Source organism: Pseudorca crassidens, chromosome 6 (genome assembly GCF_039906515.1).
Source record: "Pseudorca crassidens isolate mPseCra1 chromosome 6, mPseCra1.hap1, whole genome shotgun sequence".
Lineage (NCBI taxonomy): Eukaryota > Metazoa > Chordata > Mammalia > Artiodactyla > Delphinidae > Pseudorca > Pseudorca crassidens.
The window spans coordinates 118,260,618-118,332,089 of record NC_090301.1 but is presented as its reverse complement, the minus strand read 5'-3'; the positions used below and the strand labels follow the sequence as shown (position 1 = coordinate 118,332,089).

At 49.1% G+C, this 71,472-nt stretch overlaps 1 protein-coding gene across 1 annotated transcript; it reads left to right on the top strand.

The window, feature by feature from the left end:
* Positions 1 to 39,975: 39,975 nt before the first annotated feature.
* Positions 39,976 to 42,073, top strand: C1QL2 (complement C1q like 2). Its single transcript, XM_067739908.1, has 2 exons — positions 39,976 to 40,745; positions 41,368 to 42,073. The coding sequence occupies exons 1-2, from the start codon at positions 40,062 to 40,064 to the stop codon at positions 41,545 to 41,547; spliced, it is 864 nt and encodes a 287-aa protein (XP_067596009.1). The 5' UTR covers positions 39,976 to 40,061; the 3' UTR covers positions 41,548 to 42,073.
* The last annotated feature ends 29,399 nt before the right edge of the window (positions 42,074 to 71,472 follow it).

Here is a 71,472-nt window from a genome sequence, read left to right as displayed (position 1 = left end):
TCTGGACCCAAGTCCTTCTGCATAATCTGGGCGTTGAGAATCTAGGCAAGGAGAGTGAATGGGGGTGGGGAGGGATGGTGAGAAGGAAGACAGGGAAGATGACATGGGGGAACTTATAATCACTTGGCCAGCCCCCCGCAGGGACCATCTCAGTCTGCGTGGACAGTCCAGCCTCGAGGCTCAGAGAGCAGGTTAAGGTAGAATCTGATGCAACCCGGAGTCCAAAGCCTGCCAGGGGGTCTCAGTGGCTTAGCCCGTGACTGGATGATGTCTTGGAGAAACCTGGGCAGACTGAAGACAGCTTGAGAGGTTAGAACCTACGAAGGACTGGGAGAATCATCAGATCTGAGCACAGAGAACTGAAGGGCAGGTCCCACAGAGCAGAAACGTGGTGGACCAGGGAGGAAGAATCCCTGGGTCCCGAGTCCCGGAGCTCCTCTGCTAGAAGTTGAGCAGCTTGCTGAGGATGTTGAGCTGGAAGTTGGCCTTCCTGTCTTGTCCTGGATCCATGGTGCCCTGTGTCCATCAGGAGCATAGCCTCCTACACAGACAGCTAGGAACTATGCTTGAACGCTGATTCAAATACAGCCAATCAGGGGCGCTGATCGTCATCACATAGCTGTGGTATTTCCCAGAACTGATACATTATCAGACAACAATAAAGAACTTGAACTTTGTGAACTTTGAGAACTTATTGTGGACACGGTCTCCACGTAGCTTCCTGAAATGTTGAAAATAACCTGTGGACATTCCCTCACTGGCGTCTCGGAGCTATAAGTACTGGAAACTACTACAGTAAGGGAGAAGTCAGGAATGACTCTAAGATTCCTAGTCTGGAAGACAGACTCGTGCCCTGAGAGATGGGTGTAGGGCACAAACAGGACTGGGGAAGTGCTGAGTTTAGCTTTAGACATGGAAAAGTAGAGATGAAGGAGGAACCTTCAGAAGGAAGCCTGCAGGAGGCAATTGGGAAAGATTTTTATCTTCTAAAATCTAAGTGGCTAGGTTCGCGAGATGATATCAGGCTGGGAAATAGAGATTATGGAGTCATTGCGTGCAGGTGGAGCCCTTAAAAATGGATGAACTCCCCAGGGCAGTTTGGGAAGCCTTCTAGGAATTGGCGGTGGTGGTGGCAGGGGGATGTCAATGTTGAAAATGAAAGAGTTGTTCGTTTCTCAGTCCAGGCCTCCATCCAAATTCACCTGGTGGTAGCAATCTGGGTGCCAAGAAGATGAATATTAAAAAATTGGGGGGCTTCCCTGGTGGCGCAGTGGTTGAGAGTCCACCTGCCGATGCAGGGGACATGGGTTCGTGCCCCGGTCCGCGCGGGTCCCACATGCCGCGGAGCAGCTGGACCCGTGAGCCATGGTCGCTGAGCCTGCACGTCTGGAGCTTGTGCTCCGCAACGGGAGAGGCCACAACAGTGAGAGGCCCGCGTACCGCCAAAAAAAAAAAGAAAAAAATTGGAGAGTGTTATGGGTTGAATCATATTCCCTCAAAAGATACATTAAAGCCATAAACACTGGTACCTGTTAATGTGACCTTATTTGAAAATAGGGTCTTTTGTAGATGAAATCAAGTTCAGATGAGATCATTAGAATGGGTCCTAATCCAACATTACTGGTGTCCTTGAAAGAAGAGAAAAATTTGGGGAGTTCCCTCGTGGTCCAGTGGGTAAGACACAGAGCTCCCAATGCAGGGGGCCTGGATTGGGGAGCTAGATCCCATATGCATGCCACAACTAAGAGTTTGCATGCCGCAATTAAGCAGCCTCCGCACTGCAATGAAAGATCCCGCATGCCGCAACTAAGACCAGGCACAGCCAAAATAAATAAATAAATACATATTAAAAAAAAAAAAAAAGGAAGAGAGAGCAATTTGGACACAGATACACAGGGAGAATGCCATGTAACAATGGAGGCAGAGATTGAGGTGAGGCTTCAAGCCAAGAAACGACAACCAGAAAGTAGGAAGAAGCAAGGAAGAATTCTCTCTTACAGGTTTCAGATGGAGTATGGCCTTGCCAACACTTTGATTTTGGACTTCTAGCCTCCAGAACTGTGAGATAATAAATTTCTGTTGATTTAAGCCACCCAGTTTGTGGTACTTGGTTATGATAGCCTTAAAATTCTAATATAGAAGGAGGGACTTCCTTTTTCTGAAAAGTGCTCTAGTCTGCCCCCGTGCAGAGTGAAATAACAATGGCTAACATTTATTGATCACTTAGAATGTACTAGGCCCTGCTCTGAGCATTTCACATGATTAACTCAATCCTATGATGAGACTATTCTTATTATCGCCACTTTACAGATGTTAAATGTAAGTGGCTTGCCTAAGGTCACCCAGCTAGTACCTGGAAGAGCTGGAGTTTGAACTTAGTGCCCTGTGGTTCCAAAACCCTTGCTGTTTCTAGACCAGACTGGCTTTCCATTAGTCCCAGCCTGCCTTTAATCCCTGGACATTATGCTTGACCCCATATCAGCTCAGTTCCAGTGTGGAGACAACCTTGAGCAAGCAGGATAGTAAAAGCCAGAGGAAAGATGCAAGATAGAAGTAAGGGGAAGATGAAGGAGGAAGGAGAAGGAAGAACGAGAGGGGGAAACAGAACCTCTCACCCAGCTTCCTCAGAATCAGAAAATAAACCATCAAGGAGTGCTTGGAGACTGACTCGGAAAAACAAAATCAAGGGGTCATGGTGGAGCATACCTGTGAATCCTGAAGCAGGGATAGGGAGAAGAGCTGAGAGGAGAAGGACCAGCTCAGCAGGAGAGGGCACAGGAAGAAGAAAGGTCTTAGGTGATGCAGAGAAGGGCGAGAACTGTCCCCAAGCCCTCATTCTCTCTAGATAGTTTGAAGTCTATCCCAGCCTTTACAGGTGGCAAGGTATCTTCTCTACAAAGTCCAATAAACATTCACTGATATATTCAACAAACACCTGCATTTTTTGTTCCTGAGACCTGGCTGATGAGGTAAGAACAGATCTCATATTGGTCCCTTCAGATTTCTCTAGAGTAGGAGTCTCCAAGGGATAGACTGTGTCTGTGTCAGCTCCCTATATGCCTGTTACTTCTTCCCTCTTTAGTTCCAGACTCTGCCGTGGCAATGGTCCCAGTCTTGCTCAGAATAAATCTCTGCTTCTCGATCTACTGAAGCCACCTCTTGCTGGAAGTGTGCTGTTGGCACTAGGAACTCCAGTGGCCAAGTTAAAGGCATTCAGTTCTGCACTGCCTGGACCACCATTGCTTTGTCAAGATAATAATATCCTCTATCACTACTATGAATGAATATTGTTCAAATCATGCAATAAGACACAGAATAAAGGAATACAAGAATAAAGAAATTAAAAAAAGACAAAGAATTATAATCTATAGGTGATCTTATCAACTTCAGAAAATTCACAACAAATATAGGGTTTAAGATTAACAGAATGATTAGATATAAAATCAACATACAAGAACCAATAGCATTTCTATATACCAGCAATAATCAGTTAATAATACAATAGGAAAGAAGACAATCAAAACTATAGTAAAAAAAAAAAAAGCAAACAGTGAATAACAAACAAAAACTATAATGTATCTTGGAGTTAACCTAGCCAAAAATGTATAATAAACTTACGTAAAAAATTTTTAAAATTTGTTGAAGAAATTGAAAGAAGATTCAAATAAATGAATTAGCCCAATATTGTAAAAAATAATTATTATTCCCAAATTAATATATAAATTTAATGCAATCCTAATGAGATTGCCAACAAAATTTTTAATGCAACTTGGCAAATTGATATTAAAATTAATCTGGAAGACTAAGTGGGCAAGAAGCATTAAGATAATTCTGAAAAATAAGAATAATGAGGAAAAGTAACTGTATCAGATAAGAAGACATGTTACAGAAAAGTAACTGTATCGGATAAGAAGACATGTTACAAAGTTATTTAACTCTAAAAGTACAGTATTGAGCAGATTTTGGTAAATGGATAAATGGAATAGGATAGAGAACATATGTATACATGGGAATTTATTATGTGTTGGAGCTTCACATCATAAATCAATGAGGTAAAGATAGACTCCTAATAAATGATATTGGGATAATTGACTAGCCATATGGAAAAAAAATAAATTAGATTTTAACTTCATACTGTAAACAAACAAAACATTCCAAGTAGATTAAGGACTTAGTTGTAAAATAATAATATTAATTAGAAATGGTGGAATGGGTAAAGGGAGTCAAAAGGTATAAACTTCTGGTTATAAAATAAATAAGTCATGGGGATGTAATGTACAGCATGGCAAATATATAATAATACTGTATTGCATATTTGATAGTTGCTAATAGAGTAGATCTTGAAAGCTCTCATCACAATAAAAAAATTCTATAACTATGTATGGTGATGGTGATGGATGTTAACTAGACATTATGGTAATCATTTTGCAATATATGCAAATACCAAATCATTATATTATACATTTGAAACTAATATAATGTTATATGTCAATTATACTGCAATAAAAAATATTAGAAAATAATACAGGAAAATATTTTTATGATTTAGGGCAGGGGTCTCCAACCCCCAGCCCACAGACCGGTACTGGTCCGTGGCCTGTTAGGAACCGGGCTGCACAGCAGGAGGTGAGCGGCGGAAGAGCGAGCGAAGCTTCATCTATATTTACAGCCGCTCCCCATCGCTCGCATTACCGCCTGAGCTCCATCTCCTGTCAGATCAGAGGCGGCATTAGATTCTCACAAGAGCGCGGACCCTACTGTGTACTGCGTATGCGAGGGATCCAGGTTGCGCACTCCTTATGAGAATCTAATGCCTGATGATATGAGGTGGAGCTGAGGCAGCGATGCAGCACTGGGGAGCAGCTGCAAATACAGATTATCATTAGCAGAGAGATTTGACTGCACAGAGACCATAATAAATCAGTTGCTTGCAGACTCACATCAAAACCCTATCAGTGAGTGGCAAGTGACAGTTAAGCTGCATCTTATGGAGTAGACTGGACATAAGCAACACACTTCGGGTGTCACTGTCTCCCATCACCCCCGGTTGGGACCATCTAGCTGCAGGGAAACAAGCGCAGGGCTCCCACTGATTCTACATTATGGTGAGTTGTATAATTATTTCATTATAAATTACAATGTAATAATAATAGAAATAAAGAACACAATAAACGTAATGTTCTTTAATCATCCTGAAACCATCCCCCCAGCCCTGGTCTGAGGAAAAATTTTCTTCCACAAAACAGGTCCCTGGTGCTAAAAAATTTGGGGACCGCTGGTTTAGGGGTGGGAAAGACTTTTAAATAAAACACATGAAGAAAAATTTACAGGAATAAACTGATAAATTTGACATGAAAATGAACAACTTTGCCATGCCAAAAGAAAACATAAAGTTAAAAGACGTGTAACGAGGGCTTCCCTGGTGGCGCAGTGGTTGAGCGTCCGCCTGCCGATGCAGGGGACACGGGTTCGTGCCCCGGTCTGGGAAGATCCCACATGCTGCGGAGAGGCTGGGCCTGTGAGCCATGGCTGCTGAGCCTGCGCGTCCGGAGCCTGTGCTCCGCAACGGGAGAGGCCACAACAGTGAGAGGCCCGCGTACCGCAAAAAAACAAATAAATAAATAAATAAAGACGTGTAACGAAATGAAAAAGCATATTGGCAACAGATACAACAAAGATTTAATATACAAAATATATGGAGGACTCCCACGAACCAAGAAGAAAAAGGGCACAATTCAATAGGAAAATGAGCACTGGATACAAACAAGCAATAATAAAATAGAAAGTACAAGTGGCCAATAATCATATAAAAAGATGGCCAACCTCACTAGCAATCAGGGAAATCCAAAGAAAAATAATGGTGAGAGATATTTGCAACCGTTGTATTGGTTAAAATCAAAGCTGGACAATGTAAGTGTTAGTGAGAGAGGGTATGAAGAAATGTGTTCTTTGTATACTGATACAGGAAACAAATTGTACAGGCAAGTACAGAAGACAGTTTCACTTTTATAACTAAAAATGCTCCTATCTGTGACTCTGCATTCTATCTCTAGGGCTCTACCCTAGAGGAACATGCACAAGGAATACCCACGCCCAAGCAGCAGCTCCAGAGGTGTTTATACAGCGTTCTTGGTGACAGAAGAAAACTGAAGTAGCCTAACTGTTCATCAGGAAGAGAATGGATAAAGTCCATAGGGCACATACGCTAGTAGAATGCATTCATTGGACTTAGAAGTTAAAGCAGTGAAGTAGATCAGTGGGTCTCAAACTTTTGGGCTCAGGACTCCTTTACCATTTTAAAAATTATTGAGAACCTCAAAAAGCTTTTGTTTATGTGGGTTATATCTACTAATATTTACAACATTAGAAACTCAAGGCTGAGAAATTTTAAAAATATTTATATATCCATTCATTAAAAAATAAACCCATTACATGTTAACATAATACTTATAATAATATAAACAACATTTTAATGAAAGATAGTTATATTTTCCAAAACAAAAAAACTTAGTGAGAAGAATGAAATGGGGAAGCAGGAAAGCCAATACAGGGGTGTGTTATTAAGCCGATGACAGCTTTGGGCAATTGGGGCTCAGGTGAATTGGGGAACCCCTGAGAAACCACGTAGGATATACCATAAAATCGTGTGCTGGAGACCTGCAAGTGTGGAACATTGATCCACTGGCTTCCATCTCCCATTGGTCAAGGATTGCCCCGGGGAGGGTTAACTCCCTGGTGCTTCCGGGTTTACCAGCACACCAGAATGCCTGGGACAGAAAGGAAGACATGTGAGGTGCAACTGAGGCAAAGCTGTCAGGCTACACCTGGGAGCTGCTGTTTGCCACAGCAACTGTTGTGCAGAATGCTGGCCAAGACGATGTGAGATGGGGCCTCAAAGACTCAAAGACGTCCAACACGTTGCGTGGGAAAACCAGGCTGCAGAATAATGCATACAGCAAGGTACCATTTATGTAAAAAACAAAACTACCAAAATAATAGTATATATTTTCTGCGGATATAATATATTCTTTAAAATAGATTTACACATATATGTGTATATGTGCATATGTGTGTATAAGTATGTGTTTCATACATATATATAAGTGTAAGACTACTAAAACGTGTTGGATTTATATGTACCTACTTCCAAGGCAAGAGATCTGGATTGGAGATGGGGATGTCTAAGAGAATGTTACTTTCTTCTGTAATTTGCTAACCTTTCTTTCTCCCCCAAGCTTTAAAAACAGAAGAATAGAAACTTAAAAAGAGTTAATGCATAGAATTTGTCTGCCACTTTTCTCCCTATGGGACAAGATTAGGGGTTCACGCCCAAGCCAAGCAAAGGGGCTCCAAGAGGACAGTTCATGGAGTTTGGGGTGCTTACAAGGAGAGAATGGCATTTATCCTTTAGCTGAATACTCATCATCTCAGAGCACCAGAGTGGCTGGCCAATGAGAAATTTCCGGGAAGGCATGGCAAGGGTCCCTGAGAGTTTGGGATGAAAGCTGAGTAGAGGACTCTTGCTTCCTTGGTGGAGAATTCTTAAGGTGGGAGACTGCCTTGGAGGAGCTGTGGTGGCAGGTGAGCAGAGAGAGCCAGTGTTTGGAAGCTACACTTATACTCTCGGGCAAGGCAAAGACATGCTGTTTCTCAGGAACTAAATGGGTCATCTGGAAGCCGGGCTAAGCTGCCTTCAAAGAAGCCCGCTTGTGAGTAAGGCCTGCTGGGTGGAGGGGTTCCCCAGGAAAAGGCTGTGAGAGGAAACCAAAGATCAACCAGAGATCACATCACTCACATTGATGAACTTCTCATGGAGGGCTCACCCCCCAGGGGGAGGGGGCCCCTCAAAACCAGCTTGGAGGCCCAAGACTGAATTGATAGGCGGACAGATCACCCACCACCAGCCCTTCAAGACTGCCCCCTCCCTCTCACCTCCTTCTTCCTGACTCTGAACTTGGATGAGTCAGACTCAGGAAGGGAGGGAGATAGAGACGGTGTGAGAGAGCAGGTCCACCCCTCCCTGCACCACAGGGGTGGTCTGAGCTGGGGGAGGGAAGAAAATGATGCTAGCCTGGGTCCTAATGTAGACAAGGCTGTGCTTTCCATGCTTCAAAACACTACACGGGTTATGATAGCTTGACATGACTGAAAAGCCATGGGACTGCCCGAGCTGTCATCCTGGGACTAGGAAAGTCGTGCTGACAGAGCAGAAAAATAGCAATGGGAGAAAAAATAAAGCCGTTTCTTGTGTATGCCCATTGAGTTCTGCCAATTCAGTAAATCAGATATTCTTCTTTGTATTAAAAAAATATGTATATATGGTCAATGCTGTAAGCAAATATGTCCAAATATTACCTGTGATTAGCAGACTACTGATTACCTGTTCAACCTCCAGTCCCTTTCTGTGTTTCCTACAGACCCCCAATTTTGTTCTGGTATTGCCCAGCTCTGTGAAGTCACATGGGTCAGGAGAGCTGGTTGGTCTAAACCAAGGAGGCGGTACCATTCCCTAAGCGTGTTCTCGAAATCGGTGTTGGCTTTTATGTTGAGGGGGAGGGCCCTGCTGTAGACACTGAATGAGTGGGGTCTAGGAATGCCAAATACCCTACAGTGTATAGGACCGTCCTTCCGGAGAGAATGGCCCCATAGCCCATGGGACACTTTGATGTCCCATGAGACATTCATGCAGGTGTAAAACCCATTTCCAAGCCTAAAACTTGATCCATTTGACGTATACACACTCCAAACATATTCTGCATGTTTTGAAACATAACCTGACTTCCTTAGGAATGTAACTACTGCATAAATCTAAGGGATGAATGCACTGTGTTTTGTTTGAAACGTTATCAAGAGTTGTTCACCGTTTTAGAAAATCGTTCTGTCAATGGCAGTGGCCTTGTGCTTGTTGAGTCATTTCCTGCATCTTGTCTGCGTTTGTGGCTGTCTCAGCCTTGGCACTTCCACGTGTAGCTGCAAGCATCTCATAGCTTCATCACGTCCTGTTTGATAGGACTGCTGCCTGCACATTTGCTTATTAAAAGACATATTCATTTATTATAAATTATTATGCTTTTAATGCCCTTTTTACATTACAAGCATTGTTTTGAATCCCTTTTAAAATATATATTTAGGGGGAGTTCCCTGGTGACCTAGTGGTTAGGATTCTGGGCTTTCACTGCAGTGGTCCTGGTTCAATCTTTGGTCAGGGAACTGAGATCCTGCAAGCTGGGTGGTGTGGCAAAAAAATATATGTGTGTGTGTGTGTGTGTGTGTGTGTGTAAATTATATTATCTACTACTTTTGTTTCTGGATTGAAGGACGGCTGCTAAAAGAATAATTGTTTTCACGAGGACTAGTTGAGTCTGAGATGTTTGAGGTGGTCCCTTTTCCTCACCAGTGACATGGAACACTTTGTTAATGTGGACCTCCAGTGCTTTGGCCAAAAGCTTTACAAGTTGAAGGAAAAGCCCTCAATCAAGGAGGGAAGAGGGGGTGATGAACTCATATGTAAAGAAGTTGAGGGAGGACACCAATAAGCTGGTCAACAGTACATGTGATGAAATGAGACGTCTTTTGAATATCCTTTGATCAAAGTGATTCCAGGCGTAGAGCTCTCAAACCTCTGCAGTACTCTGAATTTTGTACCATCACTAGGACTCAGGGTGGAGGAGCTCAGGTAGCTTCACGTGAAGAATTTGTAAATTTTGTACCTATGTAGTATGTTAAAAACAAAACAAAATAAAACCAGTGACTGGTTTTGAAACAGGAGGGAAGGGAGCAGGGCACAACCTTTAAAAGAATGACATAAATGTAGGACATGACAAAAACTAGTTAGAACCAACTGGGTCCAAGATGTTGGAAGATTTGACTTCCAGTGGACCTTGAGCCTCATTATACGCTCATTGTAATAACATTAGCATAAGCGAAGTGACACACCCACCAGCCCCATGACAGTTATGAGGCCGACCATCAAAGATCAAAAAGTGGGTGGTGACCCAATTCCTGGAAATCCTTCCTGCCAATTCCTGCCCCTTCCCCAAAATAGTTGGACTAATCCTCCTGCTTATCAGCCTATGAAATTATCCAGCCCATAAAAACTAACCACACCATATTTCAGAGCTCTCCTGCCTTCTGAGATGGCCCACAATCTATCTGTGGAGTGTTTCTCTCTAAATAAATCCACTTCTTACCTATCACTTTGTCTCTCACTGAATTCTTTCTGGGACAAGACATCAAGAACCTGAGCTTCATTAAGTCTTGAGACCAGGTGTGTGATCTCAATTAAAAGACCGTGGGTTCAAGTCTTAGTCTGGGTTTTGACCGGGTTCGAGTCTCGGCACGTGGGTTCAAGTCCCAACCTGAGTTGCACGGTTTCAGTTTGGGTGTGGACATGTGACGTAATTTGGCCAGTGAGATATGTGGGTACGTCTGCTGGGGAGTTTTAGGGAAAGGTTTCTTTACTCCTAAAAAGAGAACCAAGGAAGAGATGACCCCTTTTCTACCTTGGGGAATTGTCCTCTTTTTTTTTTTTTTTTTTTTGCGATATGCGGGCCTCTCACTGTTGTGGCTTCTCCCGTTGCAGAGCACAGGCTCCGGACGCGCAGGCTCAGCGGCCATGGCTCATGGGCCCAGCCGCTCCGCGGGATGTGGGATCTTCCCGGACCGGAGCACGAACCTGTGTCCCCTGCATCGGCAGGTGGACTCTCAACTACTGCGCCACCAGGGAAGCCCAGGGAATTGTCCTCTTTTATCATATGCCTGGCTCTCACAGCCATGAGGTTAGAAAGGCTGAGGTCTAAGTCTACACGCTTAGGGAGCAGAGTAGTAGGATGGAAAGGACCTGGTCTTTGGTTCTATAGTTGAGTCATTAACTAGCCAAGTCTAGGCATTTGATCTCCCAGTAAATCTGCTGATATGAGGTGGCACTATGACTAAATTTCATTGCTATTTTTTTGTTGTTGTTGATAAAATTTGCCTCCCCAGACAAAACAAAACAAACAAAACCAAAATCTCTTCCAAAGGAAAAATGTAGTAATGCACATGACAGAAAACCCAAACACTACGAAAGTGTTTATAATGAAAAGTCAGCCTCACTCTCCCAGTCTTCCCTCTCCCTCCACCAGCCTGGCCACCTCCGTTGCAGAGGCAACAAATGTCATGTTTCTTGTGCGTTCTTCTAGAAATATTCTATGCGTATAAGAGTGTATATGTGTACGTTCACACACACACACACACACACACACACACACACACTTCCTTTTCAAATGCATCATCATATGTTGTAAATTCTTTCCTTTTCCTTTTTTCTTGTCTCGTGGTTATAGAATTAGGACAGTAATTTATCTTTGATATTTCCCTACTCGGAGGCTAATTAGAGAAGTCATCTCCTTGGCATGGAAAAGTGGAAAACTCTGTGTAAATAATTTTTTCAACCCATTTTGACTTTTTAAATTTTTCTTATGCTGTCATTTTACTTTCAAAATTTCAGTGTGTAATGTCCTTTATAGAAATAGTTCAGGTCTCTTAATAATCTGAAATAAAGTTTCTTGGTAGAGGGGGAAGTGGGCAATGTTGCTGCTGGGAGCACAAGGCAGCATTGCCCACTTCCACTGTGTCCGCCTCCACCCTGACCTGAGGCACCCGGAGAGTCTGTGGCGGGGGTGGGGGGGGATGAGCCCTGGTGTGGAGCTGCTTCACCCCTCAGAGCCTCAGTTTCCTCTTCTATAGATCTCTATGGCCTCCTGCCTCCCTCCCCTACTCTCCATTTTGAATAAAATCAAACAAAAGATGGGTGGGGGGAGGATAAATCAGGAGCTTGGGGTGAGCACACACACACACTACTATGTATGAAATAGGTAACCAACAAGGACCTACTGTATAGCACAGGGAACTCTACTCAGTATTCTGGGATAATCTATATGAGAAAAGAATCTAAAAAAGAATGGATATATGTATATGTATAACTGAATCACTTTGCTGTAACCTGAAACTAATACAACATTGTTAATCAGCTATACGCCAATAAAATTTAAAAAAAAGAAAGTAAATAAATAAAATCAAACAACACATTTTGCTTTGGTTACTGAAATTACTCTCATTCCTTCCTTAACCAGCCAAGTTTCTTAAAACATTCCATCTCCATTATATCTCTTCCCTTAAGTAATATTCCATTATGTGTATACACCACATCTTGTTTATCCATTTATCTGTTGATGTACTCTTAGATTGCTTCCATATCTTGGCTCTTGTAAATAATGCTGCAATGAACATAGGGGTACATATATCTTTTCAAATTAGCATTTCAATTTCTTTGGCTAACCGTCCAGAAGTGGAATTGCTGGATCATATGGGAGTTCTATTTTTAAATTTTCAAGGAACCTCTATATCATTTTCCATAGTGGCTGTACCAATTTACATTTCCCACTAACAGTGAATGAAGGTTCCCTTTTCCTTTCTTTTTTTTTTTTTGCGGTACGCGGGCCTCTCACTGTTGTGGCCCCTCCCACTGCGGAGCACAGGCTCCGGACGCGCAGGCTCAGCGGCCATGGCTCACGGACCCAGCCGCTCCGCGGCACGTGGGATCTTCCCGGACCGGGGCACGAACCCGTGTCCCCTGCATCGGCAGGTGGACTCTCAACCACTGCGCCACCAGGGAAGCCCCGGTTCCCTTTTCTTTACAACCTCTTCAACACTTGTTATTTCTTTTTGAAAATAGCCCTTCTGACAGGTGTGAGGTGGTATCTCATTGTGGTTTTGATTAGCATTTTCCTGATAGTGATGTTGAGTACATTTTCATGTGCCTGTTGGCCATCTGTATGTCTTCTTTGGAAAAATGTCCATTGAGGTACTTTGCCCATTTTTTAATCAGGTTGTTTGGAGTTTTTTTTGCTACTAAGTTGTATGAGTTGATATTAACTCCTTATCAGATATATGGTTTGCAAATATTTTCTCCCAGTCTGTAGGTTGCTTCTTCTTTTTGTTGACTGTTTCCTTTGCTGTTAGAAACTTTTATATATATATATATATATATATATATATATATATATTTATTTATTTATTTATTTATTTGGCTGCACCGGGTCTTAGTTGTGGCATGTGGGATCTTCACTGAGGTGTGCGAGATCTTCCTTGCAGCATGTGGAATCTTCATTGACGCATGCAGGATCTTTAGTTGTGGCACGAGGGAATCTTTTAGTTGCGGCATGCAGGATCTTTTTAGTTGCAGCATGCAGGATCTAGTTCCCTGACCAGGGATCAAACCCTGGCCCCCTGCATTAGGAGCGCAGAGTCTTAACCACTGGTCCACCAGGGAAGTCCTTGCTGTGAAACCTTTTAACATTTTTAAAATTTAATTTTAATTAAATATTTATTTATCAAACAACCCATATATTGTTAGTATAGACATCGTGCAAGGTTCAAACGCATTCAAACATCAAGATCCACATTCAGGGCTTCCCTGGTGGTGCAGTGGTTGATAGTCCGCCTGCTGATGCAGGGGACGCAGGTTCGTGCCCCAGTCCGGGAAGATCCCACATGCCGCGGAGCGGCTGGGCCCGTGAGCCATGGCTGCTGGGCCTGTGCATCTGGAGCGTGTGCTCCGCAGTGGGAGAGGCCACGGCAGTGAGAGGCCACATGAGTTCTAGAGGCTGGAAGTCTGGGGTCAAGGTGTCAGCGTGGTTGGGCTCTGGTGAGAGCTCTCTTGACTTGCAGATGGTTGCTTTCTTGTTGTATCCTCACATAGCTGAGAAAGAAAGAGAAAGAAGAAGAGGAAGAGGAGTAAGAGAGAAAAAGAGAGAGAGAGAGAGAGAGACCCTTTTAACTTTAATGTGGTCTTCACTTGTCTACTTTTGCTTTTTGTTGCCATATCCAAGAAATCATCGCCAAACCTAATCTCCTGGAATTTTCCCCTGTGTTTTTCTTTTAAGAATTTTGTAGTTTTAGGTCTTACATTTAGGTCTTTAATCCATTTTGAGTTAATTTTTGTATATGGCATAAGGTAAGTGTCCGAATTCATTCTTTTGCATGTGGATATTCAGTTTTCCCAACACCATTTATTGAAGAGACTGTCCTTTCCCCATTGTGTGGTCTTGACGCCCTTGTTGAAGATGATTTGACCATGTATGTGAGGGTTTATCTCTGGGCTCTCTATTTTGTTCCATGGGTCTACATGTCTCTCTTTATGCCAGTACCATACCATTTTGATTATTGTTGCTTTGTAGTATAGGAAGTGTGAGATCTCCAGCTTTGTTCTTTTTAGGATTGCTTTGACCATTTGGTATTCCTTGAGATTCCATATGAATTTCAGGATTTTTTTTTCCCTAAGAAGTGCCATTGGGATTTTAGGTATGGGCCATGGGCTTTTTAACAATATTAAGTCTTCTAATCCTGGAGAGAGCATTCAGCTTTTTAGTCTAATCTTTCAAGTGTGGCTTGATGGGTGGTGCTGTGGGTCACCGGTCCTGCAGCATGAGTGCCTGGGATGATGTGTCTTTTCTTGAAAGGAATCTTGGGGGGCAGTATGCAATGGGCCTGGATTCACAGAGCTGCCTGCAGCCTCCAAAGGGTCCAAGAATGGGTCAGAGGGTGGGTATAGGGACAATGTTATGGAGTGCCAGGGAACGACCCTGACAGTGGGTGCTTGCCTCCGTACAACATGGCTTAACCTCCCTGCGTGAAGATGTTCCTACATTTCAGGAGCTGGTGAAGAGCAAGGATACGCTGCCATCTCTATGGGTCACCTCCTCCTCCTATTGGCCAGTGGTGTACCTAGCACAGAGCAGAGTGCCTGAGACATGCTAGGCACCCAGTCACACAGATGGCCGGGGAGAGGGCAACCCAGCACCTAGTCAGTAAGTGACGGTACCTCTTGTCCTTTGCCCTCTCTCTGGAGTTCAACCCCTGGGGGGAGAGAAGAACTTAGCATAGAGAAGGCAGGGGAGTGAAATGCAGAGCCCATGTCCCCACCTTTCTGCAGGGCCCAGAGGCCTGGCCTGGGCAGGCCAAGGGCAGAGGAAGTAGTGATGAAGTGGACTAAAGCTTTGAACAGGACTGGACTGGCCACTTGCCTGAGATGTCCTTCAGGGACAGAGCCTGAGTGAAGGCAGGGACGGGGAAAATGAAGCCATTTCATGCTTTACTCAGTGCAGTTTAGTCTGTTTAAGAAACTAGTTCCTGGACAGCCCTCAGAGACAACTCCCTGAGCCCATGAGGTAGTAAGTGCTGCCCCAGAGCCGACTCCAGCGACCCTCGGCCCGGCATTCACCCGCGTGATGTCTCTTCACACAGACCAGAAGTGGCCTGCGGGCCAACAGAACGTGGCAAAAGGGACAGCGTGTGACTTCCCAGAATGGGTCAGGAAAGGCCTTGTTGGCTCTGCCTTGGCCCTTTTCATCCTTCTCTCTAGAGGAAGCCACCACCAGGCCCTGAGGTCTCTCAAAGAGCCTGTGGTGAGGAAACGAGACCCCGAGGGGACCAGCTTGCCAGCCGTGAGTGCGAGGGAGGCACGGGGGAGGCAGAGACCCCACCCCTGGCCCAGCTGATACCTGACCGCACCTCACAGCAGACCCTGAGTCAGGAATGCCTGGCTCAGCCACTCCCGAATCCCTGACCCACAGACACTGGGAGATAGTCCAGGATTATGGTCGTTCTAAGACACTTAGTTTTGGGATAATGGGTTACACAGCACTGGAAAACTAATACAGTGGTGGAGCTGGGATTTGAACCCAGCTAATCCAATTCTAGAGTCTGAGCTCTTAGTTACTTCACTAGTGGGGCGCACGATCAGGGGCGTGTGTGTAACATCTCCTTGGGGCATACGAAGATAACATTAGACCTTTTATTTCTATGTATTAAAAAAAAACTGAACTAAAAATAGTTTCTTGAGTATTTCCTGTACAGATTGACCAGGCATCCCTGGCCAGGGTGCTGGGTGTCATGTGGCACGCACAGCTCTCCTTGCCAGGTGTCCTCGGGAAAGGGGGCTCCCCAGGCTGGGGGCAGAGTGGAGCGCTCACCGGGACTCACGCTGTTTACACACGCACGTGCTCAGCTAGGCAAGTTCACCCAACAAACCTCCCAAAGAGGACACAAGCTTTGAAGGGTGCCGGTCAAGTCACCAAGGGCGGCCAGGGCACTGATGAGGACAGCACGGGGGAACAAAGAGAAAGAGGCAGAGGTGATGCCCAACTCCTACGAGGAGCTCTACCTCAGACACAGGAGGGGAAAAGAAGTGACGCCCTAATCAGACCCTACATGTTCAATGACCTTGCTGTCACTAACAATACTGTTGTTATTAATGTCATTTAGTGAGAACATGGGAAAGGCTTTTACTGGGTACCATTCATGAGTCAAATGAAAACATTGCCTTAAACTATTGATTTATCATTGTATCTTCCTCCTTAATATATAATTTTTGCAGGTGCTTTATAATGTCTAAAATTTATTAATCCTTTAGTCCATATATAGAAAAGTAAGTGGTGTGCTGCCAAGTATGCCTAAGTATGAAAGGCTAGGACTCAAGACCTCGTTCTGGCTCTGCCTCCTGCAGGAAGGCGCGGGGTCCCACCGCCCTCCGGGAGAGAAGCACTTTTGCGGGGAGATGCCGCTGAATATCTGGGAAGGGGCAGAGAAGAGCTTCCTGCCTGAGCCCCAGGGGTGCTGGGAGGCTCTGGCAGATGAGATGTTCGTTCCCGCTGACCTTGCAGGAGGAGCAGGTCACCTCCAGGTGAGAACAGCTCGTCCTCTGATCCCGATGCGCCCTGAGATGTGAAGGGTGGGGCACTGTCCAGAGACTTGAGGGTCTGGATGTGTGCAGGGGTTTGGTTTACCTACAAGTCCTGGGACCTTGGTAGGAGCCATTTCCGTGATATCAAGGGCGGGAGTCACATAGTGGGCTGAGGTGAGGACACCGTCCACAGCACTGGGTGAGTTGGAGCCTTTACCATTCTGGAGGGGGGCGGCAGATATGGGCTGAGCCGGGGATGGCAGAGGGCAGCCCAACAGAAGCCTCCCAAAGGGTCCTTGGCCCGAATCGAAAGTGAGCAGATGTCAGAGAATTCGGGCACGTTTTGGAAATTACATCAGAGGAAGCGGAGATAACCAGGGGGTTAGATCACGAAGCTAAGAAGCCTCAAGTGGGCTCGCAGAAGGCTCGATGGGGAGTGAGCGGTCGGTGGTTTCTGGCGGTGCTGGGAGAGCGCAGGGCTATTCCACGTGGAGGCTGGCGATGGCTGAGGCGTCACGCCTTGTACCGAGCCTGGTGTGTTCCTCCTTCATCAGCGTCCAAGAGGAACGTTGATGGCCCATTAGACCTGGACTGGCAACCACGAATCCCCCATTTCCTCTCTACTTCTCACCTTTTCTTCCTTTCTCTGTATACAAAGAGTTCTGGGTTCAGGAATGGAGAGGAACTTTTCTTATTTTGACTTCTTGCAGAGAAGATCCAGTATGTCTACCATTTTGAGCCATGAGCTTTCTTGCACCTTTACTGACTCTTTAGAAGAAGGTGTTCTGTTACAGGTGTGGAAACTGAGGCTGGAGAAGTCAACCTCTGCTCCTTGCTGGTGAACCCCAGTCTGCTGAATTCCAAAGCCCCTCCCTGTGCTTCCTAGTTAACGAGCATTCCCAAAGGATGGTGCCCAAGCCACTGGTGGTAAGTGAGAAGATTACGGGAGAACGTTTTTTTCTTTTAATAGTTATGCCTTAGTTTCCCATTTATGATAGGTACTTTTGAAAAAGTGAAAGTATTTAATTAAAAGGGAGTTGATATAAACATTAAGTGAACACTAGTACAAGTGCTCTGAGGACATGGCAAAAACTGGGATACTTGTAGAAGAACCCTGCACTGCTCTCCTGTCACCTTTCCTTTCCAGGACATCTGGCCTGGTGTTAGCCCGCCCCCATCATTTCAGGATCTACCCTTCAGTCACTGGATTTCGTTGCTCCTCTCACAGTGAAGGGAGACCCCATCACCTGGGAGTTGGGAGGGAGGTGGTCCATTCCTGGAGGACATATCCTAGCTACCCAGATCTGTCCTCTGACAGCCCAGATAGGTTAGATGTTCCCCTTCCCTGATGACAAAGGCGACCTCAGAGACAGGAGGGTTTTTCTGGGCTTCTCATGCTTATCCTTGGCCTGGGCTCTGAAAACACAACAGAGAGATGCACCTAGGCCGAGGGAGGTGGAGGGCATGTCAAGATGCCTTATCACAGCAGAAAAGGAAACTCTGGTGGAGCAAAGACCATACCCATCTAAGATCATCACTCTAAAACAACTGCTTTCGTTTCCCACAACTTTCCTGCTCTTGTTCACATGCATGTCTTTAAAGATTTTTAACTCAGTTATATACCATTTTGTATTCTGCTTGTTCCCCCGACCTCCACAGACCACACCGTAGCCCTTTTCCCTGCTGCTTTGTCATTTTCGTGATGACCACTGGGTTCCTGTACAGGGCTCCCTCCAGTGGGTCTTCAGTCATGGACTAAATCTCCCTTGGATGACTAGATGCTTAGATGGATACAATTTTTCATAACTACATACAAGGTTGCAAGGAGCTGCTTTAACAAATGTTGCTTTTAAGAATTTTTGAAACTGTTTTTACCGTAACTATTTGCTGCCCCTCTTACTGCCTCATCCTCAGCCCCTCTGATTTTCTTTGCCTCTTTTCTGGAACCTTCCTCCCCTTCTCCCCTCTCCGACAGCCCTCTCTCTTCTCTCCGCCTGTCCTGTCTCCTGCGCCACCATCCACACGGCTTGATGAAAAAAGCACTGGATGTGGAGTCAGAAGAGATGAATTCAAGGTAGGATTTGCCACTTTCTAGGTGTGTAATCCCCAGGCAAATCACTTGATCTTCCTAGCTCTTGTTTTATTTCTATCTCTAAAAATAAGAAAAACATAGGCAGAGCACAGAGAATTTTTAGGGCAGTGAAAATACTCTCTGCTACTCTAATGGTGGGTAACAGTCATTATCCATTTGTCCAAACTCATAAAATATACAACACCAAGAGTGGACCTTCATGTAAACTGTGGACGCTGGATGATAATGACGTGTCAGTGTAGGCTCGTCAGTTGTAAGAAGCACATAACTCTGGTGGAGAATGTTAACAATGTGGGAGGCTGTGCACACGTGGGGCAGGGGCACGTGAGAAATCTCTGCACCTTCCTCTCAATTTTACTGGGAACCTAAAACTGCTCTAAAAATAAAGTCTTTAAACAATATGTAAGAAAAATAATGTCAGCCCGAAATATCTCCACAGCATTATTTATAAAAGTAAGCTTAGAAATAAATAAAAAATCCATCAATAGAAGACTACATGAATTAAGTGGTAAATTTAACTAAAACATATACAAATGGTTTCATACGCGGGATGCTGTGCAGTCATTAAAACGAGTAAGATGGAGCTGTGTGCACACGATATGGTACAGGTAACTGTGAATTAGCACGTAAGTTTGCAAACCGCGTGCATAGCTCAATCTCCCTCTTTAGTAATTATTTCTCCAAATATTCATGTACTGAGGAAGGATACACAATAAAAGGATAAAATCCCTGGGGATTGAGAGTAAGGGGGAGAAATATTGGGGGGTTCTTTTTACTCTTATTGAAATGTTTTTTAAACAAACACATATGATTTTGTAATATAAATAATGTGTGGAAGAAACAAACCCATTTGCCCTTTTCCCGGAGTGCTGACTATGCAGTGACACACATAGGAGAAAGCCCGCCGTATCACACGACACACGTGTGGTTATCGACTCTACTCCTCCTGTCAGGACTCCTTTCTCCTCTCCAGTTCCTGTTTCCCTTTCCAGCCTTTCTCTTCTTGTAGATGGCATGTGACAGAAGTGACAGGGTGGAGGAGGCAGATGAGTCTTAGACCCAGTCCAGTTCTCTGTTCCCCTCGTCCCTGCTGCACATTCTGCCCAGATAAGGACACAGCTGGACGATGCATAGACAAGTTCCCTGGGGCTGCCCTCTCCACCCCTCGCCGTCTCCCGGGACCATACCTGCAGGTCCCTGGATGCTCTCTGGTTGTCCGGGCTCCAAGTCACAGCCCTTCACTCACTGGGATGCTGTGTCCGGAGCCCCTAACTCCCTACAGGTACCACAAAGACCCCACTTCCCCAGAGCAGGGCAGGAACAGCGCTGGACCAAAGCCCTCAGGATCTGCTACGTGGTGTTACCTCAGAGCTGACAGATTGAGTCATATGGGCAAACTAATTATATTTTTCATTTTTTCCCTGAGTATTTGTGAGTCTGCGGGACTTTAATTTATGTATTAATTACACCTCAGAGCCAAATGCGGGGGCTGGAGTGCCTCAGACAGCCTTTGCATTTTATTAGGAAACATTGCATACATTCGGCTCCATAGGGAAACAGACACTAAAGCTTCCTTCCGGGGAGTGTGGAGGTTTGGGGGAGCAGAACCCTCTGGGCAATGCAGGTGGAGGCTCAGGGGAGCATTTTTTTTTTTTTTTTTTTTTTTGCGGTACGCGGGCCTCTCACCGTTGCGGCCTCTCCCGCTGCAGAGCACAGGCTCCGGAGGCGCAGGCTCAGCGGCCATGGCTCACGGACCCAGCTGCTCCGCGGCATGTGGGATCCTCCCGGACCGGGGCACGAACCCGTGTCCCCTGCATCGGCAGGTGGACTCTCAACCACTGCGCCACCAGGGAAGCCCTCAGTGGAGCAGTTTGTGCCAGCCTTCCGTTTGACCTGCAGCTGACTTTGAACCATGTGATCAACCCGCCCACCTTCTCCGCTGCAAGGAAACAGCCCCTCATTGCACCCCGCAGCCCCAGTGGCTGCTGCGTGGGTCCCTCCTCATCAGGTGTGGGGTCCTTGTACTGCACTGAGCTGCTGTCTCCTTGCTGTGGTCCAGCAGGGAGGCCATCAGCCTGTTGCTAGAGGCTGGGGCTTCTGGAAGAAAGTTACCCCTGCAGAGTCCTCACCAGTGAGCCATATACGTGAGGCTGGGTTTGCGTAGGTAGAAGGTGAGAGTGGCTGGCTTTCTCACCTTGAATCTGGACTTGGTGTGGGGGGGGGTCTGGTAGTCTTGGTGTGGGAGCTCTGCCAGTGCCCTTGCAATGGCCAAGAAGTTGGCAGGAAAGATTCGGAAGCCAACCTAAGTGTCCATCAATAGATGAATGCATAAAGAAGACGTGGTACATATATACAATGGAATACTACTCACCCACAAGAAAGAATGAAGTAATGCCATTTGCAGCAACATGGATGGACTTGGAGGGCATTATGCTAAGAAAATAAGTCAGACAGAGAAAGACAAATACTGTATGACATCGCTTTTATGTGGAATCTAAAAAATACAACAAACTAGTGAATATAACACAAAAGAAGCAGACTCACAGATACAGAGAACAAATTAGTGGTTACCAGTGGGTGGGGAGGTGGCAGTATAGGGGTAGGGGATTAAGAGGTACAAACTATTGGTGTAAGATAGGCTACAAGGATGCATTGTACAACACTGGGGATATAGCCAATATTTTGTAGTAACTGTTAAAAAAAAAAGAAGCTGGCAGGAAGAAAGCCATGTTTTTGTAGCAAGACCATCAGGGCTCCCAGCTCCTTAATCCCCTTTTCTTGTCTTCGGGTTTTTTCCCAGGTCTTGACAGAAGTTCCTAGTGTTGCTATCCTGTGTTATGGGGGTGGGAGTTTGGGGAGAAGGTCCTGAGCGTACCCTTTGGCCAGTTTTCATGGGGGAAGCAGCACTAAGGCCTCATGGTGGGGGGATTGTTTATATCAAAGTGATCACCAAGGGAAAGAATAGAAGTAAAGCCTTTCTTACCTCAAAGCCGCTGGCAGGGTCAACCTTGGAGGTTCTACAGATGAGGAAAGCACTTCTTAAAAGAGCTAAAGGAAGGCCCCAAGGCTCTCTAGGGACTAAGGGCTGACAGGCAGGTGCGGGCCCTGAACACTGAGTTAAGTGACCCAACTGTTGTGTCCTGACGCTAACCTGGTGGTAAGCCTGCCATCTGCACCCATCTCGCACCCCCTCCTGTTGCTCTGGCTCCTTTATGAGTCATCAGAGGGCAGACCTACTTCATGCAGGATGTGGAGGCTTATGGTCAGACTGAGAGGTGACCCTCAGTGGTAAATTTGGAGGAGTTTTGGTATTTGTGAGTACCTTATGAAGAGGAAGGAGCAGTTTGGGGCACTCACACCCACTCTGATGTAAGCTCTCTGAGGGCAGGAGTTGTTGTATGCTTTGTTCACTATATTCCAAGAGCCTAGAAAAATACCAGGCACAGAGCAGTGGTCATTAAAAAACACCTAGGAGGTGGTGTTAGGAAGGCTGGCTACAGCTGCTCCCAAATCATCTTTTGGTCAAAGGAGATGAACAGAGGCAGATGAATCTCAGAGAAGCTCTGGCACCTGTCCAAAGTCACACAGCTAATTAGAGGCCAGGCCAGGCCAGGAATCATGGCCAGGAGTGATTCTAATGTTAGCCTAATTTTCATTCTCTAACGTGTTTCTTAGTCAGCTTGGTCCGCAATAACAAAATACTGTAAACTGGGTGGCTATAAACAACAGAACTCATTTTTCAGAGTTCTGGAAGCTGGGAAGTGTGAGATCAAGGTGATGCTAGATCCAGTGTTTGGTGAGAGCTCTTCTAGGTTGCAGATGGCCAAGTTCTTGTATCCTCATATGGCACAGCAGAGAGAAGAAGCAAGCTCTCCCATGACTCTTATAAGGGCACTAATCTCATTCATGAGGGCTCCACCCTCATGACCTCACCCAATCCCAACCACCTCCCCAAGTCCCCACATCCTAACACCATCACATTGGGGGATAGGATTCCAACACATGAGTTTTTTGGGGGGGACACAAACATTCAGTCCATAAGGACCCACCTGTTATTCAGACCCTGTGGCTACCACATTCATGGTTGTGGCCTCTCGCCGTCTGAGCTAACAACAAATCTGCTTTGCCTGATGCATGGGTGATGCTCAGAGTTTTTGTGCATCCAAGATGGTCCAATGCATGGAAATTCTTGTTAGTGGGATTCCACCACCTCAGTGAAGTATTTGATTCTTGCATTTATCAGGGAAAGGCTGGGGAAGACTGGGACGGGGGAATGACCGCTCACAGGAGCGCTGACAGGTGGAGGGCTGGTGAGGGGCTCAGCTTTGTGGAATTGCCCACTGCAAGCTCACCCTGGGGAGGGGCTCAGAGGCTTGTGGGTTTCATTCCTGCTTACTCCATCCAGTGTACCCGCTACCCGCTGCCATGCCAGCTGGTCTGTGCCGGAAGTGTGTGGGGTCTGAGGGGGGGTGGGGAGAGTAGGAGCCTCTGCAGGAAGCAAGCTAGAGCCCTCACAGTGAGGGGTGTGTGTTCGCCTAGTCATCAGCCCTCCTCCATCCACCAACTGGCAGCGTCTCAGGCCGGGACAAACCCAGGAGGGGGATTGTGCTGTAATCATCTCAGAATCAGGTGCCTGATCGGTCTCTACCTGGGGCAGAAGGTGCTGTCTGGGTCTTTCCACAGGGCCTGGATGTAGCACTTCTCTCTCAAGGGCCCTCAGCTTGCAGTCACCTGCTTCCTCTGTTTCCTTTCTAGAGCCTCAGGCTGGGCTGCCAGCTTTCACAAGACAGGATGGACGGAGCCTGCATGATCTTTCCAGGGGGGGCGCTGCCGGAGAGGTGGCCAGCACGTCTGACAGATAGCGCTCTGGATTCGGGCTGTCTGAACGCATTTGTCTCATCCCCCCAAATCCAGCCAGCCTGGGAGACAAGTCTAACCTTTCCTGACAGAATCAGTTCAGGCTTGTCCTCTGAGCAGGGCCCAGGGTGGGCAGGGGGCTGGCTGGGGCCAGCTGGGCTCTCTGACCATAGCTGCCAGGGGCCTGCTGGCCAGGGTGGGACACATGGGGAGCCCTGATGGGCCCAGTGGACAGGCTCCAGACCAGTTCACGGAGCAAGAGCCAGGAGAAGGGGAGAGGGATCCCTGCCTCTGTGTCTTCTCCCAACCCCAGGGCAAAAGTAGGGACGGGGGCAGGGAGAGAGGCCTGTTTTTTCTGTTGTTGTTTTTTTCTTTCATCCTGTCCGTGTTCCTATTCTGAGGTCCAACTCTTCAGACTAGCCTGGATTTGAATCTTGGGTTAAAGGCTAGAGGAGAGGGGTTGTCTGGGCCCCTTTGAGAGCACAGGTGTGGCATCTCCACAGCAAGTCAGACTTGCGCACACCAAAGAAGCCTGACCTTGGGCAGAATACTGTCTCTTCTGCCTTCCAGTGATATCCTGTGTGTCCTGCTGCCTGAAACCCACATTCGTGGTCCACCCCCTTGTTGTAAGCTCCACTGTCTCCAGCCTCTTTAAGAAATTGCAAAGTCACTATATTTGTGAAATTTTATCTTTTCTTGGAAGGGCAGAGGCAGGGACCCCAGACTGTGGATGTCACTTGAGAGTGGCTGGGAGTCTGGGGTGAGAGTAGGAAGTGGGGTTGCACGGTTAAAGGGAAGGAGGCTGTTCAGGAAAGGAAGGCAGCCCTGTGCCCAGCATTGTCAGCCTCTCTGGTTTCTAGACTGTGGAAAGGGGGATATGGGGCTGTGGAAGGACTCACCTCCAGTCTTTCTGGATGTCAGAGGGCAGGGACAGGGGGCCGAGGAGTGTAGAGTCCTAGCCAGGAGCCAGGGTCAGTGATTTTTCCTGCTCCCAGCCCCACTTCGGCACAGCGGCCAAATGACAGACCAGGGAGCTGGGTGAGGGTGCAGAGTTCCACTTCTGGTGATTAGAAGAAGGGACGCTGAGAGCTTGAGATATTTCTGGGGGCTCAAAGAGAGGCAGGCGGAAGCCAGGGACCTGCCACACTCTTGGGGGATAGAGAAGAGGAGATGCAAATTTCCAACCTAAAAGTATCATAAAATAAAATTCCCTCACAACCACCCACAAAATAGCAAGCCGTGGATGGACAGGTGTGAGCTCATGTAGTCCTGCACTGCGAGGGAGCAGAGCCAGGAACACATGTATGAGCGCTCATTTGGGAGGTGAGGCCAGGAGACACCAGGAGGGGTGTGGGGACACCGCTCCCTCTGGCTGCTCGTTAAGGGCTGCCCCAGTGAGTCTCTGATGGCAGAGTTCAGCCCGCCGCCTGGGCCAAGAATCAGAGCGCAGCGTTCTGGCAGCCCTTTCGGCACCTCAGGCACAGAGATGCAGGTGCTGGCAGCTGGGAGGGTGGCCCGCGTGTGCCAAGGTGGCCTGGGCTCGGGATGTCTGCTACAGTGCTGTCAGTCCCACTGTCCGGATGATGAGACTGAGGCCCACAGGTGTCTGTGGTCCAAGCTCTCCCGGCTGGTGATAGCTATGCTGGGATCTGACTCTTTTCCAGGCCCCAGTCTTATGTGTCAAACGGAGATCATGATACCTACGATCATAGCCAAGATGGCAAGGCTCTCCATCTACTAAGGGGGCTTGTGTGGACAGACTCTGATGGCAATTGCAAACTTGCTTCTGAATATCCAAACCCTGGTGGAAGGCAGCAAAAAGATGTGAAGGCTAATCAACTATACGCCGATAAAAATGTAAAAAAATAAAGATGTGAAGGTTATGATGTAGAGCTGGGTTCAAATACCACTGGGGCTACTTAACTGCAGTGAGATCTTGGGAAAGTTGCTTAACCTCTGAGCTTTAGTTTCCTCAGCTGTAAAATGGGGCTGATGACATATTTCTGGAGGAGTTGCTATGAGGATTACATAAAAAAACAGGTGACATGGCTGCCGTCCCCAAAGGACTGTGTACATGCCTCGTACCCTCCTCGCCTCTTCCCCTTTGCACCTTTAACTCTGTTATGATTTTGCAGAAAGGTGTGGAGTTTAAATCCTCTGATTCCCCTCTGGGTGGTAATGTTATGGGGGTGGAAGTCCCCTCATTACTGGGAATAGGCCGTGCTTCCCTGCCCACTTCCTTTTTGGTCCCAGAAGGCCTTCTGTTACTGGTGAGCTGGGTTCTTTCCGCCTGAGGCCACTTTATGAGTCATATAAAAAAGGACCCCGCAGGGGTTATTTAGAAGGAAGCTTTTCATGGCCTTTAGAGGACCTGACTCTGCAGTCTCCACATTAATGAGGGCCCGGGTTGACCCAGGATTTGGCAAAGGCCGGTTCCTGCTTTCAGCATTGTCACCAGTCTCTCTCATGCCCCTCATTCCCACTTTATTTCTACCAGTCGGAAGTAACCCCCTCCTCCGTCTGCCTTTCCATATTTCACCAGGCTGCAGGGTTCAAGATCCCCTCTCCTTAATGCCCCCATGCCTTTGCATGTGGTTTTCTGAGGCCCAGATTCGATGTCCCCTTTTCTCCCATAAACCTTCCTTGGCGCACCCCCCCCCCCCCCCCGCCCCCGACAGAAGCATCCCTTAACTGCTGCTGAGCCTTAAATCTAGGTGAACCTGGGCAAGAAGGGATTAGGTTAATAACCACCCTCTGCCACCAGGGGGTGGCCTTGCAGAAAGAGTCAAGGGCTGCACAACTTCCGACCTCAAGCAGGAAGTGAGCCTTGCTTCAGTGTGCATAGAACACGGGACCACGGGGACAGCAGTCGGAATGTCAGTAGGCACTATCCTCAGGTAGAGAGGCATCTGCAGCAGTTCACAGAGTATCAGATAGAGACTCAGGGCTTCCTGCTTCCCTTCCCTGAAGAGGGGCTGAGGCAGAAATGGGCCCAGTCAGGAGCTTGTCCAAGATTCTCAGCAGTGATGCTTAAAGCCCACTTTGGCTTATTCATAAAGTCCCTAGCTAAGGGGGTGAGGGGAAGGTCTACCTGGCAGTTAGAATCAAGATTCTGGTCCAGAGTGGGCTAAACCAGACTAGCAGACCCCTCCCCCAATTCCATCCTGAAGAAGCTCTTGGCTCTCTGAGTGAACACTGCACCTGCTGTGTACTTCCGAGGGGCTCTTGTCCCCTAGTTGTCTGTCACCCTCACCAGGAGGGGGCCTTCAAGGGATCACTTGCTTTGCTCACCTTGGTGTCCCAGGTGAGGCCTGGACCAAGTTTCCCTCCTATAAATGCTGCACTGAGCTGCTCAGAGGTCACTGCCTTTTCTGTGGGTGCCTGGAGGGATCCAGACGTCCCACACAAGAGAGGTGAGGGGGCAGCACCGGGGCAAGTCTCTGAATGATAGATGGAGTGGGCCTCATGGAGCCCTGGTCCATATTTACCCCCTCCCTCCAGATGAAACTCTCCGGGACTTCCCTGTCCTCTGCTTGGGTGGTGTGTGGCCAGTCTTACGTAACAACTTGGGTTGGCTGTAGTCCCCAGTTATTCAATCAAACACTAACCTAGGTGTTGCTGTGAAGGTGTTTTTAAAAATAAAAAAAAATTTTTTTAAGATGTGATTAATATCTACAGTCAGTTGGTTTTAAATAGGGTGAGCCCAACTCAATCAGGTGAAATACCTTACGAAGAGAGCCAAGGCTTCTCTGAGAAGAAGAAACTCCTCCTGTGGATAGACAGCAGCTTCAACCCATGCAAGAGAGTTCCAACCTGCCCTTCCTGGTGGCCTGCCCTGTGGATTTCGGATTTGCCGATCTGGCCCTCACAGTTAGATAAGCCAATTCCTTGCAACAAATCCCCTAATATATATTGGTTCTGTTTCTATTGGTTCTGTTTCTCTGGTGGAATTCTACCTGTTACAGGTGGGCTGGGTAAGCTCCCTGTGCCAGGGGAGGAGAGGATGAATCAGGGTGATAGAACCATTTTGGTATCAGGGCACTCACTGTATAGAAGTCAGCGTGGTAAGACTTTGATCACATTTAACCCTCTAAGCATCATATGTCATAAGTACTATTATTATCCTTATTTTATAGATGAGGCAACTGAGGCACAGAAGAGTTAAGTGCTCAAGGTCACACAGGATGCTGCAGGCCAGGATCAGAAACTCCTGACTCTAGAGCACAAGTTCCTAACCTTTTTGTACCAGCAACCCCTTTTCCAGCCTCGTGAGGCTGTGGATTTCTCCTGGGAAATATTCTTTCGTATGCATAAAATAAAATGCACAAGGTTACAAAGGAAGTCATTAAAAATAATTATCAAAATAAGTTACAGCACAAATTTATGATGTGGTAATACACGTGCTTTCCTATGAATGCATTCCGTTAACTAGACTAGTGAGGGTCTACGTGTCATGTGACTGCATCATAATATCTGTTCCCTGTGCTATGCCATGAGAATGCATGTGACGCTGCTTGGTGACAAGTAGGGCTAACACTACTTGTGGCCCCTTGTTTGCTTTCCTAATGGAAGGGAATGCTAAATTTCAATTAGGGTGATACTTAAGCTGTGTTTTTTCCCCATGCAAGTTCACAGATTCCCCAGAATGCTCCGTGATTGGAGGGTAGACTTCACCACCGCACTGGGTGCCTGCTCTGCAGAGATGGTAGTGGAACAGGTTCATGGACACGAGTGCAGCCCTGTTACACGGCAGGCACACAGCAGACATGCCTTCCCTCTCTCCACTCCAAGAGTCAGATGGGCAAGAGGAACCAGGGTCCCGGGGGAGGACGCAGTCAGCGGGAATGGCTTCTGTGCCAAGCTCAGCCCGTACAACCCCTGAGGGCTGGCATGCCCTCGCACTGGCACTGGTGGCCCGCAGGCCCAGGCCCACTCCCATTCTCTACACATCCGTGGTGTCATGGGGACGCCCAGTCCTGAAGCTCCCTCACCATTCCTCTTGGAGACAGAGGCCATGGCCACCTGTACTTCCCGCAGACCCTTCTCGTGTTCATGTCAACATGGGCCGCACTCAGCCAGCTGACTCACCCTCCGGCGTGTAGAGTAGCTTTGCCAATCTGTGGTGGAGGAAGCCCAGGCAGAGCTTTTCCGGGTGGAGAGCCAGGAAGGGAGTAAGGGCGAGAGGTAGGCTACCCACCCCCCTCGCATCTCCAGAGAGGGGAGCCTGCTGCATAGTGGCGGGAGAGGCCCTCCCCCCACACGTCTACCTTCCCTGCTGTGACCACCAGGCCAGCCCTGATGAAACTAACCTCCCATCATGACAGCCGGTTTCAGCCTGCGCCTCATTCCCACCTCTACCCCTTTCCCTCTTCAAGTCACTTCTCTCACTGTGAGAAGGCAGTAGAGAGGGACCTAAAATGCCCTAATGTTCATCAAGTGTCAGGCACTTTGAATACACGATCTCCTTTGTTCTCTCCAGCACCCTGTGAAGTGCTGCTGAGACACCAATTTGATGGGTGAGGACACCCAGGCTCAGAGGGGTGTTGCCCAGCAGTAAGAGGCCGGGATCTGAACCCAGCTCTGGCACCAAGATTCACTCTCTCTCCACTTCACAGGCTGCTTTCCCCTGGTCAACCTTTACCGATTCCTGGTACCCAGCTCCCAGGCTGCACAGGCATCTTCTATTGTTTAGAAAGCCTCTACCATAGAAATTCAGACTAAAGTGTTAGAGACTCAAGAGGTTGCCCTCCTGTAGGGTATCTGCATTTTAAGAGGGCTCCAAGCAGGTAGCTGTGCTCAGTTCTCAGAGAATGCTCTTTCGTGTAGCACAGGGGCTGACTAGGATTTGGGGGTTAAGGGGATAAAGAAGGGTATGTAAGGCCTGGGTTGGAGTGGGATGGAGCTGAGAGCTTGGAGATATGTGTGTGCATGTGGGCAGAGTTGACATTTACCTCTAATCCTTAAACCCCAAGGGGTAAGGAGTATTGCTAACTTTTTAAAATGAGGAACAGGTTTAGGGAAGAGAAGTGACTCGCTCAAGATCACACAGTTGATAAGTGGACGAGGCATGAGCCATTCATGCTTTCCATGTTACTGTGCTAGTAAGCGGTAGAGGACTTCATGTGTCACCCTTCGCAGGCAACATGCAAGCACTGACAATTAATTAATTATGCCTATGATGAACACCAAGTGTGTCCCAGGCCTTGTGCTACGCAATGGAGCCCTAAAGATAAATGGAATGTAGTTCTTGCCCTTGAAGAGCTCATAGTTCATTGCGGGAGAAAGACACAAAAAGTAATCATTGCAATTTGCTGTGACAAATTCTCTGACCAAAGGCAACTCCAAGCCAACATGTTGCTTTAAGATTTTAGAGAGTGACTAGCTTTCTTACTAGATTCACAGAAGGCTTCTCCTAGAAGGAGACTCTTGATTTAGGTTTTGAAGGCTAAAAGGAATTCGTCGTAAGTTTGAAGAAGTGAGGACATTCCAGATGGAGAAAATAGAACAGCTTGTGCAAAAGGCTGCGTGCCACTTCTGTGGGAACCTTCCATAGACAATGCCTTTACCTAGCATTTCCCAGATTGGGTTTCACAAATATCAGTGCCCCTGGTCATAATAATGGTAGGCGATGGTTTTCTAAGGCTCACTACATGCCAGGCACTCTTCTAAGAGCTCTCCATGTATTAACTCATTTAACTTTCACAACAACACTGAGGTAAGTGTTATTATCTCCATTTCACAGACGAGGAGACAGTGACCCAGAGAGATTAAGGAACTTGCTCAAGGTAACACAGTCAATGGCAGAGCCAAGATTGGAACTCAAGCAAGAATGTTCTAGAATCTATGCTCCAGTGAGTACATAAAATCTGGTCAAGGGAAAATAGCAATAATGAATATTGGCCTAGTGAAAGTTCTAGAAAGTGCATCAGCTAAGCAGACATACACATGCAAATTTTTCCACTCAGAGCTTTCCAAATCAATTTTATACAGGAATACATTTTTTTTTGTTTTCTTTCAAGAATGAGTTCATGGAAAACCCTTTGAGAATTGTTGCCTTATCCCTAAGAGTGACTCCAATAGAGGCTGAACCCTTTGGCAGGGGGCTGGGGGCTGGTGGATTTTTCTGGTTCCTGACGGTGCCCCATCAGGCCTGCCCGGTGACCATCTTCTCACAGCGCTGCAGCTCTCCCTGAATGAATCTTCCAAGACCGTGTGTTTCTTCCACATGCTTTACAATGCAAGAAAAGAAAAAACTGTTAGGGTCTGGAGGAAGCCCTTTTGGTATTGTCACAGCTGCACTTTTAATCTTCTGCTTGATTTCTCTCCCTCCTGGCTGAGAGGAAAAGTGACTGTTGGAGAGCGTTAGTGGTTGCCTCATTTACTGCCATGTTTCACGGTGTGTGTGTGTGTGTGTGTGTGTGTGTGTGTGTGTGTGTGTGTGTGTCAGCGTGGTCACACAGAGTGAATAGCCAAGAGGAAGGAAAGTAGGGAACCAGAGAGGAAAAAACAGTTCCTCTCAGCTACCCAACCTCTTTCCCAGCCAGAGGGGAAGTCTCCTGTGCAGAGGTGAGGCTTGGAGAGAGAGGGCAAGTGTGGAGGTTCTAATATTTCCACACAGAGCTATGGCTTCCCGTCCAAGTCTGGGAACATGAGTTAATTCTTGGATTTCTGAAACCTGATCCCTTCCTGACAAGGGAAGTCTGGCAGCTGCAGCCATTAGCACCACGGACAGCGGCAGGCCTGCCACGTGCACCCTGGGGAAGGGCTGGACTTCCCTTGCTCCAGAAGCAGATAGGCATGGGTGGGACTGAATTTTAATAGGATCACAGGGTATTTTTTGCACTGTGAGATGGGGTCTTAGCTGGACTTGCTGTCATCCACACACCCCGCTCCCACCCTCACGTCAAATCAATGAACAAACACAGGGTCCTAGAGAAAAGAAATGCTTGCCAGGGACTCAGAAGATGGTGATAAGGGAAGTCACTGGAAGGTGGTACTGGAAGATATACCCACATCCTCCAGGAGTTTACAGAGATGGCTGAGGTCCCAGGAACACTGTGGCAGTGTATTGTTTGATGCCCTGCCTTGTCTGTGTTTTCAGGGCCAGGAAGTATCTTCAGTGCTGAGCTTGGGGTAGCTGCCCCGTTGATGTTGGTGCAGAGGGAGGAGGGCCCTGCTCCATGGCCAAGCTCTACATCTGCATAAACAAAGAGCTGAGTCTCCCTCTAGGGGAAACCCTTATAGTCTCAGATGAACTCCTGAATCAAAAGCCTGCTTCCGTCGGCAATCCATAGGCATGTTTTCAGGACGTGGAAACTTGCTTTATTAACAGCAGGAGGTACACACAAGCTTGCAAAACAACCCCACAGACAAGACAGCACACTTCTCTGGTGGCCTCTGGGGCTGTTGGCGGCTTGCTGTGCTGCCCAGAGAAAAACACACGCAACGTTGGATGTCCTGTCTCATTCTGCTCCATCCCACAAATGCATGTTGAGTGGCCAGTCCCAGGGCCAGCCGTGTGGGGATGGGGAGACTAAATGGCGGGGTCTTTGCCTGAAGAACATACAGGCTCCCAGAGGGGAAAAGTCACTCAGAGAAGCAGGATACTGCAAAGGCCATCCAAGATTGTCACTTGTCACATGTGTTACCCCAGCCCCAGGCATAGACGGCTTGAGTGAGGCAAGGTCCATATTAGTGGATGTTATCAGGACGGCAAGAGAGGAGGTTGGGAAAGTGATCAGTCAGCAAGGGCGGGATGTTTCTGCTTTCCGCTGTATCCCCCATATCTTGCACATAGTAAGTGCTCAACAAATACTTCCTGCATGGATGAATAATTAGAGTGCCTGCTGGAGGACTGAGAGAAGAAGGGTGGGCAGTGTGGCTTGAATGGCGGGTACATTGTTGCTTAGTGGGGGGAGTCCCGGCTGAAATCACTAGCCCCTGGGGTTTTGGAGAGAGCTGTCTTTGGCACTGGGCGTGTTGCAGGGGACTTGGGTCCTGGAGAAGACAGGCGAGGGATAGTTACAGACCCACAGCTCTGCGAAGACACAGCCAAGGCCAGCTCCTCAAAGCAGGGGTAATCTGGGCTCCAGCCGCAGTCTCTGCGAGATCCAGGCGAGGACTTTCAGGGGCTGCCTGACCCTCTTGACTCAAATGTGCTGCTGCTGCTTCTAGGCTAATGGGCCCGGCGGGCACTTCCTCATTGGCCCCTGAGTAGGGTTGTCGGAATATCTTCAGAGGCTGAGGCTGGAATGCTTCTCCTCCTCCCCGTTCAGCATCTCAGGAGCTAGAAATGCAAACGGAGCCCTCAGGTCACAGTGGCCCAGCCTCTCAGAACAGCGGGAGCCTGTGTGCTCAGGCTCACGCACCCTCCGGCCTGCGACTGTGGGCATGTGTTCCTGCCTGAAAGGACTGGGAGAGGCTGTGGTACCCATACCTGAAAGAACACCTAGGCCAGGGCCCAGCAGAGAGTAGAAAATGTTATTTCCCTTATCTTTCTTTCAAAGGCATCACTCAATAAACCCAGTGAAAGACTTGTGAGGGGCTGGGGACTAGATATATAAAAAGAGACACAGGGCAATGCCTACAGTCATATCCCCAGAAAGTCCATAAAGAAAATGGAGCTGGAGGGCAGAGTAATCAATGTTTGTGGGGAGTGGGGGCTTGCTGGGAAGGGTAGCATGTGCAGCTTACTGTCTACATCAGCCCTGCACAGTCTCCTCTGCTCTGTATAGACCAGCCTCTTCACTGTTCCCCAAACACCCCTCAGAAGGCTCGACCTCCATTATCCACCCAGATCACTGATCAGTTCAAATCTCACCTGTCCTTTAAGGTTATTCTCTGTCTCTTCTTCCTGGGACAGACTTCCTCAAGGGTCGTGGCCAGAGTGCCTTGATGTTAGAAGCCTTTTCCTGTCTATACCCTTGTCTACACCACCTAAATGATGTCTTACACAGCTGCTTGGGAGCTTTCTAGTTGTTAGTCCCTCCAACTAGTCTGTAAGCTCTTTAGCAAGGACCTCATCTTGAATCCTCCCTTCCATGCTTCCACCTACTCCACCCCACTCCAGCACAGCACAGCATTCTGCATATAGTAGGTGCTCAATAAAATTCTTACTGAGAGAATGAATGGGCAAATAAATGAATGAATAAGGAAAGAAGAAAGGAAGAAAGGGAGAGAGGGAGGGAGGTAAGGAGAGAGGAAGGAAGGAAGGAAGGAAGGGAGGGAGGGAGGGAAGAAGGGAGAAAAACCACTCTGGTTTTTGCAGAGGCTAACGGGAACTTGTGTGGCTGACAAATTTGGTTCTCCTTCTTTGCCCTCCTTTCTTACTCTTCCATCATAAAGAGTATCTTTTAAAAATTTTTACTCCTTTTGCAAATCATGACATGAACTAACATAAGTGACATTTTCAAGCAATATAAAATAATCAAAAGTTATGAATGTTTACTGAACACTTATTGTGTCCTCATGATAGTTCCTGCCCTTGAGAGGCTTACAGTTTAGTTGGGAGGTAAAAGTAACACACATGAATTCTTTAGCCAGAGTGACCTATGGTTGGTGCTCCGGATCTGGAGATGTCTTGGATTCCAACATGACCAGGAGCAATTGTTGGGAAAATTACAGACCCTAAGGATACTTGTCAATATATAGATTCACCTTCCCCCCATTTCCTCAGCTGTAAAACACGGGCACGTATCTCACAGAACATTACAAGAATTAATATACCTAAAATTCTTGACAGAGAGCCTGGCCATAGTGTTCAATCAATATCACGTATTATTATTATTGTTAAAGATATAAAATTTTTATTGAACTCCTCTAATGAGTCAGTTACTAAGAACTTTGGGCATTGGATTATCCCAGCTTTCTCTTGATTGTTGGTTTCCCCCTTCATACTGTATCATTTTCATTAGCAAATAAACATGCTCAAGTGTCTCCCATCTTTGACCTTAAGATCTTGTGTGATGTGGCCCCAGCCTACCTCTCTGAATTCATATCATAATGCCCTTCCCATTGGGGATGGAGACAAAAGATTGGCCAATGTATTCAAGATGATGTTTCTAAAGAGCTTACAGTCCAGTAGGCTCACAAGTCTAATGCAAAGAAAGCATGCCAACACACCGCCATGCCAGATAGCAGCTCTTTCAATGCAAACTCAAATGACACAAGTAGAAAGAGGTAGACGGGGTTAAGGAAGTCTTGCAGGCCAGAAAGAATGGAAGGGACCACACCTGTATTGTTCTCCACTGCACGCTTAGCACACAGCACCTTGCCTGGCATACAATAGGGGTCAATAAATATTTGTGAGACTAATGAATGACACAATGCATGAATTAATAAATGGTGTGATTTCTGCCCTACTGGAGCTCACACCCTGGTTGGGGAGGCTAACAAGTAAACACGTGTTTGATTGCGTGATACGTGATGGCAGGAGTATATACATTCAAGGTAATTTAAGGGTACACGGGCAAGAATTGTCAATTCTGCTTGGGGAGAGGTTAGGGGAGACTTCAGACAAGGGACTTAGCTGGGACTTGAGTCCAGGGATGAGTCCAGAGGGATGAGGGGGGACAGGCATCCCAGGTTGATGACACTGTAGTGCAGATGAATGAAGAGTGGGACTCATTGCCGGTGGGAGTCATTAAAGTAGCAGATAAGACAGTGCGTGACCAAATGTCAAACTTTATGTCACAGACCACAAGGGCTTTGTGACGTGAGAAGGTGGAGGTGAACTGGCTGGCTCATAGTAAACTGTCAATGGATGTTGGTGGGAGGAACGCAGACTGGATCACTAAGGGCAATTTGGGGACAGATTTGAGTCACTGCTGGACCTTGAAATGTAAGACTACAGTCTAAATGGAAGGCAATATGCTAATAAAGGTCATCATTAATATTAATGAGAAGACAGTCACCGATGATGACGTGCATCACCCGGGAGAGCAGAAGCCAGGCAGATGAGGAGGTGTGTCCAGCTACTCTGTCTGGCTCTGCCACATGGAAGGGAGGGAGGGAGGGCAGGGGAAGGACTTCATCATGACTCATGTGACTGGCGGGGAGGAAGCTGCCAGCTCTCCACCTACTTGAGCTGCTGCTGTCCCTGCCCTTGGGAGAGAGGGCTGGCCTTGGGAAGGAGCCCTCCTCCCTGCAAGTCCATAGCTCTTCCCAGGAATGCTGATCCCCTGGAAAGGTTGCTTTGCCTGAGGTCTGTGAAAGTAAAAGCCTGAGTAGCAAACTTTGCCCCTCCTTACTTTTCCCCTGCCCAGATCCTGCAGGGGCAAAAGCATTGAAATTGGGGGATGGTGGTCCGCAGGGCCGAGGCATTCAAAGTGAATGCATGCCTGGAAAATACTTGTCCAGGTGGAGCTGGTGACTGAAAACACTGGGCAGTCTTGTTAGAGGGCGGGAAGCCAGAGCAGGGCAGTCTGAGGGGAATGTGGGATGCGTGGTGCGGTCCCCCTTCTCAAAATGCTTCTGAGAAGGATAGGATGTGTGGATGATCTTTGGGTCTCTCTGTTTTTTAAATAGATCCACTTTCCCCACCCGACATGTGCTTACTGCCCACATGTCTCACTTTAGTGGTGGTCTTAGGCATGATGGTGGAGGTCCAAATTACCAGTCGTTAATAATAACAGTGAACCTTTACTGAGCCAGCTATTGTTCTAAGGCCTTTGTATTAATTAACTCATTTAATCTCTCAATAACTTGGAAGTGACATTTGTCATTCCCATTCTACACACATGGAGACTGAGGCCCAGGGAGGTGAGCAATTTGCCCAAGGTCACACAGACGTGAAGTTGCAGAGCCAGGACTGGAACAAGGCAGTGTGGCTCCTGGAATCATTGTGGCTCCTAGTTCTAGAGGCGGCCCTAGGGAAAGGAAGGGAAGGCTCCCAGGACCTAGCAGACAAGTGAAGGAGCTAGTGGCCAGTGCTACGTTCACTGCCAGGTTCTCAGAGCCCCTGGTCTGGGTGGCAGGAGGAGTCCAGCTCTGTTATATGGTGGAGGACGCTGGGCAAGCACCTCACACTTTCAAAGCCTTTGTCTTCTCATCTGAACAATGGGAGAATGCTTGCTAATCCTTGGACTGTTGGGAGGAGTATGTGAAGCAGCAACTACAAAGTACCTGATGCATCATAGTAGGTGCCCGACAAATGAGTCCCTTCTCCCCCTTGTCTCCTGGGTCCAGTTTGCTTCAAGCTAGGTTTAGTCACCTTTTCCAGGAATCTGTACTGAGGGCCTAGCAGGTGCCAGATATTCTGCTGTGCCCTGGGAGAGACACCAACAAAGGAAGAGGCTGGACCAATGTGTAGTGGGGAGGGGAAACAGGATGCATTTTGAAGTAACCCATGAGAACACAATACCTGATCAATGAAATGTTCTCCTCAAAGCAATAGCCTCAGGAAGGAGCACGGTTGTTCCGGAGACACTGACGCTCTGGCAAACACTGACGTCAGCCACTGACTCTCCTCCCAGGCCCGGCCTGGTGCGTTCCCCCGTCAGGGAGAGCTGGGGCAAGAGCTTCCCTTTCAGGAAAACGGAGTCTTGGAGAAGGGAACGACCCACCCAGAGTCACAGACAGGGTGAGAGCAGAACCAGAAGACAGGGCTTTTTTTTTTTTTTTTTCTGGATCAGATGGCAATTTAATTTTTAATTTTTTTTACATCTTTATTGGAGTATAATTGCTTTACAATGGTGTGTTAGTTTCTGCTTTATAACAAGGTGAATCAGCTATACATATACATCTATCCCCTTATCTCCTCCCTCTTGTGTCTCCCTCCCTCCCACCCTCCCTATCCCACCCCTCCAGGCTGTCACAAAGCACTGAGCTGATCTCCCTGTGCTATGCGGCTGCTTCCCACTAGCTATCTGTTTTACGTTTGGTAGTGCATATATGTCCATGCCATTCTCTCACTTCGTCCCAGCTTACCCTTCCCCCTCCCCGTGTCCTCAAGTCCATTCTCTAGTAGGTCTGTGTCTTTACTCCTGTCCTGCCCCTAGGTTCTTCAGAACCTTTTTTTTTTTTTTAGATTCCATATATATGTGTTAGCATATGGTATTTGTTTTTCTTTTTCTGACTTACTTCACTCCATATGACAGACTCTATGTCCATCCACCTCATTACAAATGACTCAATTTCGTTTCTTTTTATGGCTGAGTAATATTCTATTGTATATATGTGCCACATCTTCTTTATCAATTCATCTGTCAATGGACACTTAGGTTGCTTCCGTGTCCTGGCTATTGTAAATAGAGCTGCAATGAACATTTTGGTACATGACTCTTTTTGAATTATGGTTTTCTCAGGGTATATGCCCAGTAGTGGGATTGCTGGGTCGTATGGTAGTTCTATTTGTAGTTTTTTAAGGAACCTCCATACTGTTCTCCATAGTGGCTGTATCAATTTACATTCCCACCAACAGTGAAGAGGGTTCCCTTTTCTCCACACCCTCTCCAGAATTTATTGTTCGTAGATTTTTTGATGATGGCCATTCTGACTGGTGTGAGGTGATACCTCACTGTAGTTTTGATTTGCATTTCTCTAATGATTAGTGATGTTGGGCATCCTTTCATGTGTTTGTTGGCATCTGTATATCTTCTTTGGAGAAATGTCTATTTAGGTCTTCTGCCCATTTTTGGATTGGGTTGTTTGTCTTTTTGATATTGAGCTGCTTGTAAATTTTGGAGATTAATCCTTTGTCAGTTTATTCATTTGCAAATATTTTCTCCCATCCTGAGGGTTGTCTTTTCATCTTGTTTATGGTTTCCTTTACTGTGTAAAAGCTTTTCAGTTTCATGAGATCCCATCTGTTTATTTTTATTTTTTTACTTCCATTTCTGTAGGAGGTGGGTCAAAAAGGATCTTGCTGTGATGTATGTCATAGAGTGTTCTGCCTATGTTTTCCTCTAAGAGTTTTATAGTGTCTGGCCTTACATTTAGGGAAGACGGCACTTTTGGTGTCTGAGGTCTTACCAATGCACAGAAGCACCTCCCATCCTTGCTTTATTTTCACAAGCTGCATTAGAGATGGATAATTCTTCTCTAAATCAGGTGCCACAGCTCTGGCTCAGAATGGCTTTGGACTCTTTTTTAAATAACTAAACCCACCTCAGCAGGAGGGAGCTGGGGATGTCCAAAGGCAGCTGTCTGTGGATCTGCTGGTAGTGGCTGGCTGGGAGTGGGAGCTGAGTGCACCAAGGTTACCGTCAAGTGCTGGGTGTCAGAGATCTGGATTTAAATGAACTTTGCAAGGGCCAGACCTTCCTTGGGTAGAAGAAAGGGGCTAAGGCTAGTAGACTCTTGTTTTCGGGGCTTTGGGCTTTTCAAAGAGTCATTCAAAGAGTTGGTGGGCTGCTCTTCTGAAGCCTATTTGATAGCTTGGAGTCCTCAGGCTAGGTATGTGAAAGACCTTCCAGAAGCGAGATTTATTCCATTCTGAAGAGGTAACTCAGAAGGGTTTTCAGAAAGTTCTCTCCTGGGGCTTATGGGACTGAGGGGGTTTAAGTCTACTCCTGCTTGCAGGCAGGGGGTGGATTAGGTGACCCCCGAAGGACCTTGCTGGCGTCGGGATTCCGGGTGCCTTCGTGGCCACGTAGAGGTGCCTGTGGGCGCCGGTGAGTGTGCCGTGGGTGAAGGTGCGTGAGTGTGGCCGCCAGTGGGTGTGCCCGAGGAGCTGGGCCCAGGCTGCGCCCGCTGCGCCCACTTGTGGCTCCCAGGCGCCGCCAGGAGGAACCGCACCCTCGCCGTCTCTGCCGAGGGAGCCGCCGGAGAGGAGGAGCACCGAAGGCTGATGACACGAGGGCGCCGTCTCCCAAGTGATGGCAGCGCGCGCTGCTTCCTCGCCGCCTCCGCAGCTCAGCCCCGGACTCCTTACGTCAGGGTAGCCGGGTCCCCCCTCCGCGCGAGAGCCAGCGAGCAGCTGGAGAGCAGAGCAGAGCAGAGCGCGCCGCGGAGCCCCGGCGCCCTCTCTGCGCACGGATCCCCGCCTAGGCCAGGCGAGCCGGGCAGGAGGCAGCGCGGCCGAGCCCTCGCGGGACGCCGCCTTCGCACCCGGCTCTCCCCGGCCGCAGCGGCCGGGACCCGTGGGGCGCCGGGCTCGTCCTGGGAGACCCCGGCCATGCGCTCCGGGCTCCGCGGTTCTCCTGAGCAGCCACCCGCGCCTGGGCCAGGGCGCCTCTTGCTGAAGTAGTTGGGCGCCCGGAGCAGGGGGTCGCCACGTCGGGGGCGCGGCCGGGACCCGCGGAGTCCGCCCCCGAGCGCGGGGAGCGGGGCCGCCTGAGCCGCCCGACCATTCCCTCCCCGGGCGGCAAGGAGGAGCTGGTGGCGGTCGCCTCCCGGCTGTGGCAGCGGCGGCGGCGCGCCTGCCTGGCGGCCGTCGGCGTGCTCCTGGCCATGGCTCTGGGGCTGCTTATCGCCGTGCCGTTGCTGCTGCAGGCGGCGCCCCCCGGGGCGGCGCACTACGAGATGATGGGCACCTGCCGCATGATCTGCGACCCGTACAGCGCGGCACCCGGCGGGGGCCCCGCGGGCGCCAAGGCTCCACCGCCCGGACCCAGCACTACCGCCCTGGAAGTCATGCAGGACCTGAGCGTCAACCCTCCGCCCCCTTTCATCCAGGGACCCAAGGGCGACCCGGGGCGACCCGGCAAGCCGGGGCCGCGGGGACCCCCGGGAGAGCCGGGCCCACCTGGACCCAGGGGTCCCCCGGGGGAGAAGGGCGACTCGGGGCGGCCCGGGCTGCCTGGGCTGCAGCTGACGGCGGGCGCGGCAGGCGGTGTCGGGGTGGTGGGTGGCGGAACCGGGGGCGGCGGCGACTCTGAGGGCGAAGTGACCGGCGCGCTGAACGCCGCCTTCAGCGGTCCCAAGATCGCCTTCTATGTGGGTCTGAAGAGTCCCCATGAGGGCTACGAGGTGCTCAGATTCGACGACGTGGTCACCAATCTCGGCAATCACTACGACCCCACTACTGGCAAGTTCAGCTGCCAGGTGCGGGGCATCTACTTCTTCACCTACCACATCCTCATGCGCGGCGGCGACGGCACTAGCATGTGGGCGGACCTCTGCAAGAACGGGCAGGTCAGTGACACCCCTACTCCCACCTCCACCCCCGCAGATCCCCGCGGACACCCGTTCCCACCCTGAGCCCCGAACCGCCTGGGAACCCAGCCTCCCTTCTCCCCACTCGCCAGCGCCCGAGCTCGCCCCGGCAGGGAGCGCACGATAGCATCCCGTTTCCCGGTGCGCCGTGGTCGCAGTTATCCCATAGCTCCCGAGGTTGCGTTCCCAGAGCTCCGAGACCCCGCTACCCAAATTGCACTCTGCCCGCTATTTGCATACCCGCCTGAAGCCCCGTGGGCTTCTCGGAAACCTCACTCTTCTTTAGCTCTCTGTGCACCCCATTCTCCCCTGTGCCCTCCCCGTCTCCTTTCTTCTCGCCCCGGTCCCTACTTCCCGCCCGTCCCCGCTGGGTCAATGTCCACGAAGCCTCTCTCTCCCTCCTTCCCGGACTTGGAAACTGCGGAGCATAGGGGACCGGGAAGGAGTTGGCTAAGTTGGAGAGAGAGCATGGAGCCTGGGTGGGAGAGTGGACCCTGGAGCTGCAGGCGGAAGGCCGGCCAGGGGGCGCGCCAAGTGGGGGACAAGGCAAGGGCCCAAGCACAGGTGCCTGGGCCCACCCGCTGTGGTCGCTCGCCCCCAGGTCCGGGCCAGCGCCATCGCACAGGACGCCGACCAGAACTACGACTATGCCAGTAACAGCGTGGTGCTGCACCTTGATTCAGGGGACGAGGTGTACGTGAAGCTGGACGGAGGGAAGGCTCATGGAGGCAACAACAACAAGTACAGCACGTTCTCGGGCTTTCTTCTGTACCCGGATTAGAGGCGCCGGGAGCGCGAGGTGGGGTGGCTTCTGGCCGCCCTATGCCAGTGGGAGCGCTCTGTTCCTCTGTTCCTTGGCGAGGACCACTCCCGCTTCCTGACATCGCTGGAAAAGACACATCCCTGCTGTCCTTCCTGCCCCGCTTCCGACCTCAGTGTGTCTGCGACTCGCCACGCTCTGGACTGCGCTCATGGTCTCTGTCCCCAGCCTAGGGCGGGAGAGCGGGACGCCAGAGCGGAGAAATGAGCGTGAATCTGAACCCCGGTGAGGCGGCAGCGCGGACTTTGCAAACCTGATTGGACTCGACAGGCCCGGAGGGACGCCTGCCCTCTTCCAGTCCCCCTCCTCCTAGGAGTGCCCTGAGACCGAGGGCTCCCAGCCCGGGCCACCCGAGGGAGGCCAAAGTGAGCACGAGCTCCCTGGGGCGTCCTTCTCTGTGACCTGAAATACTTGTGCAAATGTCCCTGTCTATAAGCCCAAATCCCACCCTCAGCAGAATCCCAGCAAACGGAAACTCCATCCTGCCTCAGACCCACTGCAATGCATTAAATTATGTTTTTAGACTATGGATTCCAATGTCTCTATCAGCGTGGCCCCAGGACCAGACCTCCAGATGTTCTCCTTGACATGAAGACCTAAGCTAGGCCCTGAATAGCTCCATCTATACCCTGGTTGCCAGCCACTGCCTTGTCCCTGCCACCTGGGATGGGAGAAAACATGTGGGGAGATGGGAGGGCAGCATCTCACCCTTTGCGGGGGGTCTCCCCTGGGCTGGGCTGCTGCCTTGAATTGGAGGGGCCCAGAGGAGGGTGGGAGAGAGATTTTGAGGGTGACGGGAGAGGGAGGTTCGGACCTTCAGGCTCCCAGCCTTGTGGGAGGAGGTCAAAGGCCAGGAGTTTCTGCAGAAGGAAAGGGGAGAGGAGGCATTTCTGCAAAATGAGAGGCATGAATGAGGTATTTGCCATCTGGTGATGCCTGAGATCTCCTAAAAGGAAGTACAGAAATCCCTGAGGAAACACACCCACTCAGGCATGTAGTACACTCAGCACTACAGCTGATGTCCATTAACTTACACCAGCTGGGTCCATAACTCTCCAAGGAACTGGTAAACTGAGGCAATTCTGTGGACTCTCCAGCTTGCGGAATTCACCCAGAGCTGTGTGGTAACTGAGATAGACTCTATCCCTTGCAGCGGGACACCCCCTTTTGCGGGTCTTCCCGTGCGCACAGTGGTGTGGGACACCTGCTCTGAACCTGACCGTGTTTGTTTGGTCTCCCTCTTCCCTTCCCTTCACCATTCCACACGCACACTCCACATGGTGTTGATTTTTTTCTTTTCACTTTTTTATTCTGTGTTTAGGTTGAGTTCCGATAAACAGTACGTTATCTACAAAATAACTAGTTAGCAACCTGTTAGTATTTACGGAGTTCATTTTGACCAGTTGTTTGAAGAGAAATGTGAATGTGTACACAGAGGCAACCCCAGAGTGTGCTACGTATGTAAAACTGGATACACACACACACACACACACACACACACACACACACCCCTTGTGGATATAATGTTACGGTTGTCATTGCTAATCCATGTTACACACATGCACACACATACGTATTCATACAGTCATGTCAATGTGGTGTGTGACATGTTCATGGCTATATGTCGGCCCCCAAATTACATTGTGCTCCACTTTAATTCCTGGAGGATGCTTAAAACCGTGATTCCCATTTAAAAGACAGCTGTACTCCCTGCCTCGAGTCCTGTGTCTGTCGCTCTTTCTCTGTATGCTTTTATTTTATTTGCTCTTACTTTATTTGTTTTATCATCATTCACTTGAATATTAGCAATGATTGCATCTGCTTCGAATCCAGGGATAAAGTGCTCAAAGAGAGTGAGGGGAGAAACAACATCCATGTGCAAACCACCATCTCTCCAGTTTCAGACCCAAGTGAGTCCCAATTCCCCACCCACCCCACCCCCAGTGATTGTGGAGCCCAAACCCAGCTGAGCCCAGGAACTGGGGAGGGCAGAGCCAACCCCATCTCCCGTTGCATACGTATCAATTTCTGATGCCTTGTCGATTGTATCATCCAGAAATGCGATTAAAACCAAATATCTGAGACTCAAATGAAGTCTAATTGCTATGGATCTGCAATCCCCACTGGGCGCCTAATCCTTTCTGACTTATTCCCCCCCTTCCTCTGATGAGATGGAGCTTAGACACAAAGCCCTCAGTTTAAATTTCAAAAATTAAAATTGACATGCAGCGGTGGCTTTCCTGGGAGCGGAAGGAATTTCTAAGGAGCCCAGCTTTATCCTCTGCATTAAGAAGCAATTTGTACTTCTAACAAAACCCCCATCACTCCCCTTTGGTGGAAGGGCAGTAGAGACGCCTTGCCTGGGTCCGGCTGTTCACAATACTTGGACAAATTTGAATCTGAGATTCCTCCATCTGTATTCCCCGGGGCAACCGGGCTTCTTGCAATTCTAATGCCCAGCTTGCTGGGAGGAGCTGCCAGAGGTGTCAGCTACTAAAAGGATGATAGATTGATGAGGCAGCGGGTGGTGGGAGGCGCGGTCCACGGCAGGAGCTCGCCAGCCGAGGAACAACCCTCTCTGTGTCGACACGTTCTCTGTGTTCCAGGCAGGCCCCTCATGACCCACTGATCTACAATCCCATGATCTTCCTGAAAGACTCCCTGAGATGGGGCAGGTAGGGGTGGGGAGACCCCTGCCACCTCTGTGTACCATCAGTCTCGGGGTGCATGTGAAATGAAAGAAACTATTTGCTCCAGACACATCCTTTTTGTCTCTAGTTGGGTTGAGAATTATTATCAGTTGTGAAGTATCTTTTTTTTTTTTTTTTTTTTTTTTGCGGTACGCGGGCCTCTCACTGTTGTGGCCTCTCCCATTGCGGAGCACAGGCTCTGGACGCGCAGGCTCAGCAGCCATGGCTCACGGGCCCAGCCGCTCCGCGGCATGCAGGACCTTCCCGGACCGGGGCACGAACCCGTGTCCCCTGCATCGGCAGGCGGACTCTCAACCACTGTGCCACCAGGGAAGCCCCCTGAAGTACCATTTTAAGTTCCCAATTACTTTTGGGTCCATTTTCTACCTGTGTTTTTAGGTTGGGATGGATTATCATGCTTGCATCTTCCCAGAAGTAGAGGAGGTATTATTCTGTCCCTTTGGGAGGTGGAGAAATTAGGGCTCAGAGAGGCCTAGTGACTTGCCTGTGTTCACAAGGCTTACAAGAGACTGAGTGTGGACTTGAACTCAGGCCTGCAGGCCGTGCCTCTGCCTGACTGCACAGCTGGAGTGCATTCACCTCTCAGAGCTCCCAGGTGTTTGAGAGGAGGGCAAACGGGTGGGACACACTTCCCACCCCTTTCTCTGAATGAGGGAGTCTCAGCACCCTTCCAAGGGTCAGACGAGATGAAAGACCTGCTTCTTTGATCCAGGCTGCCCCCAGAGAGCACTCCAGACTCCCGAGGCATTTGGCTTGGGAACATCCTGTCTTGGGTTCAGTGTTGATGGCAGGACCCTTTGGTCAGCAACTCCAAGTGCTCCGTGTTTACCTGTGTGTCTCCACCAGCAACCCCAACACCACCCTTCTCCTGAGGGACCACTGACCACCTTCTCCTATAATAGCTCTCCCTTCTTCCTCTTGCTGGAGGGGAGGGTTTAGCTGAAGTGAGCATGGCTGTCCCGGACAAGAGAGGGCTCTTGTTTCATTCCCAGAGTCCACATCTGGGTGAGTGATTATTTTCAGGACCGCCTGTGGGCATGAGATACACACCTGGCCCGGGAAATTTGGATAGAAGTTATGCCATCTGCTCCGTGAACCTCCTCTCTGTGTGACAGGTGGCTCTCTTGGGCACCCAAGACCAAACATCTAGGCTGCCCTCTGCATGGAGTTATGATGACACCATGGAGAAGCCATATTGTGGAGACCACTTGCTTAAACTTCACTGACCGCGCAGTCCTACTGGACAAACGTTTTTTTGAGCACTAATCCCCAATATACGTATTTGACTTATGAATAATTTATGTATACCACTGTCAATCCATACTTTCAAAATTCTATCTTTTTGTGTTTATATTCATCGAAGAATCTCCACATTCAAGTCCGTATCTATATTCCAGCTGGCTAACCAAGTTTGGACACAAGTCTCCTCTCATCGCAACAAAAAGAAACAAGGGCTAATCCAAGTGTTTCCGGTCAACTTGCCATTTTTCCGGAATCTTAGGCAAAACTGTGTTCTTTTATGAGTCCCAGGTAAGTCTGTGTGCTTTAGTTCTTTGAGTGCACAGTTTCAATCCATATTTTAAGTATTAGTAATGCTTGATTTTCTCTCTCCTTTTTAGGTTAAAAGTAAATAGAACCAAAGTTTCAGTATTTCCTTCTCTTATCTGATTTTGAAGACTGATGTTGGCATTGGAACCAAATCCTGGAATCAGGAAGGCCCGGGCTGGGGACAAAGCGTCTCCCAGGGCCCTGCTGGACATTGTGGAGGACGAAGCTGTCAAGTGGAAATGTGGAATTCTAGAAGCATGTTTTGGTCCCCTGTTATTGCCGTACCCTAGTTTCCTTCAACCAATGAGGGTGTTACACAAAGGAGCACGGGTCCCAGCAGTAGTTGAAGTAAATGATAGTAGCAGTCATTTTTAAAAACAAATTTTGTCATAAGAATTTCAAAAATACTCAAAAGGAAACAGAATAATGCAACAACCCCCATGTGCCTGTCTTCTAGTTTTCACACTCACTGCACCATGGCCATGGCCAACCAGGCAGAGCTACGGTTTTTATGGATTAAGCCCTCACAACGTGCCAAGAATTGACGCTGGGGCACAATTGTTTCCTCACAACGCCCCCGTGAAGAAAGTACTGCTATCCTCCCACTTTACAGACGAGGAAACTGAGGCACAAGGAGGGGCAGTGACTTGCCCAAGGTGGGGGCAAGGGACTGGTGCTGAAATCTGTCGGAGCCTGGAAACCAAATCTTTGGAGAGTATAGTCAGGGCAGGGTGGTGAGGCCTCGAACGCAAACCACAACAAAGGCACCCTGATACAAGCAAGGCTCCCCAACAAGCACTCCAGAGGTGAAGCCACGTGTTGTGGAGGCTCCTAAGCGTCTGCTCTCTCCCAACAGTGTCATCAGTTGATTTCCAGACTTCTCACTTTCTTCCTTCTTACTGTCCCGTACACCAGTCATGCTGTTTCCTGTACTTGGAATCCTCTCCTCCGGGTTGGCGCCCACCCCTCTTTCAGGCACATCTCTCTTCTAGTAGCCTTCTAGCCCTCACCCTGGTGCCCCTTCCCCTAAGGACCATAGAACCCTGATCTTCCGTACCATGGTGCCTGCCACAAGGCTGTAATCCCATGTTCAGTTGTCTGTCTTCCCCATGGACGGCAGGCTTCACAAGGCAGACCCAGCATCTGTGTGAGTCACCAATGAGACCCACATTCCCAACTCCAGCACTTAGAATGGTGCCTCGTAAACGGTAGGTACTCAATAAACGTTTGTGAAAAGGATGGATGGACAGATGGATGGATGGATGCGGGAATCCTGGGGGATCCTGACAGGGTAGATTTTGGAAAGACCTCTAGTGTCTGACTTTACAGCAGGATCAGAAGGGGTCTTCCCAGCAAGCTGCATTCTGCTCTTAACCAATGGGTCTCCATCCCCCTCCATCCCTGACCCTGAGTTGCTAAGGTTTGGGTGAGGGGTGAAGACTGCAAAAGAGCATTTATTGCAAGCTTCCAGGCCCTGGTTACAGAGCAGGAGAACCTGTCCAGTTGACATGAAATTATGACTCCTGCCCACCGTGGCTTCTGGGCTGATTTAGGTCTCCTCCCCCCAGGGCCTCCAGGATGTCCCTCAACCTTCTGAGGTGGTTGGGCAGTAGCCTCACTTCCAGTCAGGGGTCCCTCATTTGGTGCTTTTGCAGTCCGGATGCTTTTATTTTCTCCAAATGGAAAACATCTTTTGAAAAATTGTTGATGCAATCTGCGCTTGCAAAAAATGTAAACAATATACAGAAATATAAGACAGAAAATAAAAATTCCCTCTCTCCTTATGCAGTCTCCTTTCCCCAGAGGTAATTTCTGGTAACAGCTTGATTTGTATTGTTCCAGACTTTTCAAATGTACGTATGTGTGGATTTGTTGGGGAAGAATTTAAAACTCTAAACACCGGCAGGTTCTGTACTTGCTCTTTCTTTTAGTGATTGCCCTTGCACAATGCTAAGGGGCCCTTAGTGCTGAGCCCTTTTCCCTTTCCACCGAGGTGCAAGCCATTGACCATAGACGAAGGACCTAGGTTGGTTAAACAGAAGGAAGATTGGATCTTCCGTCATGAGACCTGGAAGCTGTTTCTTGCATCCCTGCTCTAGCAGAGGAACAGCCTCTGCCAACAAGATTGCTCTGCCATTTAGATACAGATTCTGCCCTTATGTGGGAAAATCCTGCCTTATTTTCAAAGCAATGTAAACAATGTCTTCCATCTAATTTTCAGATTATTCAAGTGTGTCCCCTCCTCCTGTTCTCACTCTCTACCTCTTGGTATGTTACCTACACCCAGCAGCCCTTCCCCTGGGACTGAGTAAATGAAAGAAAGAAAGAGATCAACTCCTGCCAACCAAGTTTTGCTCCTGCTGGTACACGGAAGAGGAAGGGAATTCCTTCCGTTTGCCTACTCAGTTGTGTACCCAGGTCCCCAGCCTGAGGTTTGGAGAATGGCCCCCTTCTCTCTTCCCTTCCTCTCTTGCAGTTCCCGTGTGCAGGGCTGTGTGCTACTGCTTCTCCCCGATGCACTGCACCTGGGGGTGGGGGAAGGCGGCAGGGGAGGGTGGGACATTCTGCACTGATGCCTGGTGACTCCAGGCCAGCTGAAGAGACTGACACAGGCACAGGGATGCCAGGCCACAGTGGGCATCTGACGTGAGCTCTGGAACCAGACTGAGCAGTGGGCAGCAGCTGAGTGCACCAAAATAGCTCAGCCCTTTAAAAGCAACCAGGTCATGACACAGAGTGGAAAGAGAAAAAAAATTGTAGAGTCTGTCATACAGAGTGAAGTAACTCAGAAAGAGAAAAACAAATACCATATGCTAACACATATATATGGAATGTAAAAAAAAAAAAGGTTATGAAGAACCTAGGGGCAAGACGGGAATAAAGATGTAGAGAATGAACTTGAGGACACGTGGAGGGGGAAGGGTAAGCTGGGACGAAGTGAGAGAGTGACATGGACATATATACACTACCAAACGTAAAATAGATAGCTAGTGGGAAGCGGCCACATAGCACAGGGAGATCAACTCGGTGCTTTGTGACCACCTAGAGGGGTGGGATAGGGAGGGTGGGAGGGAGACACAAGAGGGAGAAGATATGGGGATATACGTATGCCTCTAGCTGATTCACTTTGTTATGCAGCAGAAACTAACACACCTTTGTAAAGCAATTATACTCCAATAAAGATGTTAAAAAAAAATTGAACTGAGCCCTTTATCTGTATTATCTTGCTTAATATCAACAAGGAAGGAAAGTGAGGCTCAGCAAGTCAAATAGCTCAAAAATTCTAACAACTCTGGGAGAGGGGCAGAATTGAGGCACAGAGAGGTCTGGTGATTTGCCCAAGGTCACACAGCAAGGAAGTGCCCAAGTTTGAAGCTCAGGTCTGTCTGACTCAAAGGCCCTGCTTCTCGTAATCTAATGCCCTGTCTCTCATGCTGATGCTTGTCATATAACCTCTCTGAGCTATGGTTTCCTCTTCCATAGAATGCCACCTATTCCATAAGACTCCTGGGAGGAGTGAATGAGTTCATGGATGTCAGCTATGTTAATGGGAAATACTCAGTAAAAGTTGGTTATTATCAGCATTTAAAGATTTGTTTTTAAAAAGTCACTTTTCCACCTATACCACCTGGAAAATTTTCTAAGCTACTGTTATTCAGTGGAACTCAACAATCCTCTTTGAACTTGGATTCAAATCCACCTTTACCATAAACTGCCTCTGCAATACTTTGACAGATATTTAAGCTGCTGAGTCTCACATTACCCATCTGTAAAATGGGGCCAGTGTGCCTACCACATGGGTGGTTGGGAGGATTTAATGAGATGAGATAATACAGTATGGGGCACAGAGTAAGTGCTTCAGTCCTGGGGATGGTAGGTATTGTTGTTGAAATATTTAATTATTAGGGACTGCTCTGTTTTCTGCTGAGCTGACACGTCTCAGGAAGCATCAAACCAAGGCTGCTTAGAATGAGAAACAGCAGGATTTCGGTGACAATGGCTGGCATTTACAAGCACGCCATTGGTGTAGGAGCCACCAAGGGCATTGCCCAACATACCTACAGTCCTTCCAGTGAGTCTGTGAGGTAAACATAATTGCACCCATTTCACAGATGAGAAGGTGACTGGCCATTTTCAACAGTTGTATGTCAGAGCCAGAATTCAGACTAGTGCCTTTCTCACTGTTCAAGCTTTGGCCTCCCGGAGAGGATGAGCCCCACGCCCTAAACCTAACCCTAACTTTAACCCAGGCCCTACCCGGTCCCTGTTCGCTGGTGTGCAAGCAACGGTCCTGTGCAGATCCTGGTGGGGCTCCCTTGTTGACTTCAGGCTAATAAGTCCCTGCACAGTTGGGCCTGGAGCTGTGACTAAGTCTCAGGGCTCTGCTGCATGAATATGCAAACTCCCATTGACGGCGAAGCTCTATCACAGCCTGATTTCAAATTGATGGGCACATCCCAGTGGCTTAGGGCCTCTCGCCCTGCATAGTGAGAACACCCACTAATCCCCGCCAAAGCTCCTGGGGCTGAGTGGGAGGAGGTTGGGCACGGCCCAGGCAAAAGGGTACATTGAGGACGCGCAGTCCAGGCCGTGGCCTCTTTCAAGGCCTGCCCTGCCTCTGTGAGATTCACATGGACCTCACAAGTCTTTGGAAAGCTGGTTTCTTCTTTCTTTCCCCAGCACCAGGATGCATTCCCAGGAGACCCAGACCCTGCTTGAAGGTGCAGAGTCGGATGGGAGAAGTATGCTGGTCTCTGGACTTTGAAAACCAGCTTTGCCATGTGTTCCACTCAAAATCTGCTTACCGGGTGTCCACCGTGCACCCAGCGCTACAGCAGGGGACCTGGTCGCTACCCTCTTTCAGTCTGGCTGGTGACAGGAATGATAATTATCAGTGATAACAGCAATAGCGCTCCCTCCTGTTGTTGAGTACCTGCTGGGAGGCGCATGTGGCTGGTGTGACCTCATTTAAAACTCTTTGCAGCCCTGCAAGATGGGCATTTTTCTTTCTGTAGACTCTAAGTCCATCCACCTCGCTACAAATAACTCAATTTCGTTTCTTTTTATGGCTGAGTAATATTCCATTGTATATATGTGCCACATCTTCTTTATCCATCCATCCGATGATGGACACTTAGGTTGCTTCCGTGTCCTGGCTATTGTAAATAGAGCTGCAATGAACATTTTGGTACATGACTCTTTTTGAATTATGGTTTTCTCAGGGTATATGCCCAGTAGTGGGATTGCTGGGTCGTATGGTAGTTCTATTTGTAGTTTTTTAAGGAACCTCCATACTGTTCTCCATAGTGGCTGTATCGATTCACAATCCCACCAGCAGTGCAAGAGTGTTCCCTTTTCTCTGCACCCTCTCCAGCATTTATTGTTTCTAGATTTTTTGATGATGGCCATTCTGACTGGTATGAGATGATATCTCATTGTAGTTTTGATTTGCATTTCTCTAATGATTAATGATGTTAAGCATTCTTTCATGTGTTTGTTGGCAGTCTGTATATCTTCTTTGGAGAAATGTCTATTTAGGTCTTCTGCCCAAAGTAAGTCAGAAAGAGAAAAACAAATACCGTATGCTAACACATATATATGGAATCTAAGGAAAAAAAAATAATCATGAAGAACCTAGGGGTAAGAAGGAAATAAAGACACAGACCTACTAGAGAATGGACTTGAGGATATGGGGAAGGGGAAGGGGAAGCTGGGACAAAGTGAGAGAGTGGCATGGACATATATACACTACCAAACGTAAAATAGATAGCCAGTGGGAAGCAGCCGCATAGCACAGGGAGATCAGCTCGGTGCTTTGTGACCACCTAGAGGGGTGGGATAGGGAGGGTGGGAGGGAGGGAGACGCAAGAGGGAGGAGATATGGGAACATATGTATATGTATAACTGATTCACTTTGTTATACAGCAGAAACTAACACACCATTGTAAAGCAATTATACTCCAATAAAGATGTTAAAAAAAAAAAAAAAAGAAGTGGTGGATTCCAAGGTCCAGCCCAGATCTGTGTGGCCACCTCCACTTCCCCCTTCCCCCTGCTGCACACAACAGAGGTGCCGCGCAGGGTGTGGTGAGACCATGCACACGTGGGGAAAGCTTCCCAGACGGCTGCTCCGGGCATGGGGATCTCCACCTGAAACTGAGAGGGCCTGGGAAGGGCTGGAACCATCAGGAGGGCTTCCCAGAGGTGGTGACCTCTGAGTCAGAGTTTGCCCTGTAAGTTTTTTTTTTTTTTTTTTTGCGGTACGCGGGCCTCTCACTTCTGTGGCCCCTCCCGTTGTGGAGCACAGGCTCCGGACGCGCAGACTCAGCGGCCATGGCTCACGGGCCCAGCCACTCCGAGGCATGTGGGATCTTCCCAGACCGGGGCACGAACCCGTGTCCCCTGCATCGGCAGGCGGACTCTCAACCACTGCGCCACCAGGGAAGCCCTGCCCTGTAAGTTTTTGTCCTCCTTATGGGGCTGGCATTGAGGTTGAGCAGGAAAGACTCACACACTGAAAATTGGCTGGTTATTTATTCATTCTCCAAAGAGTTATTGATTGCTACCCTATCTATATGGAGCTCCATGCTGGGTCTGGGATTCAAGATGTCCTGAGATGCGTCCCAGTCCCACGGGAACTCTCAGTGGAGGGGAGGAGCCACACCAGGGCTCAGGGTTGGAAACTTGTCACCTGCAGCAGGAAGGAGTCTACACCGAGGAGGGAGCTGCTGAGCCTAGGCTGGAGCCAGGAGACGAGCCACAAAGAGGCGTGGAAGCTTCCCTCTCCTGGAAAGCCACCTCTAGGTGGGGATCGGCAGGGACTTGACGTGCCGTTCTCATGGGAAGGGACCAGCATAGGCAAAGGCATGGGGTGGGGCTTGCCTCTGGGAGGGGGGTCTCCTGGAGCCTCTGTGTGCTTGTGTGTGTGTGTGTGTGTGTGTGTGTGTGTGTGTGTGTGTGTGGTGTGTACGCAGGTTTATTGTGGCCGGGACATTTGTATGTAGGATGTGATGTGCCTGTAGGTGGGTGCTTGAGCATATCAGGGGTGACTGTGTCGGTTTTGGTGCTGTCTGTGGCCCAGAAGACCCCATCACTTAGGCCTTTCTTACCCCACACTGGAAAGGTGGAATGATTTTACACCATTAGTTCACCCCCTTTGCCCTCAACACATTCAGTACACGTGGTGGCCGACTCTCCTTGAAATGTGTTTGGAGTTTGTTTTGGGGTGGGTCAGGGATGGGCTGGGGTCCTGGGCTGAGGGCTAGACGAGGGGGAAGTGAAGACCTGGAAGTTAGGAGGGTCCTGGGGGTGCCTAAAGGGCCCAAATCAAGTTGCCTTGGAAACACAGATGCAGATGCCTGACATGTAGCAGCAGCATCTTAACATTTTGATTGATTTGACTGATACTTTCGAAAGCACACTGGTAGCTATTTGCTCTCTAATTTGTAGTGATGCTTGAGCCCCACAGTCCCCAGCAAGTTGAGATTACAGACAGCTCCTTCCCATTTGATGTCTGTATGACCTTTGTCACTGAGTGGGTCAGCGATTACGCATCCAATTACCTGTAGGGGAGACTTAGGCTAAGATAAGTGAGGTGATTGGTCCAAGGCCACATAGCTGGTTAACTGTCCTGCTGGGAATGGCTTCCCAGTCAGATTCTCAGGGTTTTTGTTGGCTCAAAGTGTGGGGTGTAGATACGTAAACATGAGGGGGCTGGGAGAAAGCAGATAGATTCCTACCCCTTTTCTAGGCTACGTGGAGCAGACCGCTCTCCAGCCTGTACCGTGGCTCTCTAATAACTCCTGTATGTATCAACTAAAGCATCTGTCCATCCACCCTCCATCCATCCACCCATCCATCCATCCATCCATCCATCCATCCATCCATCCATCTGTCCACCTATCCATCCATTGTCCATGAATTCAATGCATACCTGCACACCAGGCCCCGTGTAGGTGCTGGGAAGACAGTCTTCACACAAAGAACTCCCAGTCCGGTGACAGAGCTTCCAGAAACCCCCATCTGCCCCTTCCTCACTTTCTCCGAACAGGTCCTTACTGACAGAAATGGGGGTAGGGCTCTCACCTATCAGTGACTTCATCCAGCAAGGAGCATGACAGTCTACTCCTAAGTGACTGGCATTTGAGAACAAGAAGCTCCCCACTGGTGAGGCTGAAACTGTGAGTCCACACTCAAGGTCCGTCTTATAAATATGTGAGGTGGCCGGGATCTGGCCCCTCTCCTGAGGCAAAGCCCAAGGTGCTTCCTGCCCCCTCTGCAGGACCGTGAGAGTCTGGGGCACTGCACGCTCCTTGCCTTGAGTTTGGTGGCGCCCTGTGCCCTGTGTGGGGTTTGTCTGAGCCCTTGCTTGGCCCATGGCCACAGGCTGCACCCTCCACTCGGCTGGCCACCTTGGCTGGGGTGTGCAGAGGGTACCCTGCACACGTGTCCCCGTATCTGGAGGGCCCTGCACAGCTCCTACACTGTCATCTGTGTTCGGAGGTCTGGCTGCAGAGGGAGAAACTTAGGCTTGTGTCTTACATCTACTAAGTTAGTAATTGGAGGGGAGGGCTTCTTGTGGAAATAAAGAAGGAGCAAGCCCACCACCTAGCCCGGTGCACTTGTGGCTGGAGGACAGGCAGAGGCGCTTTCACTACGGAGCTCCAGAACCCGAAGGCCACGAGGGTTTGTCTCTAAGATGTGTGTTCTGGGGAGCTGGCTAAGTAGCCCTCGCTGCCCACTGCCAGCTGCCCCCTTTCACATTGCTGGACTAACGGGGCTGCCAAGTTAGGGATCCCATGGCCCCAGCCCTCAAACAGCAAGTAATTGTTTTCTCTGTGTGAGCTGACAATGATCTAGTGTTTGCGGGCAGCTGCTAGGGGCCAGGGGCCCAGCCAGTGTTTTCCTAATTAACTCCCCATTACTCCCATCCCAGGAGGATGGGGCAGACGAAGTTTGGACACCATCAAATGGCAGACATTACTCTCAGCTCCTTGCTTGGTAAATCTCCCATGACGCCCGGCACCTACAGGGTACCCTCCAAGTCCCCAAGCTAGTGGACCGGGGGATGGTGATCCGGCCCTACTGCCTCCCAGCCTACCTCTCTCCCTTCCTCTCACTCCCCAGCCAAATGTAACTTCTTCCTTCCCCGCACGGAGGTTTTAAGCAGGGCCAGGAATGGCGGGAGGCACAAAACTTAAGGGGGTGCCCAAACTGCTCAGTAATCGAGACGGATAATTTTAATGCTACCTTTAAAACATCAAAATCAACGCAATCCATGATAAACGAAATATCAACATTTTAAATAAAGATGCCATCCGTTCAGTAAATTGAGCCTATATTTCTCCTTCGGGGTGGATTCCTGATTCTCATTTTATCCCAGTGAAGCACCAGGTTGTGGGAGGGGAGGGACAGAAGAGGGACAAATAGAGTGCGGAGAATGCAGCGAAGGACTTAGTGATCGCATTAATTTTAGGATGAGTAACCCCGCTGTTACTAAGTATCCATCGTTTATTGAGCATTTAGCGCCCGGTACCATGTTGTCCACTTTACACTGATGATCTCATTTTTTCCCTCGGAGGTAGGTGTGATGACGCTCACTTCTTCGACTTGGAATCTGAGGAACAGAAAGGTCAAGTAGCTTGCCCAGAGTCACACAGCTGGGTGGGGTGGAGCTGGCACTGGAATCCAGGTCTGACTTCAAGGCCTGTCCTCCTCCAAGGTATCACATGGCCCACCTGAGGGATGCTTCCGTCTTTGCCTTTCTCCCTGTCCCAACAATGACGACTATATAGCAACAAGTAGAATTTCCTAGGCTCTTGCTATGTGCCAAGCACCCTTCTAAGCATTTTAAACGTGTCATCTCATTAAATCCTCCCAACAACCCAATAATGAGGTGGTATTATCCCCATTCTATATATGAAGAAACTGAGGCACAGAAAGGGTAAGTAACTCTCCCAATGTCCCAGAGATCCAAAGTGGCAGATCCGCCACAAGCTAGTACCAGAGCCTGAGCTTGCCATCTCAGGGATGGTTGAGATGCTCTAGGTGCTGAGCTGGACCACGTGCCAGAGGTGGGGAAGATGTCACCAATCCCACAAGCCCTGGCCCAGGCCTGGAGCCCCAGGCTTCCCAGGCAGGTACCCAGGCTGGTAGATTTCCCACCCATTCTCAGACCGGCGCCTTGCAGGGTGGCCCCTTCCATGGTCGCTGCCATGCTCAGCAGAAGCCGTCATCTTCGTGGAAACCTGCCAGGGGTACAATGAAGGCATTCAGGGGCTGTTATTTATTTATTTCTCAATAAAGAAACTTCATGAATAGATGGATATTTATTCACCTAATTCACTTTTGCAAATGCAGTGTCCTTCAAAGGATGATTTGTTTGCCCATCGGGGCTGAGGCGGGAGGTTAAAAATAGCTCCAGGCAGTACCGTATTTCTCAGTAAATCAGTGTTGATAATTTAATAATAAAATTAGTCTTCCATCAGGTACCAGATATGGCTCCTCTGACATGCAAATCGAATTCAGCTTCCTACCCAATGTGGGCTGTGTGTGAGGCTACAGGTTCACCAGCCTCTGTCTTCGGGGCACTAAATTTAGAGCCTTTCTTAACGTGGGTCAGTATGAAATCGCCTAAAATGCCTGTCTCACTAACGTGGTCGTTTGTAATATTCACCAAGTTTAGAATGTAGACAGCTGGTCTTCCTTTCCCTTCAGAGCTGCCACATACAATAGGATGGAAAAGACGACCAGGTACACACTTGTCCAATTTGGGAAGATGGCTTCAAATTGCTTTGAGCTTCAGGGCAAAGGGACTGTCTCCCCCAGAGCACATTTCATTTCCTCTCAGTAAAAGTTTCACGGCCACCTACTATGCACCAGGTCCTGTAGCAGCTGCTGGGATAACAGAGATAACCTAGGTGCTCTCCTGAAGACACTCATTCATGGTCTGGTGGAGGGACAGGATGGACACATCAAGGGGCATCATGGTATAAGGACGATGAGAGAAGCACATATAAAATCTAGGGGAGCATGGCAGCAGGGAGGGCTGCCATCATCTGTGAAGGAAAGACCACATGATCCAGGAAGGCTTGCCCTCTAAAAAGACATCTACATTGGGTTTACAGGATGAATAGCAGTTCTCCAGACAGTTGGGTAGGAATTGGCGGCCCTTGAGAGGACATTCCGGGCAGAGGAAATGGTACAAAGGTGTGGATGCATGAGACTGGGTACTGTCTAGAGCAATTAAAATGGGTTCATTGTAGCCCAAGACTAGCCAGAAGGAGGCTCGACAGTTTAGCAGGGGCCGTGTGGCCTCGTGTGACATGAGAGATGAGATGTTTGTCTGAGGGTTGGAAGCAGGGAGAGGTGGGGTCAGATGTCCATGTTGAAAGACACAGTGTAGAGGGTGGGTGGATGGAGGAGGGCGCGATGGTTCCCTTTCCCCCTGAGGAGTGAGCACCCCGTTTTCTATAGGGCAAATGGAGTACTCTCTGAATGATGCCGGACACAGGGGCTGAGGAACAAACAGGAACTGAAGAACACTGAGAGAACAGAAGAGGAAGGGCCGCCCCAGGAGGAGCTGAGGGGCAAGTGAGAGCTTCTGCCCTGGGAACCTCACAGCTCACCTCCCCTCAAGTATTCAAAAAGCCCCTCTAATTGTCTGACATGTGAAATTTACAAGCCATTCCCATATGGACCGTGTAATTTGACCCAGACCATAACCCTCTGAGACTGGCAGGGTAGGCACCATGATTCCCACTTGACAGATGAGAAAACTGAGGCTCAGAGAAGTGAAATGACCTGCCTAAGGCAGAAATGGGACTCCTGATCAAGTCTCTTAATTACTAGTCTGGGCTTTCGGGGGGCATAATTCTCATGTCAATGAGTTGGGCACCTTTGATGATTCTCTTTCTGTAGGTGGGGGACAGGAGACAAAGGGTTAGAGGACCTTGCTCAAGATCCTGTAGGTGACCCGAGGCCCAAATTTAGATTCTGTTCTCCTGGGCTTCGTTCATTCATTCATTCTGTTATCATTGTCATCCCCATCTGTGGTCCCCTGTCCTCATTTACTGCTCCGGGGATCACTGGCCTCCCTGACATTTTGTAGTTCGCCAAGCGTTCTCCTGTTCGTGACCTTTGCCCTTGTTGCCCCTCTGTCTGGACTGCGTTTTCCCTGGGTATTATCACAGCTCCCTCCCTTACTTTGTTGCGGTCTCCACTGAAATGTCACCTCCTTAGAGAGGCCTTCCCTGACCTCCCCACCTACCAGAGCTCATCCCACGGCTCCACCCACAGTCTGGCTTTAGTTTTCTTTATAGCACTTGCCCCTTCACTGCTGTTTCTTCACTGGTTTATGGCCGCCTCCCTCACTGAACAGTAAGTTCCAGGAGGGCAGAGACTTTGTGTGCTTCTGCTTTTCATTTGCTGTCTTGTTGCAAGGAGGCGCTTGATGAATGTTTGCTGTGTGCCCCCAATGCAAGGCACTGTCCTTGGATCCAAGGTGAGCCCTGCCCGTGGGAGCTAGTGCACAATGTGCTGGGAGACAGGTTTTCAGGCCCCCACCACGAGCCAGTGTGACAAAGGCTGTGTCAACATGTGCTTCCCTCATACATCAGGAACCGTCTGGGGCTCCTTTCACTACCACAGTAGCTGGGATGATGGAAGGGAAGTGTGTGGAGAAACTGGGCTGTGTGGCGGACTTGCACACGCTGAGAAGTATTTCAGGACGAATGTAGAGAGGACGCCAGATTGCACCTAAAATGGCCCAGAAGATCAATGTCCATTATCAACACTCTGGTATCTGGTCATGTCCACAGCTCTGGGTCTCAGTGTACCAAGCAACAAAGTGGGTGGAACTTCCTGCTTTTACTTAGCTCACCAAGCTTGCCATTTCTGTCACTCCTTCCAGGGGAAGTCAGCTGGAATTCCCATTTCTTTCTTTTCTCTGTATCTTTATCACCTACTGAACATTCAGCTCGATGCTAGAATGGGAGATGCTGGAAACCTCCCCCTCCCCCCTCTGCCCAGAGTGGTTGGGGCCTGAGGCTCGAGGTCTACTTGTACTCCAGCCCCGGAGAATCTCAGTGAAGGGACAAAGGAACCAGCCCTGGAGCAGGCAGATCTGGAGCCCTGTGAGCTCCAGCAAATGTAGTTAGATGATGGGTACATTTTATCCTATAATAAGAGGGCTTTTAAGAAAAACACAGAATTGCTTAGGGGAAAGTTAAGGGGGAAAAGGAAGGTGGTGGAACCGTCCACACTCCATCAGTGCCCAGGAAGAGCCAGTTTCAATGACGCACTCTTCCAGGTATTAGGATGGTGGGGATGGGACGCCAGCCTCTCCACAGTGCACACACACGCCCTTCCCTGGTGCTGGAAACCTCCGTTCCCAGCCCCCTGCCCAGCTCCCCTCAGCTGTTCAACTGCCACATCAATGTCAACAAGTTTGAAACAAACTCCTGAATATCCCCACCCAGAGTAGAGAACCAGCTGGTAGACACCAGGAAGGACATATCAGTGGGTTAAGATATTTGCATATTTTATTTAAATATTTAAATATTTCCCTACTGGTTCATGAATAGCCACTGGCCTGAGCCACCCCAGCTGCTCTGGCCTCTCGCCCTGAACCCCTGGACCTCCCCATGCTGCAGCAACTGAAGGGTTAACCACTGGCACAGTTGGGGTCTTTGAGGACCCTGTTCCAGCCCCAGGTTTCTTCTGACTGTCCAGTGTCAATGCCACAGCCATTTCTCAGTATGTTGACTATCCCCTCTACACCCAGCCCAGCACTCATACCTGCTCTTCCGCTCCATGTGAATGGCCTGCCATCGACTCAGGTGCCCAGGGGAATACCTGGAGGTGGTCATGGGCATCCCCCGGCTCCACACGCACAAGGCAGACCCAGGGCCCTGCATCAGCTCCAAGACTCCATGAGGGCAGGTACTGTGTTTGCCTGTCCACCACCGAATCCCCATCCTGGAGCCTGGCACGCAGTTGGTGATTTTTTTTTCGTTTGAAAATTTTATTTATTTATTTATTTTTGGCTGCGTTGGGTCTTCATTGATGTGTGTGGGCTTTCTGTAGTTGTGGCGAGCGGGGGCTGCTCTTCGTTGCAGCGCGTGGGCTTCTCATTGCAGTGGCTTCTCTTGTCGCGGAGCACGGGCTCTAGGTGCGCAGGCTTCAGTAGTTGTGACACGTGGGCTAAGTAGTTGTGGCTCACGGGCTCTAGAGCACAGGCTCAGTAGTTGTGGCGCACGGGCTTAGTTGCTCCGTGGCGTGTGGGATCTTCCCGGACCAGGGCTCGAACTCGTGTCCCCTGCCTCGGCAGGGGGATTTTTAACCACTGCGCCACCAGACAAGTCCCTCAGTTGGTGATTGATAAATGACACACTATGGTTGGAGGAATAATTCATCAGAGACATCTGTGTCCTAATCTCTGGAGATGCAGAACCTGTGAATGTCACTTTATACCAAACAAGGGACTGGGTAGACGTGATTAAGTTAAGGACTTCAGGAAGGGGTGATTACCTTGGATTATCTGGGTGGGTCCCATGTAATTACAAGTGTCGTTAAAAGAGAGAGGCAGAAGGAGATCTGTACCAGAAGAGGAGGAATCCATGTGACCACGGGAACAGAGATTAGAGTGATGAAGCCATAAGCTGAGGAATGCAGGCAGCTGCCAGAAGATGGGGAGGCAAAGAACAGATACTCCCCTGGAGCTTCTAGAAGAATCAGCCCTGTGGAAACCTTGATTTTAGCCCCAGCTCCTGTCAGACTCCGTTCAGATGTCTGGCCTCCAGAACTGTAAGAAAACGAGTTTCTGGTATTTTAAACCACTGATTTTGTGGTAATTTGCTGCAATAGCCACAGAAAACTAGTACACACACCCAACTCATTTCGAGCTCCTGGTAAGTCCTGGTAGGTCATGACACGTGGCTTAGAAAACTGCTCAGGACCGTGGCCCATGACCTCTTGGAAATGCAAACAGAACCATGTCATTGCCCATCAGTCAAGGGCTCCCTGTTACCTTGGTAGCCCAAGGTCTCTTGCCGGCACACAGGTCCTTGTGATGGCCCCTGCTGGCCCTTTCGGTCATTTTCTCCCATGTCCCCACATACCCCATGTGCCAGTCAAACCAAACCACTATCGTTTTCATCCTCTTTAAGTCTCACGTCACACACTCTCACGCCTAAGCGCCTTTGTCGCAAACCAGTCACTAATTGCCTGGAAAGCTCCACCTTCTTCACTGGGTCACCGTGCACTTGTCCTTCAAGCCAGCCTGGGAGTCCCCTCTTCCAGAAAGTTGCCTCCGCCAGCCTCGGGCTGGTTTCCTTCCTGTTCCCACAGCCCCTGGTGTCGCCCTGACCTCAGCGCTGACGGCACCGCCCTACATAGTCTGCGTCTCCTGCTCTCTGGGAAGGGAGCCCCTGATGGCGAGGCAGAGTTAAGGCCATGACCGCTCCCACCCACCGTCTCTGGCCGCCTTTGCTGGCTCGGCCCAGCTGGCCACGCCGGGACTCACGACTCACGTTCCGTGAAGCACATCTCGGTGGCTTCCTCCAGGGCAGCAGAGCAGGTGTGGGCACCTGAGGCCCATCTGATCCTTCTGGGGGAACCACCATGGGGAAGGGAGGGAGGCCTGGTCCCCCAACTCTGCTTTCCATCCCTCCAGGTGTTGACACTTTGGTTACAAATTAGATAGAACACCTTTTCCTCTTTCTTTTTTCTTCCATAATCCTATGCAGGTTTGGTTTTTTTTTTTTTGGTAAGAATCAGATATCCTGTAGATAATATATAAGTAAACAGAGGGTGAGGATGTTGCTTTTACTTCTCTTTACTAGAAATGACTTTGGTGATTTTTCTTTCTGCTCATAAAAGTCCTACACGTTCACCAGAGAAAATTTGGACACTACGGAACTGATGCTGCTTTGGAGGAGGTTAGGGAGCCCGGCACTACTTATCTCCTCTCTCCAAACCAGCCTCTCTCCTCCACGCCCCGGGGGCTCCCGTTGCCCATCCGCTGCCCCCCAGTGCCCAGCCACTGCAGCTTTGAGCCTTTCCCTCCAATGTCCTCAGCACTGGGTCTTCTTGCGGACTCTGCACACTTCTCTATCCCCACAGCCCTTGCCGTCTGCCAGGCCCCAGGCTTCTCTCACTCAAACGTCTACAGTGGTTCCCACTTCCCTTCCCCTCTAGTTTCTCCCCCTCACTGGTATGGCTCATGGCACCAGAGAGATCATCTGAAGGCCCTACCTTGAGGCTGCCCCTCTCTCTCTTCCCGCAGCCTCCCATCACCTACTTCACGCAGGCATGTCCATGGGCCCTTCTCACGTAAGTCCCTCCCCGCCACTGCCCTAGCTCTCTGATCACCAGCCTGGATTCCACAGCCCCTGCCGTGGCCCACTTGGGCTCTGCTGTACCTGAGCTCTACTTCCCTCGATGCCTTTTGGATTTAAGAAACTATGTTCATCCCCCTTCTAGAGAGGGAGGCCATTCTGTGATTGGGAAGCAGGCGAGGAATGGGGTCAAAGGGTTGGGGAGGGGGCTGAGAAGTTGAGGAGGGAGGAGGGCCTGCAGTGGAGAAGAGGGAAGGCCCTCCCGCATCTCCTGGTGATTTGTGAGAATGGGCAGGGATGGAGCTGACCCCTGCAGACCAAAATCTGACCGGTGAGGGGAGTGCACGCTCCACCAGGCTGCCAGAGGCCCAGAGAAGAGGTGATGCTCTCACTGACTGTCCCCGGGGGCTCTGGAGGGCTGGAGGTGTCCTGGAAGTGTCAGTCTGAAGCCTGCTGGAGGCTGCCCCCGCAGCCAGCCTGTCCTGGGCTGGTGGCCGCTCAGTGACACCTGCTGCGTGCCCGAGCCTACGGAGGACCTGTGGGCCACCTTCGGGAGGCAAGGAAAGAACTCACTCAGTCCGAGCACTTGGTGTGTACCAGACCTGTGCTAAGGGCTTTCCATGGATTATGTCGTCTATTGCCCACAACGACCCTATGAAGTGAACAACTATTATCTCATTTTCCAGGGCACAGGGAAAATCAGGGCAGAGCAGGAGTTCAAATGCACGTCTTTCTTTCTCCTCTCCCACAGAAAGGCCTAAGTCCCAGAGGCTGATGGAGCTGATGGCTGACCAAGAGGCAGGCCCTGGATGCTCGTGTTACGAATGCCGTCTGGGCTGTAGCTGTCACCCTGAGCCACGAGCACAGGCCGCCAGCTCAGGGAGAAGCACCGACTGTGACGAGCTTACACCTGGATGAGTGGAAGATGTTGACAGTTTCAGCCAGGACCACAGAGAAGCTACTTTGGGTGGGGAGGCTGGGGAGTGGGGGATCCCAGGGGATAAGGGCAGGTCGCCTGGGGCTGTCACTCACTCTGTGGTGCTGGGGGAAGGGGTTCTGGTCTAGGCCCTGGGTGGGTGGTCTCTAGTTATGGGACAGCTGCTGGGGGTACAGGTGGGGAGCAGCCTTGCTCTGTAACCTCTGTAAAGTGAGGGTTGAACTGGGTCAGTGGAAGGTCTCACCCAGTTCTGGCAGCCGAGGTCCTGGGACTCTGAGCCAGCACAGTCACAGAGCCGAGCCAGGAGGTCCCTGATGGCCGGGCCGGCCCTGTCCTGCTCACCAATGCCTTCACGGGGCCGGGCATCTCAACAGTCGGGGCTCACGGAGAGAATGAATGACTGAAGGAAGCGAGGGTCACCGCACAGGCTGGAGGCTCCACGCTTGGACAGGAAGTGGGAGAGGTGAGAAGAGCTGTGGTTCACATGTGGGACCTTGGCATCCCTGCCCAGAGGACCAAGGCCAATGCCAGCGCTTGGGGTGATTGAAAGGGAGGAGGAACTGTTTCACCTCTAAGTCTTAATCCTGTAAATTCAGGCAGGGAGGTTTTATTTTATTTATTTTTTAAAAAATATATAGTTTTTATTTATTTATTTGGCTGCATCGGGCCTTAGTTGTGGCACGCGGGATCTTCGTTGCAGCAAGCAGGATATTTTTTTTCTTATAAATTCATTTATTTTATTTATTTTTGGCTGCGTTGGGTCTTCATTGCTGTGAACGGGCTTTCTCTAGTTGCGGTGAGCAGGGGCTACTCTTTGTTGTGGTGCGCGGGCTTCTCATTGTGGTGGCTTCTCTTGTTGTGGAGCACGGGCTCTAGAGCGCAGGCTTCAGTAGTTGTGGCACGCGGGCTCAGTAGTTGCGGCTCGTGGGCTCTAGAGCACAGGCTCAGTGGTTGTGGCGCACTGGCTTAGTTGCTCCGCGGCATGTGGGATCTTTTCAGACCAGGGCTCGAACCCGTGACCTGCACTGGCAGGCAGATTCTTAACCACTGTGCCACCAGGGAAGTCCCCATGCAGGAGCTTTTGTTGCGGTGTGTGGGCTCTTCGTTGCAGCACGCAGGCTTCTCTCTAGTTGTGGCGTACGGGCTGTAGCACATGGGCTTAGTTGCCCCGTGGCATGTGGGATCTTAGTTCCCTGACCAGAGATTGAACCCCTGTCCCCTGCATTGGAAGGCAGATTCTTAACCACCGGACCATCACGGAAGTCCCAGGGAGGTTTTAATTACTTAGGTTTGAGTGGTTTGACTTTTCAATTAAAGTCACCAAGGAAACATTCAGAAATTAGTGCCCTTGTTAGGAATTAGCAGCATTGTGGACCCTCCTCAATATGCTGAATTGGACCTGGCCAGGAAGGGAGGGTGGGAGGGTGACCTGCACACAGCCCATCACCTCCACCCATAGACTGAGTGGATGCTCCAAGCCCTGGCAGTGGGACAGGAGTTGGGGGCCTCTGAGAGTAGGGTGGGTGTGCCCCGAAGCATCTACCTCCTCTCACTTACTTACCCAGAAAGAGAGTCTCTCCAGGCTCAGGTGGGGAGGGACATCAGCTCAGACCATGGCCAGGGACCAGGAATGATGGGGCCCATGGCAGGTCTGTGCATACAGCAGGGCTCAGCCAGCACTTGTTAGAGTGGCATGTGGGTGGAGAGGGGCACCCCAGGACTCAGGACCTGGCTTGAGGGCTGTGGTCTAGGCTGTGACCCAGGCAAGAGTGCTCTGCGGGGGACTCTGGCTTGTCCCATGCTGGCCTTCAGGGACTAAGCTGGGAAGGAAAGCGGTGGGGGAGAAGGGAACTAGGGATGCCAATCTGCTCTATGGCCATGAGGCAACCACTTCTGGGCAAATCTTAGCCAGAGAACTAACAGCACTATCTGGCTCCATAAAGGAGAACTCAGGAGGCTACTGGCTACCTCTGGAAAAAGATGCTGTCCTCCTGGAGACTGAGGTGTCAGAGGAGTCCTCAGCGTTCTTTCATCAGTGCTATGGACTGAAATGTGGCCCCTCAAGATTCATAAATTGAAGCCCTAACCCCAATGTGACTGTATTTGGAGTAGGGCACATACAGAGGAAACTGAGATTAAATGAAGTCCTAAGGGTGGGGCCCTGATCCTATAAGATTAGTACCCTTATAAGAAGAGACACAAGAGAACTCACTGTTTTCCCCCTGCCGTGTGAGCACGTGGTAAGAAGGTGGCCGTCGGCAAGCCAGGAGGAGGACTCTCATCAGAAACTCAATCGACTGGCAGCACCTTCTTCTTGGGCTTCTAGCCTCCAAAACTGTGAGAAATGGATTTCTGTTGTTTAAGCCACCTAGTCTGTGGTTTTTTTTTTTTTCGGTACGCGGGCCTCTCAATGTTGTGGCCTCTCCCGTTGTGGCCTCTCCCATTGTGGAGCACAGGCTCTGGACACACAGGCCCAGCGGCCATGGCTCACCGGCCCAGCCGCTCCACGGCATGTGGGATCTTCCCGGACCAGGGCACGAACCCGTGTCCCCTGCATCGGCAGGCGGACTCTCCACCACTGTGCCACCAGGGAAGCCCTAGTCTGTGGTATTTTGTTCTGGCAGTCTGAGATGCCTAATACAATCACTGACATTTTGTACAGCTTCCAACAGCCCTGGGAGGCGGCTGGGCAATAATGTGAAAGGGTCAAGGGTACAGTCAAGTAGTGGCGGTCAGGGCCAGAGCCAGGCTAGGCCTTGCAGTTTCTAAGGCCAGTGCCTTTAATGACTGTGCTGCTGCTGAAGATGCTGGTGATGTTGACAATGGCAGCGGAATTCACATGGAACACAGTAGAACAAAAAAAAGGAGCTGGCTATAGTATAAGGAGGTAACCAAGGGTCAAAACCAAAACAGGTTCAAAAGAGTTCAGAGGTGTTTGAGGATGGCAGTGTCTCAGAGGTTCCCAGGGGGTTAGTCCATCCTTTCCAACCAGGACTTACCTGGGGAGCCACCCTGCTTCCTTACACTCTCTCCAGGGCCTGATTCCAGAGGTTAGAATCAGTGTTTGTGATTGGATACTGGAGGAAGAGGATCCAAATTCAAAGCGGGGACCCCAGGATGCTACACATCCTGAGCTACACATCTGAGCTGTCCTGAGGACACTTCATCCTACCAGCACATAAAGTATTTACCCAAGTGGGTCCTGTCCTCCCAGGCTGGTTGCCTTCTTGTGGACAGAGCAGCCCCACGGGCTCTTCCATTATTCTACAGATACCCAGTGTGGCCACAGGGTCCTATCTCTGTCCCAGAGATGGGCGTCTCACCCTGGCTATGGGAGGAGGGTTTGAGGAGGCCAAGGTGAACAGAAATATGTCCACATGGTTCTGGGGTTCATGCCAGCATACAAATAGTGCAATGCTGGGATGATTTTTTCAGACATCATCTGAAAAAGTTTCTATTAATGCAACATGTCATCTTTTCTGGGAGCCATCTTTGAGATCAGAAGCCCTGGCTGGGCACCCGCTCAACACCATGAGAATGATTAAGCAAAATGTCAAACACTGAAATGATGTTATTAGGCCAGCAGGGACTCCAAACTTGGGCTAATGAGGGGAAATTTGGCCATGGGAAGAGGGGGCCCTCTACTGCTTCCAGGCAGTCTGGTGGTATGCAAGCATCCCTCAGAGGTCTGGAGGCTTGGCTCCAGTGCTAGGTCTGCTACTTGCTTGCTGTGTGGCTTGAAGTAAACAATTGCCCTTTCTGAGCCCAATCGCCTCACCTACAAGGGAGGTGGATGTCTCTTAGGTGTCTCCAAGGTTTGTGCTTCTTTGAATAATATTTAACACAATTATGCCGTATGGAGAGTTGTGGCACGCTTTTTCTTAAATTATGTTTTTTGAAGTACATATCTCTGCTTTCCACACACGCTCATGACCCATTATTCGTTGGTCTCTGGGGAAGATTTGGGATTTTTGTTCTTGTTCTTTTAATTATCCTACTGACAGCTGTGATCCATCTATCGAAGGGGGGACAGCCCTTGTCTTCCAGGCTGTGTGTACTGACCAGCTACTAGTTAAGGGTCTCGGAATAATCTTTGTAAAGTGAATGGGCTTTGGCCTCACACAGAGCTGGTCTGAATCCAGGTCCCTCTGTGTGGCCATGGGCAGGATACTCAAACTTACTGAGCCCTGATTTCCTCATGTATAAAATAGAATGAGTATCAGTTACCTCGTGGGATTGTAAATGACCTGGACTAGATGACCTGGCACAGGAGAAGCACCTGTCTGAGAGCACTCTAGGTAAGTGGGGACCAGAGTATCGAAGTGCACTTGTCTCTTTTGTCCCTCTCAGTCTTCTGTTAGTAATTCTTCCTTCATCTTTTCTTCCTAAATAGATTCTCAGCTCCAAGCAGGCAGGCATGGCACGTGGACCTCTTATAGCCTCCCAGAGCCCAGCACAACTTGCAGATAGTGTTTACTGGTTCTTTGCTTTAAAAATGGTGCAAGGGGACCCTCTTGGGATACCTGCCTACCTGTGAGTCATCATCCCCATCATTTCCAGTCCACAGGTCCCCTTCTCAGCAGCCGCCTTTATGTTGACAAATACTATATACCCTGAGTTCTAAGACTCATTAAAAAAAATTGAACGATGAGTGCCTACTTGTATTTTTGTCCATTATTTGTTTGTTTCTTTGTTTACTTAATGAGAGTAACGCCAGGTCAATTAAAATAATTCAGATAGAGATGTATATAGAATAAAAGATAAAAGTCCTTCTTTACTCCTTCCAGTCATTTTCTAGCCCCAGAGGTAACCACAGTCAATACAAAGGCTTTAATTTTACCTGACATTTTCTCTCTGTATTACGAACTATCTACATAATGTATGTAAACATACACAACATAAAAGTTTTCTAAAAACATAAATGGGTCATTCTGAGACTTTGTTTTTTTACTTAATGAAATGTTTTCTGTGTCAGGCATCTTGCTCTTTTAAACATTAACCATATTCTTTCAATTATCACACAGCAAAATTGACTTTTGGGTGTACAGTCTGTGAATTTTAGCACATCCACAGATTTGTGTCATCACCACCATCACAATCAGGATATACAACAGCTCCATTACACCCTAAAATTCCCTGGTGCTGTCCTTTCATAGTCAGCCCCTACCCCTATCCCTAACCTCTGGAAACCACTGAACTTTTTCTCCATCACACACTTCTGTCTTTTCAAAAATGTTACATAAATGGACTCATACAGTTTGTAATCTTTTGAGACTGGTTTCTTTCACTTAGCATAATGCCTTTGAGAGCCATCTAAGTTGTTGTATCCGTTTTTATTGTTGAGCAGTATTTCATTGCGTGGACGGATCCCATTTTATTTATACATTCATCAGCTAGCTGATGGACATTTGGGTTTCCAAGTTGTTGGTGATTATAAACAAACATTGAACATTATATGAACATTCATGTACTGATGTTTGTGTGGACATGTTTTCATTTCTTCGGGATACATTCTTTAGTTTAATCAATATGTACTTTTAGTTTGCTGTTATTAACTGAGGCTGAGTCCAGCACTTTGCAGGAATAAGGAACTGAGGTGCTGTTGATCTGTCTTGGCCCTGGGCTGGTCCTTCTCACACCGATTTTTGCCTCCAGAGCAGGAACTGAGGTTTGGCCAACGTGAGGACACCACTAACTGAAAGAGACAGTCTCATGGTAATTAGTTCTCATTCCCAGTTGGGCATATTACAGGGCTTCTTGCATATGCTGAGAATTTCCTGCTGTCAATTGTGGTTTAGTTGGGCCTTCTTACCTTCTTAACAATAAGAAAAGAAACAATAAGATAAAAATACAAAAATATTTTCAGTTGTTTGATGTTTGGAAATGGGCTGACCAACATCCAGACACTTGACTCCATGGCTTTACTCCATGTGTCCAACTTGATGTCACTTAGACACAGTTTAAACCACTCAGATCTTTATTTAAGTATTAAGCATAATTGTCATCACAGATTGATAGATTCCTCAACTTGAAATGAGCTTTCAGGGGTCATTCTCCATCCTGATTCAGAAATTGCTTTTCAACTTCCTCTATGAGAGTCATCTATGTGGTTTAGGTGGTGGCAAAATTAGTACAGTCCATCCCTGGGTGACTTAATTGTTAGAGTTTCTTTTTTCATGAGCTGAAAATTACTTCTCCTGACTTCCTTCCATTGGTCTCTGGTTTGTCCCCAGGAGCCAATAGAGTTTCTAAGTTTCCTCCCTCTTCCTTTTCACAACACTGGATATAGTTTAAAAGAGCTCTCATGTCTTCCTTTTGCTGCCTTAGCTTTCTCATCCCCAAGCCAACAGCCCCAGTGTCCTTCCTTGTGTCCCACAGTTTAGAGTTTCCATCCCTGGTCCTCTCCTCTGGGCATGAGTCACTGACCTGCTTGCAGAAGAAGCTGTTGAGAGCTGTTGATGCTAATGGTGGTTCCCTCCCTGCTCCAGGAAGGCAGTAGAAGATGGTGTGATGCTGTGAAACCAGGGCTTGAGTTGGAATCCAGCTTTGACCCTTACTAGTTGTGTGACCTTGGGCAAGTTTTAACCTCTCCATGACTCAGTTTTTGCATCCATTAAAGGTGTGTAACAAGCTGCTAGCAGGCAAAAGGTGACCACCTACCCAAAGGCACATGATGGTTTGTAGCCCAGGGTGGGTGGCATGTCCTGTGTATACCCTCTACAGAAGGCAGAACCTTCCCTGGAACCACTGCTCATCGTAAAGGAGAGCCTCAGAAGGACAAGCTCAGGCTGGGGAGACAAAGCCCTGGCCTGGGCTATCAGGAGGCATGGGTTCCCACCTTGCCCTGACCCTGGACAACTCACAGTGTCTGTAGGTCTCAGCTTCCTCTCATCAGGAAAGTTAGCACTACCCGTAGCTCTCGCCTCATTTTTCAGGATGGCCCTGAGTCTCAAATGCTGTGTCATCCTGGTGTGGAGGTCAGAGCCCCTGCTTTGGGGCCATACAGACCTTGACTTGAATTCTGTCTCTGGCATGTACAAGCTGAGGGACACGGGCAAGTGTCTGACCTCTTCGAGGCTCTGGGTTTTCTCTTGGACAATGGACATTGTATTATGTACCTTGAAGGCTGTGGGAAGATTAGACATGCCACGTGCAAAGTGCTTAGCATAGCACCTGACACACGGTGGGACTTAACATACGGTCGACATCACTGTGAAGTCTGAGCAGAGTGTTGGGTGCACAGCAAAAGTTCTGGAAATAGTAACAACGTTGGATAGAGTGGAGGTAGCTGGAGTTCCCCGTACAACCTGAGTCCCAGGGATTCTGGGGGCAGAGCCCTGACCAGTGTTTCCCGGATGGCCCTGCATTCGGCCTCATCCAGTGAGCTCAAGCATGGACCTGAGGCCAAAACCTACGACAGCTGGAGCCAAGCGACCTGGATTGCAGAGACCTTGGTGTCGCTCCTCACCCCTAAGCCATCATCAGGCAGTGTCCCAGGGCTCCGATATGGAAATAGGAGGCAACCAGGGCTTTCTGATCACAACTGACTGTACCCTCGGAGCCAGTCGAGCAGCTAACTTGTCCCGCCCTCTGAGCATCTGGTTGCCTGGATTTTGGGCATGGTGGCAGATGTGGCCTCTTAAATATTGAATCACCCTTCCCTGGCCCCATTCCTACTGATTTTACCGAGGATTCCAAGACTTAAGTTCGTTTAATAACCTCCTGACACTAAACAAACAACCTTGCAAGAGGAGTAATTTGCGAGGCAGAAAGAAAACAAATAAGTTGCAAGGACACAGCACAGCCATGGCCAGGCTGATTACATTCCAGGGGCCACCTAAGTCCGACATCAACTGAGAGCATACAGATCTTGGCTGTTTTCCACTCCGGGAAGTCTTCAAAAACACGGGCAGGGGAAACTTTGCATTAGGCCTCTGGTGACGGTGCATCATTAGAATTCTGGGGGCATATTAAATGCCATCTAGTTGCTAACATGATGCATCATTTTCTGTTAAATAATTGATCACTGTGCAGAGATTGTGTTTGTGGAGTTTAAAAAAGTGATTAGAGCAGGGAACATTTCTGGGAGGCAAGTTGCATCTGTAACCCGGTGCCTGCTCTGCATACCTTCCCCGGGGGCCATGGGGCTTTGGGGATTCTTGCCACACAGGAGCTGGGAGCTGGGGTGCAGCATAGGAGCGCTGACGCAGCGGGACTAGAGGTGACGGTCGGTGGTGCGGGTGGTGTTATAGAAGACTGACAAGGAGGGGGGTGGTAGTAGAGTCCTTGCAAGGGCCTCAGAGACTGTGCCAACCTCTGACCCTGCCCAGGGAGAAAGCAATTGCTGCACCTT

Excerpts from the sequence above, each read along its gene's own strand:
- C1QL2 (XM_067739908.1), top strand. The coding sequence starts at position 40,062 with ATGGCTCTGGGGCTGCTTATCGCCGTGCCGTTGCTGCTGCAGGCGGCG. Across the intron at positions 40,746-41,367 it reads ACCTCTGCAAGAACGGGCAG|GTCCGGGCCAGCGCCATCGC; the intron begins GTCAGTGACACC and ends GCTCGCCCCCAG.